The sequence below is a fragment of the Salmo salar genome, chromosome 19, assembly GCF_965601325.2.
Source record: "Salmo salar chromosome 19, fSalSal1, whole genome shotgun sequence".
NCBI lineage: Eukaryota > Metazoa > Chordata > Actinopteri > Salmoniformes > Salmonidae > Salmo > Salmo salar.
The window spans coordinates 69371869-69443957 of record NC_138309.1 but is presented as its reverse complement, the minus strand read 5'-3'; the positions used below and the strand labels follow the sequence as shown (position 1 = coordinate 69443957).

At 40.8% G+C, this 72089-nt stretch overlaps 1 protein-coding gene across 2 annotated transcripts; it reads right to left on the bottom strand.

Annotated features, from left to right (window-relative positions):
• Positions 1 to 38649: 38649 nt before the first annotated feature.
• On the bottom strand, positions 38650 to 67923 carry si:ch211-214e3.5 (zinc finger protein 518A). Of its 2 annotated transcripts, none has more exons than XM_045702612.2 (3): positions 67614 to 67923; positions 65206 to 65287; positions 38650 to 51785 (listed from the first exon to the last, which is right to left on the bottom strand). In XM_045702612.2, exon 3 carries the CDS (start codon positions 51765 to 51767, stop codon positions 47466 to 47468), a length of 4302 nt encoding a protein of 1433 aa, XP_045558568.1. In that variant the 5' UTR covers positions 51768 to 51785; positions 65206 to 65287; positions 67614 to 67923; the 3' UTR covers positions 38650 to 47465. The 2 variants fall into 2 exon arrangements, with proteins under 2 accessions (XP_045558568.1, XP_045558567.1); XM_045702611.2 differs by having other exon boundaries at positions 67629 to 67923.
• Between the last annotated feature and the right edge of the window lie 4166 nt (positions 67924 to 72089).

Here is a 72089-nt window from a genome sequence, read left to right as displayed (position 1 = left end):
AAGTCAGTTAAGAACAAATTCTTATTTACAAGGATGGCCTTCCAAACCCAAACGACGCTGGGCCAATTGTGCGATGCCCTATGGGACTCCCAATCATGGCCGGTTGTGATACAACCTGGAATGGAACTAGGGTCTGTAGTGATGCCTCTGGCACTGAGATGCAGTGACTTAGATCGCTGCGTCACTCAGGAGCCACCAAGCTACTTTAGTTCAGCTTACTTACCATGATGTCTGACCAAAATGATCATCATAAATGACCAGTACTTACTAATTGTATAGAGCTGAGCATCTCTCAATTGGCTTCTTGAAATCCACACCATATATAGTGCATTCGGGAAGTATTCAGACCCCTTGACTTTTTCCACATTTTGTTACGTTACAGCCTTATTCTAAAATAGATTAAATGTTTTTTTTTCTCATCAATCTACACACAATGACCCATTATGACAAAGTGAAAACAGGTTTATAGAAATGTTTGCTTTTCTTTTAATTTAAAATAAACAACACATACCATATTTACTTAAGTATTCAGACTCTTTGTATGAGACTCGAAATTGAGCTCAGGTGCATACTGTTTCCATTGATCTTCCTTGAGATGTTTATACAATTTTATCTTTATTGGAGTCCACCTGTGGACATGATTTGGAAAGGCACACTCCTGTCTATGTAAGGTCCCACAGTTGACAGTGCATGTCAGAGCAAAAACCACTCCGTGACATAGAAGGAATTGTCTGTAGAGCTCCGAGACAGGATTATGGCACAGATCTGCGGAAGGGTACTAAAAGAGTTCTGCAGCATTGAAGGTCCCCCAAGAACATAGTGGCCTACATCATTCTTAAATGGAAGAAGTTTGGAACCACCAAGACTCTTTCTAGACCTGGCCGCCCGGCCAAACTGAGCAATCGGAGAGGAGGGCCTTAGTCAGGGAGCTGACCAAGATCCCGATGATCACTCTGACAGAGCCCCAAAGTTCCTCTGTGGAGATGGGAGAACCTTTCAGAAGGACCACCATCTCTGGGGCACTCCACCAATCAGGCCTTTATGGTAGAGTGGCCAGACGGAAGCCTCTTCTCAGTAAAAGGCATGACAGCCTGCTTGAAGTTTGCCAGAAGGTACCTAAAGCACTATCTGGCACGATGAAACCAAGATTGAACTCTTTGGCCTGAATGCCAAGTGTCACGTCTGGAGGAAACCTGGCACGATGAAGCATGGTGGTGGCAGAATCATACTGTGAGGATGTTTTTCAGCAGCAGGGACTGGGAGACTAGTCAGGATTAAGGGAAAGATGAATGGAGCAAAGTAGAGAGTGGTCCTTGATGAAAACCTGCTCCAGAGCGCTCAGGAACTCTGACTGGGGCGAAGTTTCACCTTCCAACAGGACAATGACCCTAAGCACACAGCCAAGACAACGCAGGAGTGGCTTCGGGACAAGTCTCAATGTCCTTGAGTGGCCCAACCAGAGCCCGGACATCTCTGGAGAGACCTGAAAATAGCTGTGCAGTGATGATCAGACCTGACAGAGCTTAAGAGGATCTGCAGAGAAGAATGGGAGAAACTACCAAAATACAGGTCTGCCAAGCTTGTAGAATCATATCCAAGAAGACTCGAGGCTGTAATCGCTGCCAAAGATGCTTCAACAAAAGTATTTAGACCCTTTACTATGTAAATGTGATATTTCAGTTGATTTTTTTTAACCTCTCTTTGGTAGGGGGCAGTATTTTCACGTCCGGATAAAAAACGTACCCGATTTAATCTGGTTATTACTCCTGCCCAGAATCTAGAATATGCATATAATTGTTTGATTTGGATAGAAAACACCCTAAAGTTTCTAAAACTGTTTGAATGGTGTCTGTGTGTATAACAGAACTCATATGGCAGGCCAAAACCTGAGAAGATTCTATACAGGAAGTGCCCTCTCTGACCATTTCTTGGCCTTCTATAGCCTTTTTATCGAAAACAGAGGATCTCTGCTGTAACGTGACATTTTCTAAGGCTCCCATAGGCTCTCAGAAGGCGCCCGAATGGGGAATGATGACTCTGCAGTCCCTGGCTGAATAACAGTAGGGGTTTTGGATAGTGGTCGATCTGAGAACAATGACACGGGTGCGCACGTGCACGTGAAGACACCATTTTCTATTTTCAGTGTTTGAACGAAAACAACGTCTCCCGGTCAGAATATTATCGCTATTTTACGAGAAAAATCGCATAAAAATTGATTTTAAACAGCATTTGACATGCTTGGAAGTACGGTAATGGAATATTTTGAATTTTTTTGTCACGACATGCGTCCGCGCGTCACCGTTCGGATAGGGACCTGAACGCACGGACAAAACAGAGGATATTTGAACATAACTATGGATTATTTGGAACCAAAACAACATTTGTGGTTGAAGTAGAAGTCCTGGGAGTGCATTCTGACGAAGAACAGCAAAGGTAATTCAATTTTTCTTATAGTAATTCTGAGTTTAGTGAACACCAAACTTGGTGGGTGTCAAATTAGCTAGCCCGTGATGGCGAGCTATCTACTCAGAATATTGCAAAATGTGCTTTTGCCGAAAAGCTATTTTAAAATCTGACACCGCGATTGCATAAAGGAGTTCTGTATCTATAATTCTTAAAATTATTGTTATGTTTTTTGTGAACGTTTATCGTGAGTAATTTAGTAAATTCACCGGAAGTTTTCGGTATGTTTGCTAGTTCTGAACGTCACATGCTAATGTAAAAAGCTGTTTTTTGATATAAATATGAACAAGACATGCATGTATTGTATAACATAATGTCCTAGGAGTGTCATCTGATGAAGATCATCAAAGGTTAGTGCTGCATTTAGCTGTGGTTTTGGTTTTTGTGACATTATATGCTAGCTTGAAAAATGGGCGTGTGATTATTTCTGGCTGGGTACTCTCCTGACATAATCTAATGTTTTGCTTTCATTGTAAAGCCTTTTTGAAATTCGGACAATGTGGTTAGATTAACGAGAGTCTTGTCTTTAAAATGGTGTAAAATAGTCATATGTTTGAGAAATTGAAGTTATAGCATTTTTAAGGTTTTTGAATTTCGCGCCACTCGATTCCACTGGCTGTTGACTAGGTGGGACGATTTCGTCCCACATACCCGAGAGAGGTTAAATAAATATATACATTTGCTAACATTTCGTAAAACCTGTTTTTCCTTTGTCATTTAGGGGTATTGTGTGTAGATTGATGAGGGGGAAAAAACCTATTGAATCATTTTTAGAATAAGGCTGTAACGTAACAAAATGTGGAAAAGGTCAAGGGGTCTGAATACTTTCCGAGTACACTGTATACTGTCATGACAAGACTGTCATTAATGTGATGACTGTTATTTATCAAATAATTACCTATGTTTAATTGACACTCAATTAAATTAATCATGTAACAATTAACTCATTAGGAATGGGGCAACACAGGAATAGTTCTTTAACGAGTTACTATCTACCGACTTGAAAACAGGCCCCTAGTGGACTAATAAAAGCATGACTGTTTGGTTACGCAATGGAAGGGATGGGTATATAAGGAGAGGGGAAGACAAAGAGAGTCAACTTATCGTACATACATTTGGAAAATATGCTCACCATAGCTAGAATAATTTGCACCCTAGCAACCGCTCATTTGGATTAGAAATAAAATATATATTTACGCAAAGATGCCTTTCTTTGTCGTCTCTCTGTTGAAACCACTCCATCCATCTATGGGGAGTAGTTCGATGTAAGTCTCTGGTTTTCCACCAGAGGTCTCAAAGTCCGTCTTAGTTGGAGCCTTCTTTGTCTTGGAGTGTTCTTAGAATGGATACTTCAGGTGTACCACATGGTGGTGAGAGGGACCTGTTCTTCCCTCCTCGTCTTTGGTCGAATGTCCTAGACTACTTTACATACCCAGCTGCAGACTGTGAATGTTTGGTCTAGTCTTTACCTTTTTCACTCGCCGAGAGTTTCAGAGGGTCTTACCATTGTCAGCCGTGTAGCCACCGCTCCACACTGTCTGGTCTTGTAGTTTTAACCATTACAACGTGTGAACCATGTCCTCACGTCTGTATTCAAATTCTTAGCGAGTCCTTACAAGCACTCTGGCCGGAAAGGCGGTTCCCATCATGTTGACACGAACTTGGGCATGGCTACTGACTGGGCACAAGTTTGCAAGAAAAAAAGGCTAAAATCACATTGCTATCTTTTCAAAAATAGTTTCATATTTAATCATATACATTTTACAACATTTAGATGTAAATCTGATATATATAGTGTGAAAGCTCTTAAAGTTACAATGTTTCCGTTATAACGTCTTTCTGATCATTTTAATGACGTCACAAAATAGACATTAATTTCCCATATTCCATCTGTCATCATTCGGATGTTGAAATATATTGTCCCAGTGTTCAATGTTTGATGTTAAAGTTTTGGACAAGAGTCTCTCTGTAACATCCAGACATTCCGTTCTCCCAAACTAGAGACCAAGAAAGAGAAAGTTCTCTCAATTTTACGACCGGCTGTTAAGTCATAAAACCGGCCCAACTCTCCTGTGTGAGGCTGGTTAACTGTCCACCATGGGCCTAGTTGATCCAGCACCTTTGCTCCTCACCAAGGAGAGAGAGTCATGACAATACCATGTAGAACAAACATGTGTCTCTGATTAGATATCACATCAGCTTTCATAGTTTTATTTCTCTCTGTAACATTCCTAATTGGTTGCTGAAACACGGCCCAGGTGGTATCAAATCAAATCAAATCAAATGTATTTATATAGCCCTTCGTACATCAGCTGATATCTCAAAGTGCTGTACAGAAACCCAGCCTAAAACCCCAAACAGCAAGCAAAGCATGTGAAAGAAGCACGGTGGCTAGGAAAAACTCCCTAGGAAAAACTCCCTAGAAAGGCCAAAAACCTAGGAAGAAACCTAGAGAGGAACCAGGCTATGAGGGGTGGCCAGTCCTCTTCTGGCTGTGCAGGGTGGATATTATAACAAAACATGGTCAAGATGTTAAAATGTTCATAAATGACCAGCATGGTCAAATAATAATAATCATAGTAGTTGTCGAGGGTGCAACAAGCACGTCCGGTGAACAGGTCAGGGTTCCATAGCCGCAGGCAGAACAGTTGAAACTGGAGCAGCAGCACGGCCAGGTGGACTGGGGACAGCAAGGAGTCATCATACCAGGTAGTCCTGAGGCATGGTCCTAGGGCTCAGGTCCTCCGAGAGAAAGACAGAAAGAGAGAAAGAGAGAATTAGAGAGAGCATATTTAAATTCACACAGGACACCGGATAAGACAAGAGAAATACTCCAGATGTAACAGACTGACCCTAGCCCCCCGACACATAAACTACTGCAGCATAAATACTGGAGGCTGAGACAGGAGGGATCAGAAGACACTGTGGCCCCATCCGATGATACCCCCGGACAGGGCCAAACAGGCAGGATATAACCCCACCCACTTTGCCAAAGCACAGCCCCCACACCACTAGAGGGATGTCTCCAACCACCAACTTACCGTCCTAAGACAAGGCTGAGTATAGCCCACACCGATCTCCGCCATGGCACAACCCAAGGGGGGCGCCAACCCAGACAGGAAGACCACGTCAGTGACTCAACCCACTCAAGTGACGCACCCCTCCCATGGACGGCATGGACGAACACCAGTAAGCCAGTGACTCAGCCCCTGTAAAAGGAAAGAGGGGAACCGGCAAGGCAGAGACAGCAAGGGCGGTTCGTGGCTCCAGCCTTTCCGTTCACCTTCACACTCCTGGGCCAGACTATACTTAATCATAGGACCTACTGAAGAGATAAGTCTTCAGTAAAGACTGAAAGGTTGAGACTGAGTCTGCGTCTCTCACATTGGTAGCCAGACCATTCCATAAAAATTGAGCTCTATAGGAGAAAGCCCTACCTCCAGCCGTTTGCTTAGAAATTCTAGGGACAATTAGGAGGCCTGCATCTTGTGACCGTAGCGTACGTGTAGGTATGTACGGCAGGACCAAATCGGAAAAGATAGGTAGGAGCAAGCCCATGTAATGCTTTGTATTTTAGCAGTAAAACCTTGAAATCAGTCCTTTCCTTAACAGGAAGCCAGTGTAGGGAGGCTAGCACTGGAGTAATATGATCAACATTTTTGGTTATAGTCAGGATTCTAGCAGCCGTATTTAGCACTAACTGAAGTTTGTTTAGTGCTTTATCCGGGTAGCCGGAAAGTAGAGCATTGCAGTAGTCCAGCCTTGAAGTAACAAAAGCATGGATTAATTTTTCTGCGTCATTTTTGGACAGAAAGTTTCTGATTTTTGCAATGTTACGTAGATGGAAAAAAGCTGTCCTTGAAACAGTCTTGATATGTTCTTCAAAAGAGAGATCAGGGTCCAGAGTAACGCCGAGGTCCTTCACAGTTTTATTTGAGACGACTGTACAACCATCCAGGTTAATTGTCAGATTCAACAGAAGATCTCTTTGTTTCTTGGGACCTAGAACAAGCATCTCTGTTTTGTCTGAGTTTAAAAGTAGAACGTTTGCAGCCATCCACTTATAGCAGTGAAATTTAACATTATGTTTTCGAATGACATCCCCAAGAGGTAAAATATATAGTGAAAACAATAGTGGTCCTAAAACGGAACCTTGAGGAACACCGACATTTACAATTGATTTGTCAGAGGACAAACCATTCACAGAGACAAACTGATATCTTTCCGACAGATAAGATCTGGTAGTGTTTCTTCTGATAGAAACATACCTAGAACTAAGCCAGCAGCATACCACCCTGCAGCCCACTGCTGGCTTGCTTCTGAAGCTAAGCAGGGTTGGTCCTGGTCAGTCCCTGGATGGGAGACCAGATGCTGCCGGAAGTGGTGTTGGAGGGGCAGTAGGAGGCACTCTTTCCTGTGGTCTAAAAAATATCCCAATTCCCCAGGGTAGTGATTGGGGACACTGCCCTGTGTAGGGTGCCGTCTTTCGGATGGGATGTTAAACGGGTGTCCTGACTCTCTGAGGTCATTAAAGATCCCATTGCACTTATCGTAAGAGTAGGGGTGTTAACCCTGGTGTCCTGGCTAAATTCACAATCATGGCCACCTAATAATCCCCAGCTTACAATTGGCTCATTCCTCCTCTCCCCTGAAACTATTCCCCAGGTTGTTGCTGTAAATAAGAATATGTTCTCAGTCAACTTACCTGGTAAAATAACAGTAAATAAAAAAACATGGTTGCCAGAATATCAGAAATGTTTATACTTTCTCTCATTTGCCATCGAAACAATGATCATACCAGAAGATCCATCTCCAAGTTTGAATGTGGAAAAAAAGACAAGTTGCTAAATAATCATTTGGGATGAATCACAATATCAGAAAGGGGCAATCTGCAGTTGCTACATCCATTTTGAACTTTTAAATGAATGATATATGCATGGTATGTGGTGTGGCTTTCAAGAAGACAATGGCGAGATGCTCAGCTATATAAGGTGCATTAGGAAAGTATTCAGACCCAATAACTTTTTATACATTTTGTTACATTACAGCCTTATTCTAAAATGCATCAAATCTACACATAATACCCCATAATGAAAAGCAAAAGCAGGTATTTATTTTAGGAGGAAATTTATAAAAAATGTAAAACAGAAATAACACATTTACATAAGTATTCAGACTCTTTACTCAGTACTTTGGTGATGCACATTTGGCAGTGATTACAGCCGCGAGTCTTTTGGGGTATGACCCTACAAGTGTGGAAAGCTACTGAGGATGGTAGCTGACTCAATAGCCACTCCTATCTGTCATATCTTTAATCTGAGCCTAGAGGAAGGTATTTGTCCTGTGGCCTGTAGGGAAACCAAAGTAATTCCGCTACCCAAGAGTGGTAAAGTAGCCTTTACTGGTTCTAACAACAGACCTATAATCTTGCTGCCAGCTCTTAGCAAACTGTTGGAAATAATTGTGTTTGATCAAATACAATGCTATTTCTCTGTAATAAACTAAGAGCATTGTATTCGGTACAAGTCATTTCCTAAGTTGAATAACTCAGCTGAATCTGGTAATGAATGGTGTGGCTGTTGAACAAGTTGAGGAGACTAAATTGGTTGGCGTTATCTTAGATTGTAAACTGTCATGGTCAAAACATATAGAATCAATGGTTGTTATGATGGGGAGAGGTCTGTCTGTAATAAAGAGATGCTCTGTTTTTTGACGCCACATTCCAAAAAGCAAGTCATGCAGACTCTAGTTTTGTCTTATCTTGATGATTGTCCAATCGTGTGGTCGAGTGCTGCAAGAAAAGTCGTAGTTAAGCTGCAGCTGGCCCGGAACAGAGCGGCACATCTTGCTCTTCATTGTAATCAGAGGGCTGATATAAGAGTTAAGGAGAGACTGACTGCATCACTTCTTTTTATAAGAAACAATGTGTTGAAAATCCCAAATTGCTTGCATAGTCAACTTACACAAAGCTCTGACACACACACTTAACCCACCAGACATGCTACCAGGGGTCTTTTCACAGTCCCCAAAATCAGACAAAATACAGTACTAGATAAAGCCACTATTGCGTGGTAGTCCGTTCCATCTCACATTGCTCAAATGAACAGTAAACCTGATTTCAAAAAACAAAGCAACACCTCACGGCACAACGCCTCTCCACTATTTGACCTAGATAGTTGGTGTGTATGTATTGCTATTGATATGTAGGCTATGTGTGCCTTTTTGTGCTTTTTCTATTGAAGTAGTTCTGTCCTTTAGCTGTTTTTGTCTATTAATGTTCTGTATTATGTCACGTTTAATGTGGACCCCAGGAAGAGTAGCTACTGCTTTTGCAACAGCTAAATGGGGATCCTAATAAAATATCATGATACCAAATACCAGCTTGGCACACCTGTATTTGGGCAGTTTATCCCATTCATTCTTCTATGCAGATCCTCTCAAGCTTGGTCAGGTTGGACGGGGAGCGTCGCTGCACAGCTATTTTTACGTCTCTCCAGAGATGTACGATCGGTTTCAAGTCCGGGCTCTGGCTGGGCGACTAAAGGACATTTAAAGACTTGTCCCGAAGCCAATCCTGTGTTGTCTTGGCTGTGTGCTTAGGGTCATTGTCCTGTTGGAAGGTGAATCTTCGCCCCAGTCTGAGGTCCTGAGTGCTCTAGAGCATGTTTTCATCAATGATCTCTCTGCACTTTGCTCCGTTCATCTTTCCCTCAATCCTGATTAGTCTCCCAGTCCCTGCCACTGAAAAACATCCCCACACCATGATGCTGCCACCACCATGCTTCACCATAGGGATGGTGCCAGGTTTCCTCCAGATGTGACGCTTGGCATTCAATCTTGGTTTCATCAGACCAGAGAATCTTGTTTCTCATGGTCTGAGTCCTTTAGGTGCCTTTTGGCAAACTCCAAGCAAGCTGTCATTTGCCTTTTACTGAGGAGTGGCTTCCGTCTGGCCACTCTACCATAAAGGCCTGATTGGTGGAGTGCTGCAGAGATTTGGCCGGGCGTCCAGCTCTAGTATGAGTCTTGGTGGTTCCAAACTTCTTTCATTTAGGAATGATGGAGGCCACTGTGTTCTTGGGGACCTTCAATGCTGCAGACATTTTTTGATACCCTTCCCCAGATATGTGCCTCGACACAATCCTGTTTCGGAGCTCTACGGAAAATTCCTTTGACCTCAATGCTTGGTTTTGGCTAGACACGAGTGTGTGTGTGTGACACGTGTGTGCCTTTCCAAATCATGTCCAATCAACTGAATTTACCACAGGTGGAGGATCTCAAGGATGATCAATGGAAACAGGATGCACATGAGCTCAATTTCGAGTCTCATAGCAAAGGGGCTGAATACTTGTGTAAATAAGGTATTTCTGTTTTTTATTTGTAAAACATTTGCAAAATTTTCTAAAGAGCTGTTTTCACTTTGTCATTATGGGGTATTGTGTGCAGATTGAGTATTTTTTATTTATTTAATCCATTTTAGAATAAGGTCGTAACTTAACAAAATGTGGAAAAAGTAAAGGGGTCTCAATACTTTCCAAATGCACTGTAGAATTAAAAAATACTGATAATTTAAGAGATAGTGTAAATGTGCTCATAATTTATACTCAAAGGGTAGTCCTACAGATTCCCATCTTTCAATGAGAAACTTGATTTTAATTAGATCAATTAGAGGTGTTGGAACTGTTGCCAAATGACGACATTAATAACCTTTTAGGGACAGACGTTCCGCTAGCGGAACGCCTCACCAATATCCAATGGTAGAGCGTGGCGCGAAATACAAATACCTCAAAAATGCTAAAACTTCAATTTCTCAAACATATGACTATTTTACACCATTTTAAAGACAAGACTCTCATTAATCTAACCACATTGTCCGATTTCAAAAAGGCTTTACAGCGAAAGCAAAACATTACATTATGTCAGGAGAGTACCCTGCCAAAAATAATCACACAGCCATTTTCAAAGCAAGCATATATGTCACAAAGCCCAAAACCACAGCTAAATGCAGCACTAACCTTTGATGATCTTCATCAGATGACACTCCTAGGACATTATGTTATACAATACATGCATGTTTTGTTCAATCAAGTTCATATTTATATCAAAAACCAGCTTTTTACATTAGCATGTGACGTTCAGAACTAGCATACCCACCGCAAACTTCCGGTGAATTTACAAAATTACTCATGATAAACGTTCACAAAAAACATAACAATTATTTTAAGAATTATAGATACAGAACTCCTTTATGCAATCGCGGTGTCAGATTTTAAAATAGCTTTTCGGCGAAAGCACATTTTGCAATATTCTGAGTAGATAGCTCGCCCATCACAGGCTAGCTAATTTGACACCCACCAAGTTTGGTGCTCACTAAACTCAGAATTACTAAAAGAAAAATTGGATTACCTTTGCTGTTCTTAGTTAGAATGCACTCCCAGGACTTCTACTTCAACAACAAATGATGTTTTGGTTCCAAATAATCCACAGTTATATTCAAATAGCTCTGTTTTGTTCGTACGTTGAGGTCACTGTCCGAAGGATGACGCGCGAGCGCATTTCGTGACAAAAAAATTCAAAATATTCCATTACCGTACTTCGAAGCATGTCAAACGCTGTTTAAAATCAATTTTGATGCTATTTTTCTCATAAAATAGCGATAATATTCCAACCGGGCGACGTTGTATTCATTCAAAGGCTGAAAGAAAAAAATGGAGTAGTCTCGTGGACGCGCATCTCCAGTGTCACTGTTCCCAGCCTGACCACTAACAAATACTCCTGCTGTTCTTCGCCCAGAGACTGCAGACACCCCATTACACTTTCTGGCGCCTTCTGAGAGCCAATGGAAGGTTTAGAAAATGTCACGTTACAGCACAGATGCTGTATTTTCGATAGAGATGCTACAGAAGGACAATAAATTGTCAGACAGGGCACTTCCTGTATGGAATCTTCTCAGGTTTTGGCCTGCCATATGAGTTCTGATATACTCACAGACACCATTCAAACAGTTTTAGAAACGTTAGAGTGTTTTCTATCCAAATCTACTAATTATATGCATATTCTAGTTTCTGGGCAGGAGTAGTAACCAGATTAAATCGGGTATGTTTTTTATCCGGCCGTGAAAATACTGCCCCCTATCCCAAACAGGTTTAACATATATTGCTAATGTAAGAGTAGTGTGACTCCCCTAGCGGGTCTCAAACCCAGGCAACCAGCACCAAAGCTGAATGCCCTAACCACTGCCCCAATAAGCGATATCCCTAAGGTGTGTACTGATTGGGCCAGTGTAGTTAGGCCCTGTCCAGAAGCAAACCCCTTCTTCCTAGAGGTGTAGATTGGAAACAACTGCACAGGTGTAAGCAAAAGTGTGAATGCAAATCTCAGCTCTATTAAAAGTGCACTCAAGAAAAACTTTTATTGATCATAGTGATTCAGGAGTAACATTAAAACAGGGTTATATGCCCCACCAACATCAAACAACAATTCTCCACTTTCCTGAAGAAAAAAAAAACATGACACTTGACTTTTCCGCATGCCGATTTTCTTTATCCGGTCGTGCCAAGACTGCAGTAAACAGCAAAGAAACAACCAACCAATTCTTACCGAATACAGCCGTAGGGGAGTGATTTTTTAAAAATGATAATAATGCCTTTGGGTACAACGTGTGCTATTTGGGGATGTTGTAACAACTCAAGAAACCTCAAAGTTAAGATGTCTGTTTAGAGCACAAACAGGCGTGAAAAGTACAGTAGCAGTCAAAAGTTTGGACACACCTACAAGGTTTTTCCTTATTTTTACTATTTTCTACATTGTAGGATAATAGTGAAGACATCAAAACTATGAAAGAACACATTTGGAATAATGTAGTAACAAAAAAAAATGAAAAATACATTTCATATTTGAGATTCTTCAAAGTAGCCACCCTTTGCCTTGATGACAGCTTAACACACTCTTGGCATTCTCTCAACTAGCTTCATGAGGTAGTCACCTGGAATGCATTTCAATTAACAGGTGTGCCTTGTTAAAACCTGTCTAGGGTAGGTGGGACGAAATCGTCCCGCACTATTCAACAGCCAGTGACACATCAGAGCACCAAATTTAAAACCACAAAATGTCATAATTCAAAGTTCTCAAACATAGGACTATTTTACACCATTTGAAAGATAAGACTCTCGTTAATCTAACCACACTGTCCGATTTCAAAAAGGCTTTACAGCGAAAGCAAAACATTAGATTATGTTAGGAGAGTACATAGTCAGAAATAACCACACAGCCATTTTTCAAGCAAGCATATATGTCACAAAAACCAAAAACACAACTAAATGCAGCACTAACCTTTGATGATCTTCATCAGATGACACTCCTAGGACATTATGTTATACAATACATGCATGTTTTATTCAATCAAGTTCATATTTATATCAAAAACCAGCTTTTTACATTAGCATGGGATGTTCAGAACTAGCAACTAGCATACACACCGCAAACTTCCGGTGAATTTACTTAATTACTCACGATTAACGTTCACAATATACATAACAATTATTTTAAGAATTATAGATACAGAACTCCTTTATGCAATCGCGGTGTCAGATTTTAAAATAGCTTTTCGGCGAAAGCACATTTTGTAATATTCTGAGTAGATAGCACGGCCATCACGGCTAGCTAATTTGACACCCACCAAGTTTGGCCCTCACCAAACTCAGATTTACTATAAGAAAAATTTGATTACCTTTGCTGTTCTTCGTCAGAATGCACTCCCAGGACTTCTACTTCAACAACAAATGTTGTTTTGGTTCGAAATAATCCATAGTTATATTGAAATAGCTCCGTTTTGTTTGTGTGTTCAGGTCACAAGCCGAAGGGTGACGCGCGAGCTCATTTCGTGACAAAAATGTTCAAAATATTCCATTACCGTTCTTCGAAGCATGTCAAACGCTGTTTAAAATCAATTTTTATGGGATTTTTCTCGTAAAATAGCGATAATATTCCAACCGGGCGACGTTGTATTCATTCAAAGACTGAAAGAACAAATTGGAGAATTCATATGAACGCGCATCTCCAGTGTCACTGTCCCCAGGCAGGCCAGTAACAAACTCTGCTGCTGTTCTTTGCCCAGAGACTGCAGACATCTCATTACACATTCTGGCGCCTTCTGAGAGCCAATGGAAGCCTTAGAAAATGTCACGTTACAGCACAGATGCTGTATTTTCGATAGAGAGGCTACAGAAGGACAATAAATTGTCAGACGGGGCACTTCCTGTATGGAATCTTCTCAGGTTTTGGCCTGCCATATGAGTTCTGTTATACTCACAGACACCATTCAAACAGTTTTAGAAACGTTAGAGTGTTTTCTATCCAAATCTACGAATTATATGCATATTCTAGTTTCTGGGCAGGAGTAGTAACCAGATTAAAGCGGGTACGTTTTTTATCCGGCCGTGCAAATACTGCCCCCTAGCCCCAACAGGTTAACCTGTTGGGGCTCGGGGGCAGTATTGAGACATTTTGAAAAAAATATGTGCCCATTTTTAACTGCCTCCTACACCAACTCAGAAGGTAGGATATGCATATTATTAACACATTCGGATAGAAAACACTCTGAATTTTCTAAAACAGTTTGAATGGTGTCTGTAAGTATAACAAAACTCATATTGCAGGCAAAAACCTGTGAGAAATAGATTAAAAAAAAATTGAATTCTGTGACTGTACTATTTAGTGTCATTGTTTTATAGATACCATAGTGAGAAAGGATTCATTTCGCAACACCTACGGCTTCCACTAGATGTCAACGATCTTTATAAAGTTGTTTGAAGCGTCTATGATAAACAGAGAGCAAATTAGAATCCAAGGAAGTTGACATGTCATCACTTCATTTTTTTGCGCCTGCACATAAATCTGAGAAGCGTGAGTTTTCATCATTGTTTATCTAGACATAGGATAGGTTGTGTGAAAATATTACTGATGTTTAACGTTAAAAATGGACCAAAATATTAATGCTAAACAACATTTGACATGTTTGAACGGACGTAAATAGATTATTTACTAGGTTTTTTTTAGCTTTTCGGCGTGATTTTACACTCCCCCCACCACGTTTTGTGGGAGCATAATGAACGCTAAGTACTTGGTGTTATTTGGACATAAATTATGAACTTTGTCAAAAGAAACCACATTTGTTCCGGACCTGGGATGCCTTCCGGACCTGGGATGCCTGCCTTCTGATGGAGATAATCAAAGGTAAGGGGATATTTACAATGTTATTATCGATTTTAGATGATGCTAACTGTATAGCATAGCCTGTTGTTCTTAGCCTGTTAGGGCTAGGGGGCAGTATTGACACGGCTGGATAAAAAACATACCCGATTTAATCTGGTTACCACTCCTACCCAGTAACTAGAATATGCATATACTTATTACATATGGATAGAAAACACCCTAAATTTTCTAAAACTGTTTGAATGGTGTCTGTGAGTATAACAGAACTCAAATGGCAGGTCAAAACCTGAGAGATTCCTTTACAGGAAGTGGCCTGTCTGACCATTTCTTGAACTTCTTTTCCATCTCTATCATTTACTAAGGATCTCTGCTCTAACGTGACACTTCCCACGTCGTCCATAGGCGCTCAGAGCCCGGGAAAAAACAGAATGTCGTCATTCCAGCCCCAGGCTGAAACACATTATTGCCTTTCTCAAGTGGCCGATCAAGGGACACTGGCCTTATGCGCGTGACCCCGACCGCCCCCGCCTTTGGGATTTTTTCCTCTGTTTGCCGAAAAGGAGATTCCCTGTCGGAACATTATCGCTTTTCTACGAGAAAAGTGTCGTAAAAATTGATTTTAAACAGCGGTTGACATGCTTCGAAGTACGGTAATGGAATATTTAGAATTTTATTGTCACGAATTGCGCCATGCGCGCGACACTTCTTTACTATTTCGGATAGTGTCTGGAACGCACGAACAAAACGCCGCTATTCGGATATAACGATGGATTATTTTGGACCAAACCAACATTTGTTATTGAAGTAGCAGTCCTGGGTGTGCATTCTGACGAAGACAACAAAAGGTAATCAAACTTTTATAATAGTAAATATGATTATGGTGAGTGCTAAACTTGCCGGGTGTCTAAATAGCGAGCCCGTGATGCCTGGGCTATGTACTTAGAATATTGCAAAATGTGCTTTCACCAAAAAGCTATTTTAAAATCGGACATATCGAGTGCATAGAGGAGGTCTGTATCTATAATTCTTAAAATAATTGTTATGCTTTTTGTGAACGTTTATCGTGAGTAATTTAGTAAAATGTTAGCGAATTCCCCGGAAGTTTGCGGGGGGTATGCTAGTTCTGAACGTCACATGCTAATGTAAAAAGCTGGTTTTTGATATAAATATGAACTTGATTGAACAAAACATGCATGTATTGTATAACATAATGTCCTAGGGTTGTCATCTGATGAAGATCATCAAAAGTGAGTGCTGTATTTAGCTGTCTTCTGGGTTTTGGTGACATTATATGCTGGCTTGAAAAATGGGTGTCTGATTATTTCTGGCTTGGTACTCTGCTGACATAATCTAATGTTTTGCTTTCGTTGTAAAGCCTTTTTGAAATCGGACAGTGTGGTTAGATTAACGAGAGTCTTGTCTTTAAATGGCTGTAAAATAGTCATATGTTTGAGAAATTGAAGTAATAGGATTTTTAAGGTTCTGAAAATCGCGCCACAGGCTGGCAGTGGCTGTTACGCAAGCGTCCCACCTAGCCCATAGAGGTTAGCATAGCACCCCGTTTATTGCAAAATGTGATTTCCCAGTAAAGTTATTTTGGGATCTGGCCATTCGGTAGCAATTACGAGATGATAATATATTATTCTTTGAATGACAATATTATAATTTACCAATGTTTTCGAATAGTAATTTTGTTATGTTCACCGGAAGCATTTCAGAGAAGAAAAAATCTGAATTTCACGCTACTGTAAAATGCTGTTTTTGGATATAAATATGAACTTGATGGAACAAAAAATGCATGTATTGTATAACATAATGTCCTAGGAGTGTCATCTGATGGAGATTGACAAAAGTTAGTGCATAATTCTAGCTGGTTTCTGCTTTTGGTGACGCCTGACCTTGAATTGAAAATGGATGTTTGTACTTTTGTGGCTATGTACTGTCCTAACATAATCTAACTTTATGCTTTTGCCGTAAAGCCTCTTTGAAAATCGAACAATGTGGTTAGATTAAGGAGATGTTTATCATTTAAATTGTGTAAAATAGTTGATTGTTTGAGAAATTGAAATTATTAGATTTTTGATGTTTTGAATTTCCAGCCTTGTTAGCAATCCCGACTCGGGGTTCATTGCTAACCTGTAGCTTAACCTGTTAGGGCTAGGGGGCAGCATTTGCACGTCTGGATAAAAAAAATGTACCCGATTTAATCTGGTTACTAATCCTACCCAGTAACTAGAATATGCATATACTTATTATATATGGATAGAAAACACTCTAAAGTTTCTAAAACTGTTTGAATGGTGTCTGTGAGTATAACAGAACTCATTTGGCAGGCAAAACCCTGAGACATTTTCTGACAGGAAGTGGATACCTGATGTGTTATATTGACTTTAAACCTATCCCATTGAAAAACACAGGGGCTGAGGAATATTTTGGCACTTCCTATTGCTTCCACTAGATGTCACCAGCCTTTACAAAGTGTTTTGAGTCTTCTGGAGGGAGATCTGACCGAACAAGAGCCATGGAACGATGATGTCCCATTAGACACCTGGCGCGCGAGTTCATGTTGGGTACCCTCGTTCCAATACGTTATAAAAGAGTATGCATTCGTCCACCTTGAATATTATTCATGTTCTGGTTAAAAAAGGCCCTAATGATTTATGCTATACAACGTTTGACATGTTTGAACGAACGTAAATATATTTTTTCCCCTCGTTCATGACGAGAAGTCCGGCTGGCTTAGATCATGTGCTAACAAGACGGAGATTTTTGGACATAAATGATGAGCTTTTTTGAACAAAACTACATTCGTTATGGACCTGTGATACCTGGAAGTGACATCTGATGAAGAGAATCAAAGGTAATGGATTATTTACATAGTATTTTCGATTTTAGATCTCCCCAACATGACTTCTAGTCTGTATCGCAACGCGTATTTTTCTGGGCGCAGTGCTCAGATTATTGCAAAGTGTGATTTCCCAGTAAGGTTATTTTTAAATCTGGCAAGTTGATTGCGTTCAAGAGATGTAAATCTATAATTCTTTAAATGACAATATAATATTTTACCAATGTTTTCTAATTTTAATTATTTAATTTGTGACGCTGACTTGACTGCCGGTTATTGGAGGGAAACGATTTCCTCAACATCAATGCCATAGTAAAACGCTGTTTTTGGATATAAATATGAACTTGATAGAACTAAAAATGCATGCATTGTCTAACATAATGTCCTAGGAGTGTCATCTGATGGAGATTGTAAAAGGTTAGTGCATCATTTTAGCTGGTTTTATGGTTTTGGTGACCCTGTCTTTGACTTGACAAAACATTACACACAACTCTTGTAAATGTACTGTCCTAACATACTCTAAATTTATGCTTTCGCCGTAAAACCTTTTTGAAATCGTAAAACGTGGTTAGATTAAGGAGATGTTTATCTTTCAAATGGTGTAAAATAGTTGTATTTTTGAAAAATTTGAATTTTGACATTTATTTGGTTTCAAATTTGCCGCTCTTGAAATGCACCTGCTGTTGATGGAGTGCACCATGGGTGGCACGCTAGCGTCCCACCTAGCCCATAGAGGTTAAGACAAGAAGGTCTGTCAATTCTGAAAATTTCATGAACTTTGAACGTTTCTTCAAGTGCAATCGCAAAAACCATCAAGCGCTATGATGAAACTGGCTCTCATAAGGACCGCCACAGGAAAACACCCAGAGTTACCTCTGCTACACAGGATAAGTTCATTATTTACCAGCCTCATCAATTGCAGCCCAAATAAATTTAGAGGAGACTGCATGAATCAGGCCTTCATGGTCAAATTGCTGCAAAGAAACCACTACTAAAAGGACACAAATAAGAAGGGAACAAGATCAAAATATGCCTGTGTAAAAGCAGCCTTAGGAAAGGGGGACCTGATAATAGATTGGCCCTCATACTCTGAGACCCTTTATGAATATGGGCCCTGATAAACTGGGTCCTGTTTTTATACCTTTTACCTGACTCTGGCTTAATCTGCACTAAGAATGAACAACCGATGAGCAATGCATTTGTCACAACAGTTATGCCAAGGCATACCAATGTTTGAGAGATGTGATCACACTTGGGTACAACATTCGATGTGATGCGAATACCATTGTTACCAACAAAGACGAGACAGCCTACAGGGAGGAGGTGAGGGCCCTGGGAGTGTGGTGGCAGGAAAATAACCTCTCACTCAACATCAACAAAACAAAGTATCTAATAGTGGACTTCAGGAAACAGCAGTGGGAGCATCCCCCTATCCACGGGACCACAGTGGAGAAGGTAGAAAGTTCCTCGGCGTACAGATCACTGACAAACTGAAGAGGTCTACCCACACAGACAGTGTGGTAAAGGCGGCGCAACAGCGCCTCTTCAACCTCAGGAGGCTGAAGAAATTTGGCTTGGCACTTAAATCCCTCACAAACTTTTACAGATGCACAATCGAGAGCATCCTGTCGTCTGTATCACCGCCTGGTACGGCAACTGCACCGCCCAAAACCGCAGGGCACTCCAGAGGGTGGTTCGGTCTGCCCAACGCATCACCGGAGGCAAACTACCTGCCCTCCAGGACACCTACACTACCCGATGTCACAGGAAGGGCAAAAAGATCATCAAGGACAACAACCACCCGAGCCACTGCCTGTTCACCCCGCTATCATCCAGAAGGCGAAGTCAGTACAGGTGCATCAAAGCTGGGACCAAGAGACTGAAAAACAGCTTCTCTCTCAAGGCCATCAGACTGTTAAATAGGGTCTGGAGCTTAATGACGAGTTTGGAGGGTACTATGGTGTTAAATGCTGAGCTGTAATCGATGAACAGCATTCTTACATAGGTATTCCTCTTGTCCAGATGGGTTAGGGCAGTGTGCAGTGTGATGGCGATTGTGTCGTCTGTGGACCTATTGGGTCGGTAAGCAAATATGAGTGGGTCTAGGGTGTCAGGTAGGGTGGAGGTGATATGGTCCTTGACTAGTCTCTCAAAGCACTTCATGATGACGGAGGTGAGTGCTACAGGGCGGTAGTCATTTAGCTCAGTTACCTTAGCTTTCTTGGGAACAGGAACAATTGTGGCCCTCTAGAAGCATGTGGGAACAGCAGACTGTGATAAGGATTGATTGAATATGTCTGTAAACACACCAGCCAGCTGGTCTGCGCATGCTCTGAGGACGCGGCCAGGGATGCCGTCTGGGCCTGCAGCCTTGCGAGGGTTAACACATTTAAATATTTTACTCACGTTGGCTGCAGTGAAGGAGAGCCTGCAGGTTTTGGTAGCGGGCCGTGTCAGTGGCACTGCATTGTCCTCAAAGCGAGCAAAAAACTTGTTTAGTCTGTCTGGGAGCAAGGCATCGTGATCCGCGACGGGGCTGATTTTTCTTTTGTAGTCCGTGATTGACTGTAGACCCTGCCACATACCTCTCATGTCTGAGCCGTTGAATTGCGACTCCACTTTGTCTCTGTACTGACGCTTAGCTTGTTTGATTGCCTTGCGGAGGGAATTGCTACACTGTTTATATTCGGTCATGTTTCCGGTCACTTTGCCCTGATTAAAAGCAGTGGTTCGCACGTTCAGTTTTGCGCGAATGCTGCCATCAATCCACGGTTTCTGGTTGGGGAATGTTTTAATAGACGCTGTTGGTACAACATCACCGATGCACTTATTAATGAACTCGCACACCGAGTCAGCGTATTCGTCAATGTTGTTGTTTGCAGCAATGCGGAACATATCCCAGTCCATATGATCGAAGCAATCTTGAAGCGTGGAATCCGATTGGTCGGACCAGCGTTGAACAGACCTGAGGGCGGGAGCTTCCTGTTTTAGTTTCTGTCTATAGGCTGGGAGCAACAAAATGGAGTCGGGGTCAGCTTTTCCAAAGGGAAGGCGGGGGAGGGCCTTATATGCGTCGCGGAAGTTAGAATAACAATGATCCAGGGTTTTACCTACCCTGGTAGCACAACCGATATGCTGATAGAATTTGGGGAGCCTTGTTTTCAGATTAGCCTTGTTAAAATCCCCGGCTACAATAAATGCAGCCTCAGGATATGTGGTTTCCAGTTTACATAGAGTCCAATGAAGTTCTTTCAGGGCCGTCGATGTGTCTGCTTGGGGGGGGGGGGGGGGGGGGGGGACATTGGCGAGTAGTATGCTCAGGAGCGGTGCGCGATGTGCCCGTCTACGGAGCCTGACCAGAAGACTGCTCCGTCTGCCCCTTCTGCGGCGCCATTGTTTTGGCTCGCCGGCTGGGATCCGATCCATTGTCCTGGATGGTAGGCCAAACAGAGGATCCGCTTCAGGAAAGTCATATTCCTGGTCGTAATGTTGGTGAGTTGACGTTGCTCTTATATCCAATAGTTCCTCCCGACTGTATGTAATAAAACCTAAGATTACCTGGGGTAACAATGTAAGAAATAACACATAAAAAAGCAAAATACTGCATAGTTTCCTAGGAACGCAAAGCGAGGCGGCCATCTTTGTCGGCGCCGGAAGTTACCCGTTTGAAGGTAGGCCTTGAAATACATCCACAGGTACACCTCCAATTGACTCAAATTATGTCAATTAGCCTATCAGAAGCTTCTAAAGCAATGACATCATTTTCTGGAATTTTCCACGCTGTTTAAAGGCACAGTCAACTTAGTGTATGTAAACTTCTGACCCACTGGAATTGTGATACAGTGAATTATAAGTGAAATAATCTGTCTGTAAACAATTGTTGGAAAAATTACTTGTGTCATGTACAAAGTAGATGTCCTAACCGACTTGCCAAAAGTATAATTTGTTAACAAGAAATTTGTGGAGTGGTTGAAAAACGAGTTTTAATGACTCCAACCTAAGTGTATGTAAACTTCCGACTTCACCTGTATATACTGTATTCTATTCTACTGTATCTTAGTCTATGCCGCTCTGACATTGCTCGTCCAAATACTTATATATTCTTAATTCTATTCCTTTACTTTAGATTTGTGTCTATTGTTGTGAAATGGTTAGATATTACTGCACTGTTGGAGCTAGAAACACAAGCATTTCGCTACACCCGCAATAACATCTGCTAAACACGTGTATGTGACCAGTAAAATTGAATTTTGATTTGATTTGAATACACACCATCATTCAATCTGATTGGCTACCATGTGAAAAAAATAGGGGAAAAGGTTTGACAACTATTTATATTATGTGAAAATTGTTTCTTTTCCATTAACTATTTGGCTTGGTTCTACAATTTTTATTTTAGAAAATGACATTCAGAAGTTAAATTCAACTGCAGTTAGCAGCCACATACTCATCCAAGGCATTTACAACACATCCAAGATTTGAAGAGTTTTCGCACAGACACATGAATAAACAATATCAGTTATCAATAGTGGTGAGCACCAATACTCTTAATTAATGGGGCTTGTGAAGCAAGAGTACCCACTTTAAGTCTGGCATACTTCTTATTATTATTGTTTATAACGCTACTCTTACACTGTTTAAACTAGAAAATGTAATTCAAAGTTTAAAACGTGGAGACCGGTTTGGAATATTGTGGTTCTATACAACTTTTTGCTATCTTTAAAACTTTTAATAATTATTAAGCTTTTAGTCCTTTCATTGTCAATCTTCATCCACTTTAATGGGATTTCCTCAACATTCTAAAGGTCCCATTGTGACATTATCACTTCCAACATTCAATTCACTGTGATTGCAACAATGCAACTTTTGACACAAATCAGCTACTTTGCCAACAGCTTAGACAAAAAGTTAGAGCGTATGAAACCTTCCTCTGCTTTTCAAAAAAATATCTTATTCCAATAAAACGCTACAGCTATGTCAGTAACCGTGTCAACTGCTTTTTTTCGAAACTTTTTGAAACTGCTGTTTTGACCACTCCACCAACAAGTTAGACTAAATTGTAGAGGGGATAACATCTTGTTGGACTCTGAACAGAATTATCTACTACCAATCAAAAGTTACAGCTGTTTGTCGCAGCTTAGAGTGACAAAAAGTAGCTAGTTAAAGTCAGTTAACAGCTCTCATGTCTCATCATTGAGCATCCCAAATGGAGCCATTGCTATGGATACTCAGACACAGCGCAGGGAAAATGTAACAGCGCAGGGAAAATGTATGAGGAAGGTTAAGGGTGATTGAATTTAGAACAATTGTGAACACCAAGAAAGTAGCTACAAGGATCGTGCCCAGTGCTCTAAATAACTCTGTCCGTAAAGATAAGGGCTGCTCTGATTGGATAGCGCAAAATTGTCTCCGTTCACTCACTTCAAATTTCACCCGATCACTTCATCACACTTCTTTCAGTTCACACGCAACAACTGTAGTTTAGACACTGGACACAACCAAAAACTACTGACCACAACCACTGAACCACACACCTATTTACCAAAAACTACTGACCACAACCACTGACAACAACTACTAACCACAACAACACAACTACTGACCACAACTACCAAACACAACTACTGACCACACACCTATTTACCAAAACCACTGACCACAACCACAACTACTGAGCCCACATGTTTATTTATTTATTTGTATTTGTATAGAAACATCATTATGATGTGGAGGTCCTAGGCTGGTGTGGTTGCACATGGACTGCGCTTCTGAGGTCTGTTGGACGTACTGCTAAATTCTCTAAAACAAATTTGGAGGCGACTTATGGTACAGAAATGAACATTAAATTATCTGGCAATAGCTCAGGTGGACATTCCTGCAGTCAGCATGCCAATTACATGCTCCCTCAAAACATATGTGGCATTGTGTTGTGTTACCATTTTTTGCACCTGTGTAATGATCATGCAGTTTAAAACTTTTTAGTGACAGGGGGCAGTATTCGGAAATTCGGATGAATGAAGTGCCCAAATTAAACTGCCTACTACTCTGGCTCAGAACGTAGGATATGCATATTATTAGTAGATTTGGATAGAAAACACTCTGAAGTTTCTAGAACTGTTTGAATAATGTCTGTGAGTATAACAGAACTCATATGGCAAGCAAAAACCGTAGAAAAAAATCCAACCAGGAAGTGGTTTGTAGTTTTTCAAGACTGGGCCTATTCAGTATACAGTGACTTAGGGTTCATTTTGCACTTCCTAAGGCTTCCACTAGATGTCAACAGTCTTTAGAAAGTTGTTTGAGGCTTCTATAGTGAACAGAGAGCGAACAAAGGAAGTTGGAAGTTGTTGACTCAGGAAAGGACATGGCCTCAATTGTGCGCATTCATGTGAGAGGTAGCTGTGTTCCATTACATTTTTGAAGACATTTGAATCATCCGGTTGGAATATTATTGAACTTTTATGTTAAAAAGGCCCTAAAGATTGATGCTATACATCGTTTGACATGTTTCTACGAACGTAAATAGAACTGTTTTTGACTTTTCGTCGTAAAATTTTCGGCGCACTTCCTACATTTGGAGTAGCTTACTGAACGCGCTAACAAAGAGGACATAAATTATGGACTTTATCGAACAAAACAACATTGTGGACCTGGGATTCCTAAGGGTGCATTCTGATGAAGATCATCAAAGGTAAGTGAATATTTATAATGCTATTTATGATTTTAGATGACTCCAAAATGGCGGGTATCTGTATTGCCTGCTGTTGTTTTCTGAGCGCAGTACTCAGATTATTGCAAAGTGTGCTTTCCCCGTGAAGCTTTTTTGAAATCTGTCACAGCGGTTGCATTAAGGAGATGTTTATCTATAATTATTTGAATAACAGTTTAATATTTTATCAACGTTTATGATGAGTATTTCTATGAATTGATGTGCTCATTCACCAGAAGTTTTCGGAGGAAAAGCATTTCTGAACATTACGGGCCAATGTAAAATGTTTTTTTTTTTTTTTATATAAATATGAACTTTATCGAGCAAAACATACATGTATTGTGTAACATGAAGTCCTATGAGTGCCATCTGATGAAGATCATCAAAGGTTAGTGCTTAACCTCTCTAGGGTAGGTGGCACCAAATCGTCCCACCTACGTAACAGCCAGTGTAATCCCGTGGCGCGTTATTCAAAAACCTCAAATGCAAAAACTTCAATTTTTCAAACATATGACTATTTTACACCATTTTAAAGACAAGACTCTCGTTAATCTAACCACACTGTCCGATTTCAAAAAGGCTTTACAACGAAAGCAAAACATTAGATTATGTCAACAGAGTACCCAGCCAGAAATAATCAGACACCCATTTTTCAAGCTAGCATATAATGTCACATAAACCCAAACCACAGCTAAATGCAGCACTAACCTTTGATGATCTTCATCAGATGACAACCCTAGGACATGATGTTATACAATACATGCATGTTTTGTTCAATCAAGTTCATATTTATATCAAAAAACAGCTTTTTACATTAGCATGTGACTAGCATGTGACTAGCATTCCCACCGAACACTGCCGGTGAATTTACTAAATTACTCACGATAAACGTTCACAAAAAACATAATTATTTTAAGAATTATAGATACAGAACTCCTCTATGCACTCGATATGTCCGATTTTAAAATAGGTTTTCGGTGAAAGCACATTTTGCAATATTCTCAGTAGATAGCCCGGCATCACGGGGCTAGCTATTTAGACACCCAGCAAGTTTAGCACTCAGCAAAGTCACATTTACTATAAGAAAAATGTTATTACCTTTGCTGTCTTCGTCAGAATGCACTCCCAGGACTTCTACTTCAATAACAAATGTTGGTTTGGTTCAAAATAATCCATAGTTATATCCAAACAGCGGCGTTTTGTTCGTGCGTTCAAGACACTATCCGAAAGGGTAAATAAGGGTGACGAGCATGGCGCAATTCGTGACCAAAAAATTCTAAATATTCCATTACCGTACTTCGAAGCATGTCAACCGCTGTTTAAAATCAATTTTTATGCAATTTTTCTCATAAAAAAGCGATAATATTCCGACCGGGAATCTGCGTTTAGGTAAACAGACGAAAGAAAATAAAGCATTCGGTCGACTCGGGCACGCGCATAAGCCCATAGTACTCTGATCGGCCACTTGCCAAAAGCGATAATGTGTTTCAGCCAGAGGCTGCCTCGATATCGTTCAGCTTTTTCCCGGGCTCTGAGAGCCTATGGGAGCCGTAGGAAGTGTCACGTTAGAGCAAAGATCCTCAGTCTTCAATAAAAAGAGCCAAGATAAAACACAACTTGTCAGACAGGCCACTTCCTGCATGGAATCTTCTCAGGTTTTGGCCTGCCATTTGAGTTCTGTTATACTCACAGACACCATTCAAACAGTTTTAGAAACTTTAGGGTGTTTTCTATCCAAAGCCAATAATTATATGCATATTCTAGTTACTGGGCAGGAGTAGTAACCAGATTAAATCGGGTACGTTTTTTATCCAGCCGTGTCAATACTGCCCCCTAGCCCTAACAGGTTAATTTTAGCTGTATTTCTGGTTTTTGTGACGCCTGTCCTTGCTTGGAAAATGGCTGTGTGGCTTTTATTTTTTAGGCACTGTCCTAACATAATCTAATGTTTTGCTTTCGCCGTAAAGCCTTTTTGAAATCGGACAATCTGCTTCGATTAACCTCTTATGGCTAGGGGGCAGTATTTTCACGGCTGGATAAAAAACGTACCCGATTTAATCTGGTTACTATTCCTACCCAGTAACTAGAATATGCATATACTTATTATATATGGATAGAAAACACCCTAAAGTTTCTAAAACTGTTTGAATGGTGTCTGTGAGTATAACAGAACTCAAATGGCAGGTCAAAACCTGAGAGATTCCTTTACAGGAAGTGGCCTGTCTGACCATTTCTGGAACTTCTTTGCCATCTCTATCTTTTACAAAGGATCTCTGCTCTAACGTGACACTTCCTACGTCGTCCATAGGCGCTCAGAGCCCGGGAAAAAACAGAATGTCGTCATCCCAGCCCCAGGCTGAAACACATTATCGCCTTTCTCAAGTGGCGGATCAAGGGACTGTGGGCTTAGGCGCGTGACCTGGCCGCCCCCGTCTTTGTGATTTTTTTCCTCTGTTTGCCGAAAAGGAGATTCCCGGTCGGAATATTATCGCTTTTCTACGAGAAAAATTGCATAAAAATTGATTTTAAACAGCGGTTGACATGCTTCGAAGTACGGTAATGGAATATTTACAATTTTTTTGTCACGAATTGCGCCATGCGCGCGACCCTTCTTTACCATTCGGATAGTGTCTGGGACGCACGAACAAAACGTCGCTATTCGGATATAACGATGGATTATTTTGGACCAACCCAACATTTGTTATTGAAGTGGCAGTCCTGGGAGTGCATTCTGACGAAGACAACAAAAGGTAATCAAATGTTTATAATAGTAAATCTGATATTGGTGAGTGCTAAACTTGCCGGGTGTCTAAATAGCTAGCCCGTGATGCCTGGGCTATGTACTTAGAATATTGCAAAATGTGCTCTCACCAAAAAGCTATTTTAAAATCGGACATATCGAGTGCATAGAGGAGTTCTGTATCTATAATTCTTAAAATAATTGTTATGCTTTTTTGTAAACGTTTATTGTGAGTAATTTAGTAAATTGTTAGCAAATTCCTCCGGAAGTATGCTAGTTCTGAACGTCACATGCTAATGTAAAAAGCTGTTTTTTGATATAAATATGAACTTGATTGAACAAAACATGCATGTATTGTATAACATAATGTCCTAGGTGTGTCATCTGATGAAGATCATCAAAGGTTAGTGCTGCATTTAGCCGTCTTCTGGGTTTTTGTGACATTATATGCAAGCTTGAAAAATGGGTGTCTGATTATTTCTGGCTTGGTACTCTGCTGACATAATCTAATGTTTTGCTTTCGCTGTAAAGCTTTTTTGAAATCGGACAGTGTTGTTAGATAAAGGAGAGTCTTGTCTTTAAAATGCTGTGAAATAGTCATATGTTTGAAAAATTGAAGTTTTTGTATTTTTGAGGAATTTGTAATTCGCGCCACGCCTATCATTGGATATTGGAGCAGGTGTTCCGCTAGCGGAACGTCTAGATGTAAAAGGTTAAGGAGAAGTGCATCTTTAAAATGGTGTAAAATAGTAGTATGTTTGAGAAATTTGAATTATGACATTTTTGCTGTTTTGAATTTGCCGCCCTGCTATTTCACTGGCTGTGTCCCGCACGTGGGACGGTAGCGTCCCACATAGCCCAGAGATGCTACTCAGCTTCTTGATATGCCACACCTGTCAGGTGGATGTATTCTCTTGGCAAAGGAGAAATGCTTACAAACAGAGATTTAAACAAATTTGTGCAAAACATTTGAGAGAAATATGTATTTTGTGAGTATTGAAAATGTCAGTGTATGTTGCCCTAAAGCTTATTACAAGCTCTACGCAGACACAATATTTTTGTAATCACCATCTATCTTAAAACATTTTATATAGAGAAAAATGCCAGTTAAACCATGCTGACTGGTTTAATCAGGTACTCTCGTTTCCTTCTCTTTGCCTTTCCACTCCTTTTGTCTTTGGATGTTAACGCTTAATTTGTCATTGGATAAGGGTCCCTCCCACACCAACTTCTTGTAGTAGGAAGTCAGAAGCATTGCTCAGACATCCCTGATACGAGCCTGACCTATATAGAATCCAGAAAAGGCCTGCAGACCTGTCTCTAGTGTGTTGCAATGTTGTTTTTCCTCACAAATACGCTCCGGCAATCAACATACTTTTTTACTACCTGAAAATTGTGTTGCTTGGTTCTGATCTATAGGTTATATAGGCCTATTTGGCATTAATAACCAAATATAATCTCAGTGACTATTATAAGTAATAACCTGCTGTCGCCAACTAGTTAGCCATGTGCTTTTTTTCTCTGTGACCTAAACATGATGCTGTTCTATTTTTAGCTGATATGGAAATGAATACACAAGCAGCATATCAAACTAGGATAATGTTTTAGGTTACACCAGCAAGTATAAGAATAATAAGGGCATATTTTTGCCAAGCTGATTGTTTCACAAGATGTGGGAAGATAACTGAATATGTTTTTAGCCAGGCTAAGCCAGGCTGCTAGCTAGCTACTGTTCCTTGCTTTCGCAAAATGAAAAGACAAATAAAAACCTTTGCTATCACCCCCGTGTGAATGGGAGTGGGACTGGCGGGGATATCATGTTTCCAAAAGGTGTCCATGCAAGGTTGGTGGAATCGTATTCAAAATGAATCACAGCTGTAATGGCTGCCAACGCAGCTTCCACCATGCATTAATAACTCTGGGGTATGAAGACATTAGCAATCATTACATCCTCATTTTGCACTTAGTAATTTTTAAAATTCTCAATATTTTCTTTCACTTTGAAAATGTGGAGTAGGTTGTGTAGATTGATAGGAAAAAATAAAATGTAATCCCTTATTAGATGTGAAGACTGCAAGGGGTTTGTAGACTTTCACTAGCGACTTTATAGAGAGAGAGCAGGAGGGACAGATGAGGTGGAGGAAGAACAGAACTGAATGTAAGGATCTGAGGGTTGGAGGTATGAAACTGAGCCCAACCCAGAGATGAAAACGAGGACCACATAAATGTTATTTTTTCTGAAATCATAGCATTCATAGTTCCGATTTACTGTAGCTTAGTCGAAATGTCTACTGATCCTTCATGTCAAAATGTTAAATGTCACAGCCCTTAGTCATCTTTTGAAATACCATTTGTAATGATGTCATGACCTTGGTGAGAGGCCAAGAGCCTGTTTAAGATGTTAATTGGCTCATGGAGACATGTACACACACAAATAGAATACAAATACAGCCAAACACACGGACTCACACATACAGTACACATACACACATTTACACACACCGCCGTGCCCTCATGCACACACACACACTCACCAGAACTACATTTAAGACACAGAAAAAAAACCGTACAAAACAATTTAAAAGTCCCAAAATGTATGTACCAATCACAGATCGCCCCTTTAAACTAAGAGCCAACGCTGCTGTAGGGATGGCATACCAGTTGAGGTATATCAAATATGTACTCAAACGTATGTTATTAACACGTTTTAACCACTCCTATAAAAATGGTAGACTATCAGCTACTCAGAAGGTCTGATTTCACTATTATTGAAACAGAACCCAGATGGTAAATATAAAGAACCAGTCCACCTAAAAAACTGGAGACCCCTTACACTTCAGTGTTGTGATACCAAAATCTTAGCAAAATGCATTGCGCATAGAATTGAAAAAGTATTGTTTATCCTAATCAGACAGTTTAAAAAAAAATAAAACAAGTACCGGAAACAATAGAACACTGTGGGAAACCAGGCCTGGTATTCATAGCTGACTTTGAAAAGACCTTTGAAAGTATGACTGGAATTTATATATAAATGCCTGGACTATATTAATTTGAGAATCTCATACAATGGGTTAAAATTATGCAATAGTAACCTCCGGTGTAAAATAGTAAATAGTGGCTACTTCTCAGAAAGTATCGGCATATTTATTTATTATGGCCATTGAAATGTTAGCTATTAAAATCAGATCCAACAATAATATTAAAGGGCTAGATATCCAGGGCTTAAAAACAAAAGTGGCATTGTACGCTGACGATTCAGGTTTTCTTTTATATCCACAATTTGGATCCCTGCACAGCATCATAGCGGATCTAGACAATTCTTCTAACTCTGGAATAAAACCTGTTATGTATTGGATCTCTAAAAAATACAACTTTTACATTACAGTGTAGTTCACCAATAAAATATTCAGACGATGAAGTGGACATACTCTGCGTTCATATACCGAAAAAAATAAATTCTCACTACAATTTAATAGAAAGTTAGCCATATTAGATAAGATTTGCCACCATGGAAGAGACAACACCAGTCTATTTGTAGAAAAATCATATCCCAGCTAACCTATTTACTTATGGACCTGCCTACACCTAATGATTTGTTTTTGAAATGATATGAACAAAAAAGATTCCACTTTATTTGGAATGGCAAGCAAGACAAAATTAAACCGGCATATTTATTTAATGAATATGAATTCAGAGGGCAGAAATTATTAAATATTAAAGAATTGGACCTTTCACTAAAGGCTTCAGTCATACAAAAACTATACTTAAATCCGAACTGGTTCTCTGGCAGATTAGTAAGAATGGCTCCAACCTGTGTTCAAGAATGGCCCTTTTCCCTTCATTCAGATTACAACCTCTCACTTTCGGTTATTTGAAAATGACATCTCCAAAATATCGCTATTTTTAAAATAAGCAATCGAAAGCTGGTTGCAATTTCAGTTTAATCCACCAGAAAAGACAGAACAAATATTATAACATATGGTTAAACTCAGATAGTATTTGATAAAAAAAAAAAAAGAATTATTTTGGGCAAACTTTTGATGCAGACAATTACATTGATAGAAGCCACAATCGGAAATATTAAAGTTGATCTACCCCTAAAAAAAAATATGCTGTAGATGTGAAATAGGAAGTGGATTAATAGGAATAATAATGAATGTGAAGACACACATTGCTCTTGCAACACTGCACCGGATGAGAGATTAAAAACGTCTTAAGGATCAGACTCTTTTTTTCAATTTTTGCCTAAAATGCCATACCCAAATCTAACTGCCTGTAGCTCAGGACCTGAAGCAAGGATATGCATATTCTTGATACCATTTGAAAGGAAACACTTTGAAGTTTGTGGAAATGTGAAATTAATGTAGGAGAATTTAAAACACAGCAGGGGTTTAAACTATGGAACCGAGTTCCTACATTTGAATATAAAAATGAATTTTATCAAACAAAACTATGCTACATTTTATCTCTGAGACCCTCAGAATGACAAATCAGAGCACGATTACTGAATGTAAGTACATTATTTACCTTCAGAGGTGAATGTATCAAACCAGTTGCCATAATAAGTGTTTTGTTGTTGTGCACTCTCCTCAAACAACAGCATGGCATTTTTTCACTGTAATAGCTACTGTAAATTGTACAGTGCAGTTAGATTAACAAGAATTGAAGCTTTCTGCCCATATAATACATGTCTATGTCCTGGGAAATTTTCTTGTTACTTAAAACGTCATGCTAATCACATTAGCTCAACCGTCCCACAGGGGGACACCGAACCCGTAGAGGTTAAAAAGTGGTCATTTCTTCAGCAGCAATAGCCTCCAGAATAGCTGTATAGCTGTGCATAGCACTGCCTTGGCACCCAATAATTGTAAAAAAAAAAAATGTACCCCTTTTTCTCCCCAATTTCTTGGTATCCAATTGGTAGTTACAGTCTTGTCTCATTGCTGCAACTCCCTTACGGACTCAGGAGAGGCGAAGGTCGAGAGCCGTGCTTCCTCCAAAACACAAACCAACAAAGTCGTACACCGGGCGACCGTGTCAGCGTGCACTGCGCCCGGCCCGCCACAGGAGTCGCTAGTGCGCGATGGGACAAGGACATCCCTGCCGGCCAAACCCTCCCCTAACCCAGACGACGCTGGGCCAATTGTGCGCCGGCCCGAGACAGAGCCTGGACTTGAACCCAGAATCTCTAGTGGCACATTTAGAACTGTGATGCAGTGCCTTAGACCACTGCGCCACTCGGGAGGCTGGCACCCAAGAATAAACAGCTCTAGGGTGAAATTTCCCCTATGTACAGGTCTAGGATCAGCTTCCCCTCCCCTAATCCTAACCATTTGTGGGGGAAATGCTAAATTTACCCAAGATCACTGCTATGGGGCATTTTCACCCTACACCGAATAAACAACTAAGGGGTTGTTGTTGTTTGCATGTCTATATGCATACACAGATGTGACATGTTGGTGTTTCTGTGGTCTATTACTGATATTTCAAGCATCCCTGGTCTTATTCTGTGAATGGTAAATAAGAAAAAGTCTTATTTTCATGAAAGCAAACAAAGAAAATGTAATGTAAACTATCAAATTCTATCATTCTGATAGCTTGGCTGCAGCACTAAAACGTGTAGGCATAAAAATAACAGTGCCACCAATTTCTAAAATGTGATGTGAGAAAGCAGAAGAATCTGTGCACTCTCGGACAGTGATGAGAGTTAATCCTAAAAAAAAATTACATTGACATTTTACAAACCACATGATCACAAAAGTATTAAAATAAGGAGATTGAATATTGTGTTGAGTTGTGTCATGTGCATTCTATTATACAGTATGTGCCTTAGCAAGGATAGTAGCTAACCACACAGGTAAACTAACAAGGCCTTATGATCAAAAAGCTAAGTAATCTCAATGCAAGTCTTCCAAATCTAGATTTCCCACGCACAATCCTTTTTTTGTAATCACCATCTATCTTAATACATTTTATAAAGACAAAAAATGGCAGTTAAACCATGCTGACCGTTTTATTGAAAGGACAATGATGGATTCATCAGGTAGTCACGCTCCCTTCTCTTTGCCTTTCTGCTACTTTCCTTGTCTTTGGATATTAATGCTTAATTTGCTCCAGAGTGTCGCAGCAGTCTATGGCACTGCATCTCAGTGTTAGAGGCGTCACTACAGACCCTGGTTTGATTCCAGGCAGTATCACAACTGGCCGTGATTGGGAGTCCCATAGGGTGGCACAAAATTAGCCCAGCTTCTTAACTGACTTGCCTAGTTAAATAAAGTGTTGGGTTCTGAGAATATGAAATATACTTATTCATTGAGGGTGGGAGGGGAATGTATAACATTTACATTCAGTCCGGATATGCTAGTGTTAATTATCAGGTATCCTATTGAAATATTGAGTGCTAGGGTGTAGAGGGTCTGCACCAGAAGTTAATGGTTATCTCTAGGAGGAATGTATATGATCAGTGCAATTAAGCTTGGAATGTACTGAGTGTAGGGAAAACAATCACATGGCAGGCACTGATAAGGGGAGAGAGCCGTGGATTAGTGATGAAGGGGGCCGAGGTCACGTTATGGGAGAAGGAACAGTTTATTGCCCGCTTCACTTAATTTCCTGCCTAGCAACAGAGATGTAGTGTTAAGAGAGGAGATTCCACCCCAAATTGGGGTATATACACTGCTCAAAAAAATAAAGGGAACAGTAAAATAACACATCCTAGATCTGAATGAATGAAATAATCTTATTAAATACTTTTTTCTTTACATAGTTGAATGTGCTGACAACAAAATCACACAAAAATAATCAATGGAAATCCAATTTATCAACCCATGGAGGTCTGAATTTGGAGTCACACTCAAAATTAAAGTGGAAAACCACACTACAGGCTGATCCAACTTTGATGTAATGTCCTTAAAACAAGTCAAAATGAGGCTCAGTATTGTGTGTGGCCTCCACATGCCTGTATGACCTTCCTACAACGCCTGGGCATGCTCCTGATGAGGTGGCGGATGGTCTCCTGAGGGATCTCCTCCCAGACCTGGACTAAAGCATCCGCCAACTCCTGGACAGTCTGTGGTGCAACGTGGCGTTGGTGGATGGAGCGAGACATGATGTCCCAGATGTGCTCAATTGGATTCTGGTCTGGGGAACGGGCGGGCCAGTCCATAGCATCAATGCCTTCCTCTTGCAGGAACTGCTGACACACTCCAGCCACATGAGGTCTAGCATTGTCTTGCATTAGGAGGAACCCAGGGCCAACCGCACCAGCATATGGTCTCACAAGGGGTCTGAGGATCTCATCTCGGTACCTAATGGCAGTCAGGCTACCTCTGGCGAGCACATGGAGGGCTGTGCGGCCCCCCAAAGAAATGCCACCCCACACCATGACTGACCCACCGCCAAACTGGTCATGCTGGAGGATGTTGCAGGCAGCAGAACGTTCTCCACGGCGTCTCCAGACTCTGTCACGTCTGTCACATGTGCTCAGTGTGAACCTGCTTTCATCTGTGAAGAGTGGCGAATTTGCCAATCTTGGTGTTCTCTGGCAAATGCCAAACGTCCTGCACGGTGTTGGGCTGTAAGCACAACCCCCACCTGTGGACGTCGGGCCCTCATACCACCCTCATGGAGTCTGTTTCTGACCGTTTGAGCAGACACATGCACATTTGTGGCCTGCTGGAGGTCCTTTTGCAGGGCTCTGGCAGTGCTTCTCCTGCTCCTCCTTGCACAAAGGCGGAGGTAGCGGTCCTGCTGCTGGGTTGTTGCCCTCCTACGGCCTCCTCCACGTCTCCTGATGTACTGGCCTGTCTCCTGGTAGCGCCTCCATGCTCTGGACACTACGCTGACAGACACAGCAAACCTTCTTGCCACAGCTGGCATTGATGTGCCATCCTGGATGAGCTGCACTACCTGAGCCACTTGTGTGGGTTGTAGACTCCGTCTCATGCTACCACTAGAGTGAAAGCACCGCCAACATTCAAAAGTGACCAAAACATCAGCCAGGAAGCATAGGAACTGAGAAGTGGTCTGTGGTCACCACCTGCAGAACCACTCCTTTATTGGGGGTGTCTTGCTAATTGCCTATAATTTCCACCTGTTGTCTATTCCATTTGCACAACAGCATGTGAAATTTATTGTCAATCGGTGTTGCTTCCTAAGTGGACAGTTTGATTTTACAGAAGTGTGATTGACTTGGAGTTACATTGTGTTGTTTAAGTGTTCCCTTTATTTTTTTGAGCAGTGTATATACACCGCCACTGGTGGAACCATGTCTTGGTCTGTTCAGCTGTTCGATCCTTTTGGGTGAATAAACTTGGTTTAAGCTTTCATATTGTCCGTCGAGTTCTTAGTCTGACATTTAGAACCTAACAAAATGTTAAATACAATAAAATAAAAATGTGTCATTAGATAAGGGTCCCTCCCCCCCACCCCGGGCCACTCAGCGGCCTGAACTACTTATTGTAGCAGGGAGTCCGAAGCATTGCGAAGACATCCCTGATACGAGCCTGACCTATATATAATCCAGCACAAGCCTGCAGACCTGTCTCTAGCTCTCTTTTTGCCTGTCTGAACACAAAGAGCACTGCTTGCGCCGCATCACCATGGCATTGAATGGCACTGGATACAATCAATAAATTGACCAATCAATCAGTCGCTCTGCCCAGTGCCAACCAATCAAAGCACCAGTAAAATCAGGCATCTGTAAATTCCCGGTCGACAAGGGGAGATAGTCAACGAGCTCTGAAGGAATGAACGGTTGTGGGTAACCAAAATATGTTGGATGACTGGTAGATCTTAATGATGCTAGAGATTGAATACCTTTATTTGATAGGTGCCTGCTTGAAATGATTTCACTTGGAATAGATTATATGTCGATTGTAAGAAAATATCTGGTTGCTGCAATATTGAATAGAGCTCTACTCAATGTTGTTTTTGAAGAGGAGTCCGCTCCACGGTCATCAAAATAAGTAACAGCAACGGGAATGGAGTCCATTGCTTTATTGACAGGTTAAATGTACACACTTAAAATTGCTGTTCGGTTTCCAGAGATTGCAATTGACTCCACCCTCTCTGGTCAACCTCTTCACCAAAATCTGGGTGGTATACACTAGGAACAAAATAGAAGCAACCTACCAGAACTTGTCCATAAGAAAGGCTTGCTTTTCCGTTAGAAACCGGTTGGCTATGGTCTACACTCAAAACAGAAGGCATCTACATTGGCATCCCACCTGTCCTTTTATATTTAAAAGAATTGGATTGGTGTAAGCATGGACTGGACAGTTTCTACCATATTTCTTACACCAGTCTACCTTTAAATCCATGAAGGGAAGTGAACAAGTGCACACTTTGGGAGAAAGGACAGGTTATTGGGATGTTAGGTCTAGGATCTAGAAAATATATTTTCTTAGACAAGTACTATTAGCATATGATGATTTTTCAGATAGAAAGTAATACAAATGCATTTTCTTTTGATGACTTCACTTTAATATTTTCGGGATCTAATTTCCTACACTGTAAAAGTCCATGATTACATATTTTTGTGCATTTATGATTTCTTCCTAACTTTCAGCTAAGAATGCTGTGTCATATTATGGGATCATTATCTGCTTGCAGGGAGAATGAATACTGACATTGCAGTAATTTCTAATATACATAGGAGGAAAACAGGCAAACCTCCAAATTAATTTATATACTGCCCTCATGCGGCCATGAATAAATCCTAACTCGCAGCACTTCAATGTGGATGCACCCAATACTAATAATGGCACACTTGATATATTTGAACATGCCATTTACAGAAAATAGTTTGTCAGTCTCCTTGTCTAAAATGAATTAGTAAAGCATTCTTGGTAAGATTAACATCTTTGATTTTGAATAATAAACCAGAAAATGAGAGACTAATACAACTATGAAAATGTAATGTTTTTGCATTTTTCGCTTCAAATCAATCATATCTACCATTAAATTTCAAGTCCACCACACCTGCAAAATGTCCAACTTTTTTTCTTCATAAACCTGCCAATGACTCACAGCTACAGTTGAAGTTTACATACACTTAGGTTGGAGTCATTACAACTCGTTTTTCAACCACTCCACAAATTTCTTGTTAACAAATTATACTTTTGGTAAGTCGGTTTACAGTGGGTCAGAAGTTTACATACACTAAGTTGACTGTGCCTTTAAACAGCTTGGAAAAATCCAGAAAATTATGTCATGGCTTTAGAAGCTTCTGCTAGGCTAATTGACATCATTTGAGTCAATTGGAGGTGTACCTGTGGATGTATTTCAAGGCCTACCTTCAAACTCAGTGCATCTTTGCTTGACATGGGAAGATCTAAAGAAATCAGCTAAGACCTCAGAAAAACATTTGTAGACCTCCACAAGTCTGGTTCATCCTTTGGAGCAATTTCCAAATGCCTGAAGGTACCACGTTTATCTGTACAAACAATAGTACACAAGTATAAACACCATGGGACCACGCAGCCGTCATACCACTCAGGAAGGAGACGTGTTCTGTCTCCCAGAGACAAGTGCAAATCAATCCCAGAACAACAGCAAAGGACCTTGTGAAGATGCTGGAGGAAACCGGTACAAAAGTATCTATATCCACAGTAAAACGAGTCCTATATCGACATAACCTGAAAGGCCGCTCAGCAAGGAAGAAGCCACTGCTCTAAAACCGCCATAAAAAAGCCAGACTACGGTTTGCAACTGCACATGGGGACAAAGATCGTACTTTTTGGAGAAATGTCCTCGGGTCTGATGAAACAAAAATAGAACTATTTGGCCATAATGACCATCGTTATGTTTGGTGGAAAAAGGGGGAGGCTTGCAAGCCGAAGAACACCATGCCAACCGTGAAGCACGGGGGTGGCAGCATCATATTGTGGGGGTGCTTTGCTGCAGGAGGGACTGGTGCACTTCACAAAATAGATGGCATCATGAGGTAGGAAAATTATGTGGATATATTGAAGCAACATCTCAAGACATCAGTCAGGAAGTTAAAGCTTGGTCGCAAATGGGTCTTCCAAATGGACAATGACCCCAAGCATACTTCCAAAGTTGTGGCAAAATGGCTTAAGGGCAACAAAGTCAAGGTATTGGAGTGGCCATCACAAAGCCCTGACCTCAATCCTATAGAAAATCTGTGGGCAGAACTGAAAAAGCGTGTGCGAGCAAGGAGGCCTACAAACCTGACTCAGTTACACCAGCTGTGTCAGGAGGAATGGGCCAAAATTCACCCAACTTATTGTGGGAAGCTTGTGGAAGGCTACACGAAAAGTTTGACCCAAGTTAAACAATTTAAAGGCAATGCTACCAAATACTAATTGAGTATGTAAACTTCTGACCCACTGGGAATGTGATGAAAGAAATAAAAGCTGAAATAAATCATTCTCTCTACTATTATTCTGACATTTCACATTTTTTAAATAAAGTGGTGATCCTAACTGACCTAAAACAGGGAATTTTTACTCGGATTAAATGTCAGAGTAAAAATTAGGATATTTGGATAAGGTGTATGTAAACTTCCGACTTCAACTGTATTTAAAATTCAAGTTAGTCAAATCTTATTCTTCTCAATATGTTTATGAATCAAATAGATTCATCTATTAAAAAGTCAGTGTTCCTGTGCCCAAAGACCCAACAAACAGTACATTTTTGCAAAACACAAGACATTGCTTATTTTACAAAGTATTTACATTTATTTGAGAAGATAGAACCACAAGGTGAATACAGTACAATTTTGTGTCAACCTGGTGCACAACATTTGAGGCACTTAGCGTAAAAACATTTGACTTTTATTCTCAGGTAAAAAGACCCGGCAACTGTTCTGACAGGGATATTAATACTGAAAACAAAATAATGTAATTTTTCTCCTAAGAAAGGAGAATTTCATAAAACTAAGAGAATGATTATTTGTTTGTCGAATGAAGAGGTATTGGAAAGAGAACAATGGTGTGTCAAGCGTAATTTGTCAAATGAATTGTACAGATGCTTCAGAAAAGTGTTAACAGAACTCCCTCTACTATTACACAAGAAATCTATTGGACATTGGAAATCACAGGTGTTCAATTAGCATATGAAAAGAAATACAAATGAAATGAGTAGCAGTGTGTCAATGCTGACTGGTGGTTGCTGTTTAACTGTGGTCTAGTCTTATTTGTGGTCTTGTGTAGTCCTGTTTTACCAGTCTTTCATGAAGCCATATAATATAATATAATATTTTATAGGCCTATTCATTTTCAACAACTCTTTCAATTTAACTAGTAAAGCTTTGATCATGGGGCACAGATTTTTCTGTTCGTTAAAAATAGTTCTAAATGCGGAAAATGTACATTACTCATTAGAACGTCCAACTTGTACCACTAAAAACCTTCACGAGCCCCATATACGGCACGAACCCGACATCAACAAAAAATCCAATGCACATAAAAGCAAGAGCCTGCATTTTCACATCATAGACCCACTGGAGAAAAACGAACAGAATACAATCCAAATTAAATTCAGTCACCCCCCCAATTGTCATCAATATATATATATTTTTTTTTTTAAACTGACAGTTGCATAAACTGCTTGATTCCAGTGATTGTTTTATGTCAACACTGATATTAATTTTCATCGCATATTAACCTACAACAAAGACATAATGACCAGGCTGGAAAACTCAGGTGGCTTTGCAATGCCAGTCACTCACTCACTCATCCCCGTTGCGCCGGCTAGCGCATAGCGCAGCGATGCAAGGGCAAAGACAAAAATAAGGTTGTGTTGTTATTTAGGTTAGCTGTTCTATTTGAAATATGTCATTTCATACAGTATCTCACGAATGAGGTGAGTCCCTCTCCTCTTCATAAGACGCCACTCATCCCGCCTCTGGTCATTCACACCGCTCTTCCTTGTGAAGAGTTCTCTATAACTCTTTAAGCTCTCCTCAAGATTTCAGTCTTCCTAATGAACTGTTCTCTGGTGAACTGCGAGGTTGACGCTGCTGAACGTAGGTCCCCAAATCCTGTCGGATGTGTTGAGTATTGACTGAAAGTATAGTTTTGCTTCGAGTAGAATTTATTTTCTACTCCTCAGTCACCGGTGGTAGTGTGTCACAGGTTAGCTATCGAGACATGGTTAGCCCACGCCACGAGGCTACATCTAACTTGGCTAGCTAGCTGGAACGCTAGCTAAACCCACAAAGGGCCAGTTATCGTCGAAAGGCTTAGCTAATCAAAATACTCGCTGCAAAGCTTGCTATACTTAACTGCCTGGAAAGGTTGCTTTCTCTCGTTTAGCTCAAAATAAGAGATGAGAGCACACGCTTTCTCCGGCTAGCATTGTACTACTTCTCCGGTTAGCCCACACAGAGAACAGAATACTTAAGCTGAATTCTCTCTCTTACCGGGCTACACAATCGGATGGTCGCATCTCGTTGTTCCGACAGTGCCTCTCCCTGTTCAACAGGGGGGAGTTCGGTCATGCTCAGAAAGTGTCTGAGTGCTGGGGTTGATGGCGTCCACCATCTGAGACGTCCAGCTTTGATTAACTGCCCATCACCTGTGCCCACGTCCCCTAGGTGAAGTGTCAGAGGAAGGTGGTGAAGACAGACGCGTCACTCACAGGGTGGGGCGCAGTTCACAAGGGAAGACCAATAAAGATACTGTGGTCACCACAGCTCCGCCACACTCATAAATTCAGTCGAACCGCTTACAGCATTTCATTCACTGATACTCTTTCTGCCCCTCCTTCAAAATTGTCACATCCTTCACAGGAAAGACAATACAACTGTGGTGGCATACATCAACCGCCAGGGTGGCACTCGCTCTCCGCACTTACACAGACTATTCTGTGGAGCAGTGCATCTCCCTCGTTATGCGCGACTCATTTCCCAGGCATACCAAATGTGCGAGCGGACTTGTTGTCCAGAGGGAATCCGCGTTATGGGGATTGGAGACTACTTCCCCAAGTGGTGTTGCAGATCTGTGAGAGTGTTTAGCCACCGTAGAGATCTTTGCATCGCACAAAGACACGCACTGTCCGTTCTTTGCAATAGCAGGAAACATACCACTTGAGGTGGACGCACTGACACACCCTTGGCCAAGAGTGTTGCTTTTCCTCCTTTATGCTTGATCCTCCCAACTCTGAACAGAGTGAGGAAAGAACGCTTATCCCTCATCTTGATGGCCAGGCAAGCTCTGATTAGCAGAGATCACTCTCCTGCTTTATGATGAGCCCCGGCAGATACTGTTACGCAAGGATGTACTGACAAACTTGATCTCCACCTAGCCCATCGTCCTCTGGGCCTGGCCCGTGAGAGGATGAATCTGAATACAACAGGCTTGACTCGTTTTTGAGAAGTGGTGCGACCAGGTTGTATATTTAGCCGCCATCTCGGTCTATCATACAGGCTTCGACAATAACACAGTAAGGAAAACATCCTCTGTTATGTCGATTTCTGATGTTATGTCGATTTATGAAGGGAGCGTGTCGTTTACGCCGTGTCTCCAAGCCATTAGCTCCGCTTTGGGACCAGTTAATTGTGCTTGAGGCAGCTTTTTGAGCTGCTGGAAATTGTGGAGATTAAATATATCTCCTTCAAAACTGCTTAACTGATTGTCCTTGCATCCAAAAAAACGAGTGAGTGAGCTACATGCATCGTGAGTTCACCATTCGTGCCTACAGTTTGCCCCAGGGTTATCCAAGGTAATACTGTTACCCAACCCCACTTTCACGCCTAAAGGTCAGCGACAATTACAATTGTCTAGCCTAAGAGCTTATGGCTTTCCACCCCCTGTCCTTCACCTCTACGGAAGTAGAGTGTCTCCACAGTTTGTGCCCGGTAAGCGCTTTGCGCATATACTTGAATAGAACGAGAGCATAGCGAAAGGGTGACCAACTTCGTTCCCTGGGCGTACCCTTGCAAGGGAGGGCCCCGATCTCGTCAAAAGCTATCCCCATTGGATAGTGGACACTATTATATTGGCTTATAATAGCAAGGATTTGCAGCCCCTCAAGGGCTTGAGGGCACATACCTCTTTGGCACTGTTTAAGGGAATCTCTTTATAAGAGATTTGCGAAGCTGGATGTTGGTTGGGCCACCGGTAAAACCTCATGTGGGGTGGCCCAACATGCAGCATCGTAAATCTCTTGTAAAGTGATGCCCTGAAACAGTTACTTGCATAACCCTGGTTCTATGATCAAATGGGTGAGATATATCTCTGCTCGCAAGAGAGGCACGCTTAAGAAAGACCAGAAGCGGGCGAGTGGCATCTTATGAAGGGGAGAGGTGCTCACCTCATTCGCCACCAACAGACATTGTGATTGGTACTTCCATTAGTGAATCCGCTAGAGCGAATCCCCATAAAGTGAGATCTTACTCATATTATGTTTTCTCAATATCCTCAATTTATCGTAAAGTATCTCTCATGCATTAATTGATCAGTTGAGTTATTCTTTCATACTGAACATGGATGTGGAAAAGCAAACAAAAAAAACTGTTAAGAGAGCTAAACTCAACATAAGTATGTGATGAGTAATGCTAAAGTCAAGCACTGACAATTAAGAGATTAGACAATGGCATTGTGTTGCAGTAAAAGAAGCTAAAACATCTGTCACCCCTGAAATGGGTAAAACAGTGAGACAAACCAGAATGTATGTACAGTGTCTTCAGAATTTATTCACACCCCTTGACTTTTTCCACATTTGTTGTTACAAAGTGGGATATAAATGGATTCAAATTGTCCTTCTTTTGTCAACAATCTACACACGTCTTAATGTCAAAGTGAAAAAAATTAAAAAAAGGTTTACAACTTCTCAAACATGTTACAATCACCTTCGACAGCGATTACAGATGCAAGTCTTTCTGGATACATCTCCAAGAGCTGGGCAACATTTGCCCATTATTCTTTACAAAATTCTTCAAGCTCTGCCAAATTAAAATCAAATTATATTTGTCAAATGCACCAAATACAACAGGTAGACCTTACAATGAAATGCTTACTTACAAGCCCTTAAAACCAACAATGCAGTTAAGAAAAACTGGTTGTTGATCATTGCTAAAGAACCCTTTTTAGGTCTAGCCTAGATTTTCAAGCAGATTTAAGTCAAAACTCTGCCACTAGATTTGGCCTTGTGTTTAACGTCATTGTCCTGCTGAAAGGTGAATTTAATCTCAAATGTGTCTGATGGAAAGCAAACAACCAGGCTTTCCTCTAGTATTGTGCCTGTGCTTAGCTCCATTCCATTTCTTTTTTTATCCAGAAAAACTCCCCAGTCCTTAATGATGACAAGCATAGCCATAACATGATGCAGCCACCACTATGCTTGAAAATATGGAGAGTGGTAATGTGTTTTATTGGATTTGCCCAAAACATAACACTTTGTATTCAGGACAAAAAGGGAATTGCTTTGCCACATTTTGCAGTATTACTTTAGTGCCTTGTTGCAAACAGGATGCATGTTTTGGAATATTTTTATTCTGTGCAGGCTTCCTTCTTTTAACTCTGTTAACTAGTTTAGCATTGTGGAGTAACTAGAACGTTGTCAATACATCAGTTCTAACTAATTCTGTAACTGTTTGAAAGTCATCATTGCCCTCATGGTGAAATCCCTGAGCGGTTTCCTCTCCGGCAACTTAGTAAAAACTCCTCTCTTTGTAGTGACTGGGTGTATTGATACAATATCCAAAGTGTAATTAATAACTTCACCATGGGATATACAATGTCTGCTTTTATAATTTTTATCAATCTACCAATAGGTACCCTTCTTTGAGAGGCCTTGGAAAACTTCCCAGGTCTTTGTAGTTAAATCTGTGTTTGAAATTCAATACTCGACTGAGGGTCCTTACAGATAATTGTATGTGTGGGGTACAGAGATGAGGTAGTCTTTACATTTAAAAAAAAAACTATTGCAATTATGTGACTTAAGCATATTTCTACTTCTGAACTTCGAGACTTGCCATCAAGGGGATGAATATTTATTGACTTAAGACATCTCAGCTTTTCATTTTCAATTAATTAGTAAAAACATCTAAATGTAATCTATTTTAAATTCAGTCTGTAACACAAAAAAGTCAAAGGGTGTGAATACTTTCTGAAGTCACCATCTGCTACAAAAAAAAACATTAAGCCTATTTGTATAATAGTAAAACAAAACTTTAAAAACTGAAGAGAACATGAAAAACAAAATGCTTGGATTTCAGGTATACAAATTAAGTTCTGACCTTATGAATGGACGCAATACAGGGAATAAATAAAAGGAAACAATTACCGCACAATGCTCTCTAAAACCTATGAAAAGCAGATAAATGTTAAAGAATAGTTTATGTTACAAACCAGATTAGTTGAATCAGAGAATATGAAATCACCTGAGTAATTTGGTATATTTCTGAATACAAAAATAAGTAATGAACAATATCCCTCTCCTTTAAAACCAGTGCTCTCTCAAAAATGCTCTATTACAGTGTGCCCAGTCTTCACAGTTCAATTCCATCTGTACATACATATGAGAGTGGAGCCCTTTACACTCGTACCTGTATACGGGTTGAAAATGGCAGATTTGGGCACTGATAAACACCTACATTGAAAGGCAGTGGCTGTACAGTAATATGTTATACATGACGTCAGAGCTCTGGCTCTGCGTTTCACAGCGCTGTATGGGTTTTGACTGACAGCAGTACTGAACTTGAGCACCTCACGCAACAAGACGTTGTGATCGTTTTCCCTGAATTGCATTGTGAAAGTCCAACACTGCAATATTGTATTTTATAACTAAACTAGTCATGCTGGCAATAGAACAAGCTTTCAAATGATGCCAACCTGACCCAGATCGCGATTTATAAAATGGACCTTTTTTGGATTGCGTAAACAACAGTAATTGTGTGATTGCGGGAAGACAGGGTTGTGTTCTAAACAAAACAACTAAAAGTGTGCTTGCTCTAGTTCCGCAATGGCACAGTTAGGCGGAGCTCAAAAAAGCACCTTATAGTTGAAGATTTCTTTGAGTCATAAAAGTGTATTGAAATTACTTAGGAACTGTCCACACTATGGAGAGGTGTGTGATCACTTGGAGACATCAGTTAGTCCTCTAACTTATTTGTCTTATGTTGCAGCAACTCCACATTTTCCAGTAATATTCTTATGTTATTGAATGTATTTTCCAGAGTATTTTCTGATTTTATCATCAACAAATGCAGAGAAAGTAACTCAACAGTGGACTGTCAGGTGAACTGTTGTCCTCACCTTTGGTCTAATAATTTTCCCATGATCGTCAAACTGTTCCCTTTCAATTGCTACTATAGTTATGCATTTTCATATAGAAGAAATAAGAAACATTTCAATTTAGCACTATCCATATTGGCCAATTCCCACGAGTGTAAAGGGTTAAGTCATATGTATATATTCTTATACTATACACCAACCACACTTGGTACCATTCAAAAGTTCAGACACACCTACTCATTCCAGGGTTTTTCTTTATTTTGTACTATATTCTACACTGTAGAATAATAGTTCTGACATCAAAACCATGAAATCATCATGTAGTAACCAACAAAAAGTGTTAACCTGTTAGGGCTAGGGGGCAGTATTGACACGGCCGGATAAAAAACGTACCCGATTTAATCTGGTTACTACTCCTGCCCAGTAACTAGAATATGCATATAATTATTGGCTTTGGATAGAAAACACCCTAAAGTTTCTAAAACTGTTTGAATGGTGTCTGTGAGTATAACAGAACACATATGGCAGGCAAAAACCTGAGAAGATTCTGAACAGGAAGTGGCCTGTCTGACAAGTTGTTGTTCATCTTGGCTCTTTTTATTGAAGACTGAGGATCTTTGCTGTAACGTGACACTTCCTACGGCTCCCATAGGCTCTCAGAGCCCGGGAAAAAGCTGAATGATATCGAGGCAGCCACAGGCTGAAACACATTATCGCGTTTGGATAGTGGCTGGTCAGAGTACTCTGAGACTCAGGCTCGTGCACGAGATGTTTTTATTTTCTCTCTCTTTGTACGTATACACGCTTTCCCGGTCGGAATATTATCGCTTTTTTACGAGAAAAATGGCATAAAAAGTGATTTTATACAGAGGTTGACATGCTTCGAAGTATGGTAATGGAATATTTAGACATTTTTTGTCACGAAATGCGCCATACTCGTCACCCTTATTTACCCTTTCGGATAGTGTCTTGAACGCACGAACAAAACGCCGCTATTTGGATATAACAATGGATTATTTGGGACCAAACCAACATTTGTTATTGAAGTAGAAGTCCTGGGAGTGCATTCTGACGAAGAACAGCAAAGGTAATAACATTTTTCTTATAGTAAATCTGACTTTGGTGAGTGCTAAACTTGCTGGGTGTCTAAATAGCTAGCCCTGTGAATAAGTTCATTAGTTACCAGCCTCAGAAATTGCAGCCGAAATAAATGCTTCAGTTCAAGTAACAGACACATCTCAACATCAACTGTTCAGAGGAGACTGCGTGAATCAGGCCTTCATGGTCCAATTGCTGAAGAAAAAAAACACTACTAAAGGACACCAATAATAAGAAGAGACTTGCCTGGGCCAAGAAACACGGGTAATGGACTTTAGACTGGGGGAAATCTGTCCTTAGTCTGATGAGTCCAAATTTGAGATGATTGGTTCCAACCACCGTGTCTTTGTGAGACGCAGAGCAGGTGAACGGATGATCTCCACATGTGGGGTTCCCACCGTGAAGCATGAGAAGGTGTTGTGACGGCGCTTTGCTGGTGACACTGTCAGTGATTTATTTAGAATTCAAGGCACACAACCAGCATGGTTAGGGTTAGCATTCTGAAGTAATACGACATCACATCTGGTTTGCGCTTAGTGGGACTATCATTTGTTTTTCAATAGGACCATGACCCAACACACCTCCAGGCTGAGTAAGGGCTATTTGACCAAGAAGGAGCATGATGGAGTGCTGCATCAGATGACCTGGCCTCCCAATTGAGATAATTTGGGATGAGTTGGACCACATAGTGTATGAAAAGCAGCCAACAAGTGCTCAGCCTATGTGGGAAGTCCTTAAAGACAGTTGGAAAAAGCATTTCAGGTGAAGCTGGTTGAGAGAATGCCAAGAGAGTGCAAAGCTATCATCAAGTCAAAGGGTGGCTACTTTGAAGAATCTCAAATATAAAATATATTTTGTTTTAACACTTTTTTGGTTACTACATGATTCCATATGTGTTATTTCATAGTTTTGATGTCTTCCCTATTATTGTGCAATTTAGAAAATAGTAAAAATAAAGAAAAACCCTTGAATGAGTAGGTGTGTCTAAACTTGACTGGTACGCGTTTCAGCTTACACCACACATCACAACCTCAAAAACCGTGATTCAATCATAGCTATTAGGGCATTTATGGGAATATAAACCGTTATAAGAATAAAGTATACTGATAAGTAATTTAAAAAATGCTTTAACCTCTCCATTTGTTCCACTCTATAGGACGGTATGTGGGCCAATCCAGGGGCTTTGTAACAGCTTTAAAACAGCTTATTCCAGTCTCTGGTTGCCTCCATGAGATGCCGCTGGCCGTGGCCAATCCACTCCTCTTGGTTCTTGAAGAGTCGACCACAAAACCAGCAGGCGAACATTGATGACCTCTCTGTACCTATAAATAAGGACTTCACCACCTCATACTTTTTCCTGCTAGACTTTCTAAACTTCAGTTTCAACAGAAATCGCTCTCGGACTCTGCTTTTTGAAGTCTGAAGTCTGGAGCCACTGCTTTGTGACGAGGGACATTTAGCCTTGGAGATTTTCCCCAGAAGTCTGGCTGGGCAGAGTTCAGCCAGAGCTTGAACCGTGTTATGGGACAGTACCACCTTGGAAACAGCACCTTTGTACCTGTTGACGGACCTCATGATACTGGCCACTTCAGGAATGTCTGCATCAGGATGGTTGAGAACAACCACCGGCTGATTTCGGCGAGGGCACTTAATCTCCTGTAGTGAACTGAATGGATACAGTATCAGTGTCCTCTCTGCATCTTTGGGTATAGGCTCCCAGAGCAAGGGAGACCCTTTTTCAGTTACCGCCTTGCTCGAGAGCCTCCTCGCTTTAGTCAAGTGCTCTGGGAGTTCATCACACAATGCTTTCCTGCGCCTCTTTCTTTGACTTAGCTGGCGACCTGGTCTTGGGTCAAGGGGGCATTTATTCAGATCTACGTCCGTTATCTGCCTGACCCTACCTTGGAAGTTGGATTGGGGGGAAAGAAGATTTGAGAGCTGTGAGGCCGTGACAGGGTTGTGGGAGGCATTTTGTATGGATATCAGTTTTTTCACTCCGGTTGAGACTTTATTTGATGACATCAGAAAACACGGCATCTGTGTGGAATTTGTGGCCAGATAAATGGGCTTGTTGGCTGAGGAATGTGCACCACCAGAAAGGAACGCGCTACCATTGGCAGTTCTGACTATCTTATATACAACTTTATGTCCCCTACTTTCATTAGGTTGACCATTCTGGTTCACAGACTTCCCATCAGGACTATTCATAAGCATCCCTGACTTAGCTGTAGAGATATACCTAACCAAGAAGGCTTGTCGCCCAGTGTGCAATGCAGTGGATCTGTTCACTGAGTTTGCAGACATTGCCAGAACTGGACGAGACAAAAGTGGAGACTGAGAGCTTAAGCGTGCCAATTTGCTACCAGCATTGTGGAGGGCCTGACCTACAGGGACTGGCCTCTGGACCAAGTAACAAGTCTGCGGTGACTTTATGGTATTTTCTCCAGTAGAACTATGTGCTGCACCTGACAAGACAAGAGGACCTTGAAGAGCTGTGCTGTTGACTAGGTAGTGACTTGCACTAGTGCTAGATCCAGGCTGAACAGCAGACAACAGCATAGCACCTTTTTCACTAGCACCTACAGTCTGTCCTAGAATGCTGAAACTTCCACCATTGAGGGTGAGTGCCAGCCCTGTGGTTTTATTCTGTCTTTCAATTCCTGGCTTAACATAGGACACATTGATATGAGGAGTAGATTTGGTTATCAGCTTGAACCCTGGGTTGCCTTGGAGCTGCACAGGTACAGCATACTGGTTCAACATCTGCTGCTTTCCCTCTGCCGTTTTAAGGATCCTTAGCATAGTCTTAGGTGGCTTGACAGAATCGTGGCTGGCAGTTGAGCAGCCTATTCTATCTTTTTCAAGCTGGTGGCTAATGATAGCATCCGAATGCTCCTCCAGTATGCGACCCAAGACGGCCAAACTACTTATGCTCTCCGTTGCCCTTTCCGACAAAGGAACACACTCCTCCATTTTTACAGTAGGTTGGACTTGGTGTGTAGACCCAGAGTGTCCATGATTTGCTTTCTCAGTTTCCACTGGGGTGGACAAATCCACTACAGTAGCTATGCACTCATCGACCTCAACGTCACGGTCTGACACTCTTTCCATTGCATTCTCTGTCTCCGCTTCCCCATTTCCAGACCCCTCATCTGGAGGTTGTGGGGATGCAGCCAATGTCAAACTCCATTCTTTCATCCAAACACTTTCATCCTCTGTCGAAAGCTCTAATGGATTTTCACAAGGTTGTGTTGAGTTGGAGGAAATGCTTGATGTTTCCTTTGAGTAATTATGAAAACTAAACAACTCTTGGTTGGGAGAATTCTGATTTTTAGCATTAATATCAGTCTCTCTGGAGTTGACAAATTCAGCTGGGTGGGACTCCAGTTGGGCTGTCAGATCTGGCGATAAAGTTTCAGTTTTAGTCTTAGCAGCCACACTGGAATGAATCTTATCGGAAGTAGAATCAGAAGGATCCATCTCCTTGATAACTGAATGAGTCTTCTCAGCAGTATCATCAGAAGGTTGGAAGTCACCAGTCATGGGTTCTGAGGGAGTCTTAGGTTTGTCATTGGAGGGTAAAGTCTCTCCTTTGGGCCGAGAGGAATTTCCATTGATGGGGTCACTGATCTTATCAGCAGTAGCTGTACTCATGTCACCAACTCCAAGCATGTTGATCGTCTCTTCAGAAACTGGTTTGGGAAGCATGGTCTCATAAGCTGATTCAGAAGGCATGGTATTATCTGTGAGTATTTTGGCTGGAAGGAGCTCCACAGCAGTCACATTAGGGCTTGAATAAGCAGACATCTTGTCTGCTGTATTGTTACTCAGTTGACCGTTCTCAATCGTGGAGTGATCTGACTCTTTAGTCATTGGAGAAACTGCCAAGGAAGGAATCTGGTCACCCTTAAACTTATGTTGTTTATCAATCCTCTGCTCCACTGTGTGTTTTGCTTTCTGTGCTAGTTTCTCCAGTATGGGCAATGTCTCCTCAATGCTAACGTCCTCTTCCTCTGGCTTCACTTGTACTGAAATTGCAGCATCGCCATCAGTCCCTGAGGGGCTTAGAACAGCCAAGTAAGGGGAGCTAGTATTTTCCCCATTTTCAGCCGAGTCTAAGCATTTACTTCCATCAGAGGTAGTGCCTATCATTGGGCAGCCCACTTCTTGCCCTGTAGATAAAATGTCATTTTCTGCGGAGAACTCCGGCTTTGCTGTTGGTATAACTTTGAGAACTAAATGCTTTTTACCGTCAACCATCTTGAAGCCCATTACTTTTGTAGTACAGTTAGGTGGAATAGAGATTTTATTTTTGACCATGAGAACAGTTAATCCATTGGAGTTGTTGGGGTTTAGGGCATCAGCCCCATAACTGTCAAAACTTTCCTGGGTCTTTGGTGGTGGTATAGATGATATAGCCTGGGAGTCAATTTGTTGCTCATTCTTAAGAGCGCCTTTGAACCATTTCTTACTGTCCTTTTTCACGCCTACAGCCCTTTCATGGAACTGTTGGGATTCCTCCAATGTTTTCTCTGGTTTCAGCACCCTTCCATTTTGGTTATGTAAACCCACTCCAGGAAGAGAATTCAGTTTTGACATCCACTGGGATTCCTTTGATTGACCACCTGCAGCAAGGCTTTTCTTCAGCAGGAGTTTTAATCCTGGAGAGGAGTTTGCCAGGGTATTGTTGCTGTCCTCCGTTGCTCTCCATACATTTTTCTTGTCTGCCTCCTCACCATGGACAGTTACCATGTGCTTTGTGAGGTATTCTCTCCGTGCTGCCCCATATCCACAGACCAGACACGTGAAGGGGAAGGTACCCGAGTAGAGTTTTAGGTGCCTCTGGTGCTCACCTCGGTTAGAGCTCACATGTTGACATTTCACACATTTGAGCTGGCTCTCATTGTGATGATGGATGTGCTGCACAAATGTTCCTGCGTCAACTGTTGAAAATTCACATTTTTCACAGTGAAAGTGGCCATTCTGACTGTGAGACATGATATAGTGTCTAGTGAGCAGGAGGAGAGAGTACTGTACATCATCATTACAGATCTCGCATGTGACTAAAGTGTTCCTGTGGCCGATCCGATGGCGCTGAAGTGCAGGGAACTCATTTGTGGCAAAGCCACACAAGTCACACGGATACGTCGGCAGGGTTCCCTTGTGGGCCCCCTGAAAATGTTTGAGGAGGTCATTGGGGCTGTAGGTAGCTTCACCCTTACACTCTGAACACCCAAAGCTAAGTATTTTTCCAGAAAAGACTGCACCCTGCTGTATTTTACATGGGGACTTCTTAGATGCTTTTCTGGTTGTCTTGTAACTACCCGACTCTTCAGATGTTTCATCGGGGTCACATTGGTCACTACATGGCAACACAGAAGAATGACCTGCCATCAGGTCTGTGTGGTCCTTTGTGGATTCCTTTTCTTCCTCAGCCTCCATGATGTCATCATGGCTTTCAGCGGGATCATCCTGTGTCATCAGGTCCTCTTCCATGCTTCAATATACAGACTCCTATGAAGAAGAGAAACGAGTGTCACAAAGATGCAATCTACCAGCACAAGACATCTTTCTCACTACGGAAACCGCCTTTGATTGAACAGTCAGTCAATCACAACTTGGGAATTGACTGACTGACCTTGCAAATCAGGCATTGGTGTCAATGGAGAAATTGTGTGAAAACTAAAATCAGGATTTTTGTCACTTCACAAATTTGAAAAATAAATTATAAATCATGTTCATGGACAAAAATAAATGGTTACTTATGCTTATATGGCATGACCCTCTATGGAATCTATTAAATGTATTGTGTGATTTGTTACAGAATTACGAACTGACAAGCACAGTTTCTACTGATGTTAGAGCTGTTCTATAATGGCTCCGGTTCTGACTTAAACCTGCAATATGTAACTGTGGGCGACCCTAACAAATTCACATAGAAATGTGTGTAATAGATCTGTCATTCTCATAGAAAGCAAGTCTAAGAAGCAATTCTGTGTGCGCCACTTCTGTGCTTCCCATTCTTCAGTTTTGTTTTTGCGTCTTTTACTTTCGGCGCTGAAAAGACTATATTTTTGTCCCGTTTCCTGGTTGCTAAACTATTAGAAGTTTACCAACCAGGAAATGGCAAAGTAATTTCTGCATAGTGCTTCTTTAAAAACCTTAATTGAATCAATCAATATAATAATGGACATATTGCTGCAGGCTAAAAGGCTCTGCCGACTTGACCCAACGCAATGATTCGGACACAGTAGATAATGTTCAGTGGATTTTTCAGAAAGGGCATAATAACATTACAACTCATATTACTTTGCTGGTATGCCTACTACTTTAAATGGACGAAGTCCAGGTAAAATCCTAAAAGGAAAACCTGCTATCACTTTAATTTAAGAAAATCAAAACCATTCAAAAAGCTGATATGAACGCTATATTAATGCTAAGTAGGAAGGAGTCTCACATTACAAGGGAACAATGTTTCAAATGATTGCATTGTTCTTAAAAAAAAGCTTCATAAAAAAAGTGTAACTATGATCCTTCAAGACATGAACAAACATACTAGCTTTAGTCATATAACCTGGGACCTGACACCCTGAATTCAAGTTTATGCAGTTCAACAACCGATGGCAGGCACAACACCAAAACATGTAAACAAGGGTCCAAATCATCAGCGGATTTGGAAATCTTACAGTAAATCTTAATCACATGGCTTTGCATCTGATGGACACCAGACACCACAACCTTTCAAAAGAGAATACAAACAGGAGTACTTGTTATTATGACAGAGGTCAAAACTAAAGACATTTAAAAATAGTTTGACAACCCTCTTTGTAAGCTTTAAAAGGATATCAAACTCAACCTTAAAATGTTAAGTGAAGAAGATCTGGATGTCAGTTAAAATCAAAGGAGTGTGGTCAAAAGACTTGATAAGGCATTACCCTTCCATGACTTAGGAAGGCTATGTGCTGTAGCCGTCATTCAGAATTTGCCAATCAATTTCCCAACTGTCTATTGCCTCCAAAGTCTCAACCTCCCGCATTCATGCCCAACGCAAATACATCGATTGACTATGATCCATGTCTGCGGTATGCGTGTATGCCTATATTTGTCATCACTAGTTACCAGAGCTACAAAGTCATAAAGCCTGCCTATTCTACAATTTATCTTCTTAAAATCTGTTTTTAAACCTAACCTTAACCACACTGCTAAACGTATGCCTAACCTTAAATTAATACCAAGAACCAAGATGTTTGTTTTCATGAATTTTTACAAAATAACCTATTTAAAATGTGTGGCTGTGGTAACCCTACGCTTTGTGTAGCAGTTAGCGATGATGCTAATGACAACCATCTTCTGTTAGAGATGGAAAGGCTTTCTCAAAAACATTTCTCAATTAAATGTTAACTAGAAATTAGCTAGCCTATGCCTACCTGTCAGAATGATATTGTGATTATTTGCATCAATCCAGTGGCCATTTGTTTTGCAAACACTGCAATCACATCACAACCGCTACAGAAACATAGCTAAACAAACATTAATTTGCTGATGCACACATGCATTAAAAGGGTAACTGCACCCCAAAATCTAAATTTCTTAGATTTTTCCTAGACCTCCAAGGTAGTTTCCAGATGTTTTAAGTCCACAATAATGCTTAAAGCACAACAAAAATTGGATGTTCTTCTAGTAAACAAAATGTATGTTTATGTGACGAAAAAACTTAACCTGGGAAAAACAAAAACAGACAACCAAACTTTTTTTTTAATAGATATAAAATGATTTTACAAGGCTCTATTACTTACATTCAAACAGGTGTACACTTAACCTTTTCACGTGTGAATTCCAAATATCTCTAGCGGTCGCCCCAGCGTGAGTTGTTTTATGCACGTGATGTCAAAATGCACTCACTTTTCCAAAATGTGATTGTTACGCAACAGGACAGTTAACCTGCGCTGCCTGCTAATTGTTTCAATTTGTCAATTTCAAATTATTTTCTAACGAAATTTATTTTCTAACAGTTTGAATTTAGGGGTGTTCCGCCTCATTAATTCACATAGAAGTAGCCAAGTATTCATCCCCCTTGGGGTTTTTCATATTTTGTTGCATTACAACCTATAATTTAAATGAATATTTATTTGGATTTCATGTAATGGACATACACAATATAGTCCAAATTGAAAGTGAAAAAAAAGATATACTTGTTTCAAAGAATTCTAAAAAATGTAAAACTGAAAAGTGGTGCGATCATATGTATTCACCCCTTTGCTATGAAGCCCCTAAATCAGATCTGGTGCAACCAAGTCACATAATTACCAAGTCACATTATACTTGACCGCTGGCTACGTCCCTTCCGTCTTCAAGAGAGCGAGAGTTGCACCCCTTCTGAAAAAACCTACACCCGATCCCTCCGATGTCAACAACTACAGACCAGTATCCCTTCTTTCTTTTCTCTCCAAAACTCTTGAACATGCCGTCCTTGGCCAGCTCTCCTGCTATCTCTCTCAGAATGACCTTCTTGATCCTAATCAGTCAGGTTTCAAGACTGGGCATTCAACTGCGACTGCTCTTCTCTGTGTCACGGAGGATCTCCGCACTGCTAAAGCTAACTCTCTCTCCTCTGCTCTCATCCTTCTAGACCTATCTGCTGCCGTTGATACTGTGAACCATCAGATCCTCCTCTCCACCCTCTCCGAGTTGGGCATCTCCGGCGCGGCCCACGCTTGGATTGCGTCCTACCTGACAGGTCGCTCCTACCAGGTGGCGTGGCGAGAATCTGTCTCCGCACCATGCGCTCTCACCACTGGTGTCCCCCAGGTCACTTGGCTCTGTCATATCCTCACATGGTCTCTCCTATCATTGCTATGCAGACGACACACAATTAATCTTCTCCTTTCCCCCTTCTGATAACCAGGTGGCGAATCGCATCTCTGCATGTCTGTCAGACATATCAGTGTGGATGACGGATCACCACCTCAAGCTGAACCTCGGCAAGACGGAGCTGCTCTTCCTCCCGGGGAAGGACTGCCCGTTCCATTATCTCGCCATCACGGTTGACAACTCCCTTGTGTCCTCCTCCCAGAGTGCTAAGAACCTTGGCGTGATCCTGGACAACACCCTGTCGTTCTCCACTAACATCAAGGCGGTGACCCGACCCTGTAGGTTCATGCTCTACAACATTCGCAGAGTACGACCCTGCCTCACACAGGAAGCGGCGCAGGTCCTAATCCAGGCACTTGTCATCTCCCGTCTGGATTACTGCAACTCGCTGTTGGCTGGGCTCCCTGCCTGTGCCATTAAACCCCTACAACTCATCCAGAACGCCGCAGCCCGTCTGGTGTTCAACCTTCCCAAGTTCTCTCACGTCACCCCGCTCCTCCGCTCTCTCCACTGGCTTCCAGTTGAAGCTCGCATCCGCTACAAGACCATGTGATTGCCTACGGAGCTGTGAAGGGAACGGCACCTCCATACCTTCAGGCTCTGATCAGGCCCTACACCCAAACAAGGGCACTGCGTTCATCCACCTCTGGCCTGCTGGCCCTCCTACCTCTGAGGAAGCACAGTTCCTGCTCAGCCCAGTCAAAACTGTTCGCTGCTCTGGCACCCCAATGGTGGAATAAGCTCCCTCACGACGCCAGGACAGCGGAGTCAATCACCACATTCCGGAGACACCTGAAACCCCACCTCTTTAAGGAATACCTAGGATAGGATAAAGTAATCCTTCTAACCCCCCCCTTAAAAGATTTAGATGCACTATTGTAAAGTGGTTGTTCCACTGGATATCATAAGGTGAATGCACCAATTTGTAAGTCGCTCTGGATAAGAGCATCTGCTAAATGACTTAAATGTAATGTAAATGTAATAATTAGTTAAATAAAGTCCACCTGTGTGCAATCTAAGTGTTATATGATCTGTCACATGATCTCAGTATACATGCACCTTTTCTTAAAGGCCCCAGGGTCTACAACACCACTAAGCAAGGGGCATCCCCAAGGAAGCGGCACCATGAAGACCAAGGAGCTCTCCAAACAAGTCAGGGACAAAGTTGTGGAGAAGTACAGATCAGGGTTGGGTTATAAAATTTTTAAAAAAATCAGAAACTTTGAACTTCCCACGGAGCACCATTAAATCCATTATTAAAAAATGGAAAGAATATGGCACCACAACAAACCTGCCAAGAGAGGGCCGCCCACCAAAACTCATGGACCAAGCAAGGAGGGCATTGATCAGAGAGGCAACAAAGAGACCAAAGATAACCCTGAAGGAGCTGCAAAGCTCCACAGCGGAGATTGGAGTATCTGCCTATAGGACCACTTTAAGCCAACACCACCATGCTTCACTGTGGGGATAGCATCATGCTTGTGGGGATGTCCCTTGAAGAATGGGCAAAAATCCCAGTGGCTAGATGTGCCAAGCTTATAGAGACATACCCCAAGAGACTTGCAGCTGTAATTGCTGCAAAAGTTGGCTCAACAAAGTATTGACTTTTTTTGGGGGGGGGGGGTGAATAGTTATGCACGCTCAAGTTCTGTTTTTTTGTTTTATTTCTTGTTTGTTTCACAATAAAAAAAAGATTTTGCATATTCAAAGTGGTAGGAATGTTGTGTTAATCAAATGATACAACCCCCCCCAAAAAATCTATTTTAATTCCAGGATGTAAGGCAACAAAATAGGAAAAATGTCAAGGGGGAAAATACTTTCACAAGCCACTGTACTTTTTTGAAGGTTGTACTAATTATGATGAGCTAATGCTGTTTGTCGACACTATACAATGCATTCTGGGTATCACGTAAACATCTGTCAGACCAAAGATGTTATAATGAGGTGAAGGAATGGTTCACGCATCTTTCAAGTAAACTTCTGGAAGTGAATGATAGTAGATGACACACCCCCTTCAACATGCATACTGCAAACAGACCAAACTCATCTTGTCTCCTCTCATCTTTGGTCGACGTGAAAAAACAAACATGGTGGCGCGCGAAAACTACCCATCGTCGGATTACTCCACATCGAAGTGTTTCTCTATTTTTATCAATGGTGAGCTCAACCGTGATGTGATGAACTGTGAATAGTAATTGCTACTAGCTAATTCATATTGTGCTTTATGTCAGCTGAGTGTTAGCTAAATATGACCACTTGTGTTGCGTCAATCTTTCCCCAGAGTTAGGACTATTGTAGCCTACATTTTCCGGTTTGGATGATTGCGTTATGCTGTCGCTACTTCTGTGACTGTGTGAACATTGCATCCAAAAATAAACTGGTCACATTCATGACAACTTTGTAAGGACTGCGTTTGTGCAAAATAATTCTGTGAAAAAGAGTGGCCAGCTGAAACACTGACTGTTGCATCAATCGAAACTGGACAGAGGTTTGAGCGTACCCTGTAGGGACCACTGTAGATTGATCACACCCGTTTGTTGGTACATGTCAAAGAACTAAAAGGGCAATTCCGCCACTTTTCAACCTCAAATTCATGATCTCCAGCGCCAAACCAGTGTCTACATGTGAAAACAGCACATTTCTATGATCAGTGGTTAAAAAGAAGGTCCTAAAAAAAATGCTTCTCTGTGACATCACAGGATAGGATTTAAAAAGGGATTTTCAAAACCTGCTACTAGTTTCTAGCCCAAGAGCGGGTATTTGCTTGCTCCCCACATCACCACAAATCTCATAGTGTTTGAAAAATCACTTTTTTTAAATTAATGTTTCAACTGATGATATCATCAGATGTAACATTAAAAATGTATTTGTTTCTACAAAACTTAGAAATGCGCCATTTTCACATATGTTGACACTAGTATTGTGCTGGAGATAATGAAGTTACCCTTTAAGTGACAGATTCCTGTTTGTCACACTCAAGTCCACAAAGTGAATATTTATTCACTTCAAATCATGAAATATATAAAATCAGTAACAAGATGATAATTTTCCCATGAAGAAAATTATTTTTGCGGCAGTGGAAGAGGATTAAAACGTTTTACTAAAGTGAAGCAGTGAGATATAGTCAAAAGGTTAACATTAAAATATCTGGTCTGATTACCCCACTATATCAACCTTGGAGTGTGGGGCAGTTACATCACATATTACATCACAAATAACTACTCAGACTACTAAACATTTAATCATGAAGGAATTTGAAGAGTTATCAGCTATTATTTTGGGAGAGAAATATGATGGTGCATCTCGTGGAAGAAGTTATGACATTTTCAAAGTTGTGCTGAAAAATTGTGGCTGGTGTATTAGAGAGCAACTTTTATTAATAGTTGATAGTAGCCTTCAGTGGGACAGGGTTCGACATTAACACTGGGGCAAGTCCCCCAAAAAATATCAGACAAGCAGAATATACATTTAAGTGTGCATAGTTTTTTGTTGTTGTATCAACCGATTTCTGCAGATCACATCAGAATATAATTGTATTGCATTGAAAGGTGATCTGTCAATCACTTGCGGTCCCGAGATCAAAAGCTTTTGAGATCAAAGTGCTGATATTCCTTGCTAGTTATTGAGTTATTTACCCAGTTATAGCAAGTCTTGGGTCAGCAAACAAGGTTTGTGCTGTCATGAAAATCCTGGAAAAGTAAAGATGTATGAGTCACCTGTGTGTGCCAGTGCGACTGGGACCAAGAGAGAAATTACAGCATGTAGGCTACAAAATAATAAGACAACAGACTAGATAGCCAATTCAAAACATAGTGTAGCCTGGCTAGTTAACTATTTAGCATCTATTAATGTCAATGTCATGTCCGATGTCCTTAAAAAATATATTTTAAAAGAAAATCGTAATAACTGCAAATGAGCGAGTGTGTTAATTAACCAAAGCTAAATACTCCTGTTGTAAACCGCCTCACAAGTGCTCAAAATTGGGCATTGAGAAATAAATCTGACAGTTGGAAAACTGGGATTCCCCTATATTCAACATTGGTCAGTCATGTAATTCTGACAATGTTAAAATATTCTTAGAATAGCCCAGCATAAATGACAAATAACACCCAATGCTGTCAATAGATCTCCACTGAAATCTGAATACCTTTGCCTTACAAGGCAGATACAGTGCATTCGAAAAGTATTCAGACCCCTTGACTTTTTCCACATTTTGTTATGTTGTTACAGCCTTATTCTAAAATGGATTCATGTTTTTCCGCAATCTACACACAATACTGACAAAGCGAACAGGTTTAGAAACAGAAATACCTTATGTAAATAAGTATTCAGACCGTTTGCTATGAGACTCGAAATTGAGCTCAGGTGCATCCGGTTTCCATTGATCATCCTTGTGATGTTTTTACAACTTGATTGGAGTCCACCTGTAGTAAAGGACATTCAGAGACATCCCAAGGCCACTCCTGCGTTGTCTTGGCTGTGTGCATAGGGTCGTTGTCCTGTTGGAAGATTAAACTTCACCCCAGTCTGAGGTCCTGAGCGCTCTGGAGCAGGTTTTCATCAAGGATCTTTCTGTACTTTGCTCTATTAATCTTTCCCTTGATCATGACTAGTCTCCCAGTCCCTGCCAATGAAAAACATCCCCACAGCATGATGCTGCCACCACCATGCTTCACCGTAGGGATGGTGCCAGGTTTCCTCCAGACGTGACGCTTGGCATTCAAGCCAAAGAGTTTAATCTTGGTTTCATCAGATCAGAGAATCTTGTTTCTTATGGTTCGGGTGTCCTTTAGGTGCCTTTTGGCAAACTCCAAGCAGGCTGTCATGTGCCTTTTACTGCACTCTACCATTTGACATGCCGCAGAAATGGTTGTCCTTCTGGGAGGTTCTCCCATCTCCACAGAGTAACTCTAGAGCTCTGTCAGAGTGACCATCGGGTTCTTGGTCACCTCCCTGACCAAGGCCCTTCTACCCCAATTGCGCAGTTTGGCCAGGCGGCCAGTTCTAGGAAGAGTCTTGGCTGTTCTTAAATAGAAGTTTGAAACCATGGAGGCCACTGTGTTCTTGGGGACCTTCAATGCTGCAGAATTGTTTGGGTACCCTTCCCCAGATCTGTGCCTCGACACAATCCTGTCTCGGAGCTCTACAGACAATTCCTTCGACCTCATGGCTTGGTGTTTGCTCTGACATAGACATGTGTGTGCCTTTCCAAAGCATGTCCAATCAATTGAATTTACCATAGGTGGACTGCAATCAAGTTGTAGAAACATCTCAAGTATGAGCAATGGAAACAGGATGCACCTGAGCTCAATTTTGAGTCTCATAGCAAAGGGTCTGAATACTTACGTAAATAAGCTGTTTTTTTGCTAAAATGTCTAAAAACCTGTTTTCGCTTTGCCATTATGGGGTATTTTGTGTAGATTGATGAGGATTGTTTTTATTTAATCCAATTTAGAATAAGGCTGTAACATAACAAAATGTGGAAAAAGGGAAGGGGTCTGAAAACTTTCCCGAATGCACTGTATATCCCAGACAAGATTAAAGAATGGGACAAAGTGATTATTAGTCAGTGCTTGCGTCCGTAGCAGTTTGTATGAATTTGAGTGGTTACATACAATACATGTCAGAATGGCTGCGACAGGGGGACTGTTGCTGTACTCCCAGGTAAGGCCCTTGCTTCTGGAATCACTGAAAACCCCAGTATTCAGTCAGGAAGCTTGAAGATGTGTGTTACCATCCAAGCCCATGTCATAGCATGCAGTGGAGATTACAATAAATGCATTATGTTCCTTTCATCACCAAAGCCATGTTCACTGCACATGTTGGTGAACAATTCAACCCTTTTGTTAGTGTCATTGATATATGGAAATTCACATACACATTCAGTTCATAAGCATTGACTGTAATACCTCTAGGGTCCTGTGGTGAAAGACTGGTATTGGGCAACAGCTTTCTTCCCGGGCCCGTATTCACAAAGCGTCTTCAGAGTAGGAAAAGTGATCTAGGACCAGCTCCCCCTGTCAATGTAATCACTAATTGCGATAAAGGCAAAAATTATCTTAAAATCAGTATTTCTAATCTGAGATGCTTTGGAATACGAGCCCTGGTCTGACTGCATGCTGATTTTCTAGTGATCTAACTCCCTCTTCATCTGAAATGAAACACCACCAAAAACATGAATTAGACTAGTTAGTCAGTAACTTAATTAACTAATGTAAATGTGCACAAGTTTATTCTGACAAATTATACCAAACAACACAGCCTATTTGCAGTGAAATCAAGAGGAGCATTTTTCTTGTGCATCAATAAACATGCAGGGGAACGGAAAACTGCAGTTTGACAAAAAGTGTTCAGAATGGTCAGTATTATAGCTAGCAAATATATACAGTGGGGGAAAAAAGTATTTGATCCCCTGCTGATTTTGTACATTTGGCCACTTACAAAGAAATGATCAGTCTATAATTTTAATGGTAGGTTTATTTGAACAGTGAGAGACAGAATAACAAAAACAAAAAATCCAGAAAAACGCATGTAAAAAATATTATAAAATTATTAGCATTTTAATGAGGGAAATAAGTATTTGACCCCTCTGCAAAACATGACTTAGTACTTTGTGATTGCCAACAAGGGTTTTGCCACCAATCACAGAGGTCAGACGTTTCTTGTAGTTGGCCACCAGGTTTGCACACATCTCAGGAGGGATTTTGTCCCACTCCTCTTTGCAGATCTTCTCCAAGTCATTAAGGTTTCGAGGCTGACGTTTGGCAACTCGAACCTTCAGCTCCCTCCACAGATTTTCTATGGGATTAAGGTCTGGAGACTGGCTAGGCCACTCCAGGACCTTAATGTGCTTCTTCTTGAGCCACTCCTTTGTTGCCTTGGCTGTGTGTTTTGGGTCATTGTCATGCTGGAATACCCATCCACGACCCATTTTCAATGTCCTGGCTGAGGGAAGGAGGTTCTCAACCCAAGATTTGACGGTACATGGCCCCATCCATCGTCCCTTTGATGCGGTGAAGTTGTCCTGTCCCCTTAGCAGAAAAACACCCAAAGCATAATGTTTCCACCTCCATGTTTGACGGTGGAGATGGTGTTCTTGGGGTCATAGGCAGCATCCCTCCTCCTCCAAACACAGCGAGTTGAGTTGATGCCAAAGAGCTCCATTTCGGTCTCATCTGACCACAACTCTTTCACCAGTTGTCCTCTGAGTCATTCAGATGTTCATTGGCAGACTTCAGACGGGCCTGTATATGTATTCTTGAGCAGGGGGACCTTGCGGGCGCTGCAGGATTTCAGTCCTTCACGGCATAGTGTGTTACCAATTGTTTTCTTGGTGACTATGGTCCCAGCTGCCTTGAGATCATTGACAAGATCCTCCCGTGTAGTTCTGGGCAGATTCCGCACCGTTCTCATGATCATTGCAACCCCACGAGGTGAGATCTTGCATGGAGCCCAAGGCAGAGGGATATTGACAGTTCTTTTGTGTTTTTTCCATTTGCGAATAATCGCACCAAATGTTGTCACCCACCAAGCTGCTTGGCGATGGTCTTGTAGCCCATTCCAGCCTTGTGTAGGTCTACAATCTTGTCCCTGACATCCTTGGAGAGCTCTTTGGTCTTGGCCATGGTGGAGAGTTTGGAATCTGATTGATTGATTGCTTCTGTGGACATGTGTCTATTTACAGGTAACAAGCTGCAGTTAGGAGCACTCCCTTTAAGAGTGTGCTACTAATCTCAGCTCGTTACCTGTATAAAAGACACCTGGGAGCCAGAAATCTTTCTGATTGAGAGGGGGTCAAATACTTATTTCCCTCATTAAAATGCAAATCAATGTATAACATTTTTGACATGCGTTTTTCTGGATATTTTTGTTGTTATTCTGTCTCTCACTGTTCAAATAAACCTACCATTACAATTATAGACTGATCCTTTCTTTATCACTGGGCGAACGTACAAAATCAGCAGGGGATCAAATACTATTTTCCCCCACTGCAGTTATTTTCTAGAAACCTAGCTACAGTCTACTTCGCTAGCTAAGGTGGTGAACTCAGACTGATGGTGGGAGTTAGGGTAACAGTCAACTTTCCTTCAGCAGTTTCCATCTAGCTTGCTAATGGCATTTTATCAACTTTAACAATCAGATCGATAGCTTAGCAAATATAGCATTTCATTTCCCCCTGGCATGTAAAACTGCCTGATCCAGCTTGCCAGCTGCTAATAAAGTAGCATGAATAAGTCAGAAGCCAGCAAGCAATGCCAAGTTCATGCCTTTTACCAACAAAAATCATGTACACGTAAGTATAAGAGACAATTATTTTAGGACTTCAGGCCTAGGAGTAATAGTTACTTGTTTGCAAAACTGGCGTCTTCACCATATATTGTCCCCAGTCAGCTCCAGAGCCTTCACCTGAACGAACGTCTTAGGTAAAATCACAGGCTGCGTCATGCACTTGAGGGGAGCATTGCTTACTAGCGCATGTGCTTCACACATCTTTTTCTTAGCAGCCCAAATTGTTGGGGGTTGTTTCGCCATTCACAGGGGGTGTATGTATATTATATTGTCAAATGTCATTTGCAAAATGGCATTTAAGCCCATGTGCCCATTAAGCCCACATCAATCTTTGGATTCAAATAAAAAAAACTAAAAAAAGTATTCTGCTGTTTAATGTTTCAACTAATTCATCTGGATGTTACATCCATAAATTATTTTATTCTAAGCTAATCAGATGTTTTATTAAGTTATTGACAATTGTGTAAGTTCACATTAATGGCCAATTTCAAAGCTATAAAAAAAAAATTAAAAAACTTATGTTGAGGCTTCCCACAGATAACATTGTTTAGTAACTTCTCAGATAAGTGATCATAATTTATCTCAAATTAAGAGATCAATGTGCTGCTATATGCACATGATAGCATATTTAATTAACATTCATTACTATTTCTTGCCCATTTAAAATATGTGTTTTTCATGCTAACAGTCGTACCTGCATGTCACAGTAGTTATGTTGCTACAACAACATACATTTAAAAATGCCATTTTTGTAAATTTGACATTTATCTCAGGTGAGCTTAAATGGTACATTAGCATGAAAAGCACTCCCTCTATACAGAATGCAAATGAAAATAAAGCAATATTGTTCAATACTAACTTTGCATAATATTGTAGTCTATAGTGTATATGTATTCCCCAAACCATTGGCTTCCAAATATTTTATGGGTAGATTTGTGATTGGTCAAGAGCATTTATTTATTTTTCACGCATATCCATATTTTGTATATATTATTTGAATAGTGAAATAATGTCAACTGCCCATCCCTAACAGGAGCCACGTATGATGAGCCGCGTTGGTTGGGAATTTTGGGGAGGTGTGCGGTCGGGGCTGTGCATCCCCGCTTTTATGCACAGATATTGATATAACAACTATGATGTCAAAGTAAACTTACAGTCACACGATGCTATGTTGTGTGGTCCTCACACTGCGACTTGGAAAAGCATGCACAGTGCATTAGGCCACAGATGTAATAAGTTATGATGAACTTCACAGGGTGGTGAAAGTGCACGGTGATGAGCTTGACGCTCCTTTCCAATAATTATCACCTCTGGTTGGAAAAAGACAATATTCGTATGATGGAAATTAGATGGAAACCTAGCTAATGATGACTTCACAAAATTCCAATGTGAGATCAGATGGTCTCATGCTTTATTCTTGTGGCTTTTTCATTGTAATCAAGATTATTTTCACACTGAATTCTGTGTTAGGCCTATATCTCAATGTTACCACTAAAAGAAAAACAGTATTCCACACATTTGTTGGTGCAATTGCCTTGTATCAGATAGTAAATTATGGTAGGCTTTACAGACTAAGATTAAAGAACAGCATGATAAACTGTATTGACTGAAATTGATTGAAACATAACTACTGTATGTCTGTTGTACGCACATCCTAATTCATCTTTTACAAAATGATCAAGACTGAACTGGATGCATCAATAGAATACTTGCTCAACAAAAAGGAACCTCAGAAATGACATCCTTTGTTTTTATTATGACTATTTGAATTTACCTTTACCCCTTCCAAGGAAGCCTTAACATGAATGTTCTGTCTTCTCCCTCAGGGTTGGTGATGTGGGGATGGGCTCCGCAAGCTGTCAGATAAATTGCAAAATGATTAACATCACCACTGCTTCCATTTATTGTGTGGACTGATTACATGGTTTTGATGTCCATTTATTGTCATCATAATTCTATTTGTGTAAATTGGTAAAATATTGAATGAAAGGTAAAGACTATCAATATGGTTAAATGAAGGGTAAGATTCAGATTATGGTTGAGACTCAGCAATGAGACATTGCCACAAGCAGCAGGATTAACCAATAATATTGCAGATGAGCGTGATGCAAGACAAAGTCAAAGTATCTGCACATGTACGCGTCACTGTGCTGCAACAGGATACAACAGCACAGAAATTTAGCCTCACACTTTATGCTCTTAGTTGTTGCGTTAGTCGGCCCGATATTGTTATTTAGTCTACCTTAGGGTTGGGCAATATCCAGATTTTCATACCAGTAGCCTAGTGGTTAGAGCGTTGGACTTGTAACCGAAAAGTTGCAAGATCAAATCACAGAGCTGACAAGGTACAAAATCTGTCGTTCTGCCCCTGAACAAGGCAGTTAACCCACTGTTCCTAGGCCGTCATTGAAAATAAGAATTTGTTCTTAACTGACTTGCCTAGTTAAATAAAGGTCATAAAAAAATATACTGTTTCTGTACCATACCGGGGTCTACGGTATTACCGAATGTGCACAGAAGGGGCAGTATTTCTAAAAAATAAAAGTTAAAAATTAGGCAACAGGGATCTTGATCCAGGAGGGGATTGGATGCATCTGCTGTAACCAATAAGCTTGATCTTGACATCTAGCCACTTAGCTAGCAAGTTAGCATACCAAATGCATAGCTGGAGCCCTGAGATGGACATAATGTATTTGACAAACCTTCAAATTTCTTATAGTATTACTTTACTTCTAGTTATAAGCAGTGGTGTACATGTTTTTTTGGGGGCGGTATTGAAAGTCATACTGTCGGTATTTCGGAATATACCGTATACCGGGGTATCGCCCAAGCCTACTCAACCTTTAAGTTTAACACATTATTGGATATAGGCACGCGTTGAAAGAGGACACTCTTTTTCCAATATAGCCTAACTGCCAACCAACTCCAAGGATTTAGGTTTGATTATAACTTTAAAGGCCACGTAACTTAATTCTGCTAGGGCAAAATATAGTTGTCAACAAGCATAAAGGGCAGTCTAAATAGCTGGCTTTCTAATGTCACAGACTTATTTGCACAGGATCCTTCGAAGGTTGGGTATTAGCACACAACCCATGTTTTTTGACCCAACAAAGAAAACTGCATAACTGACACTGGAGCATTGGCTGGTGACCATGTTTGAAAAAATAACCACCGGGATTTACAAATTCTGTGATGTCCCAGCACTACGCAACTAAAAAAATACATAACTGAGTGAGATGTTGTGCCACCATCCCAAAAGACACATTTCCATCCTCACTGCTAACGAATACTACATTTGCTGCATTAACCTAGCCTATGCAACTCATGCATGCATTTCACAAGCAACCAAACCATAAACTATTCTCTAATTCTACCACATTTTCTGTGGAAAAAAATATCAAATTAATAGCAGTATGTGGTAAATGTATTAATTTTACAATATGATAGCATAATGATATTAACACTAAAGTCCTTCAAAATGTGTAGGTCTGTGTGTTGTTATCGAAAGAGGGTCCCTATAGGAAGTAGCTAGGATAACGTTCATTGTGGAAATGTTTTTTTATTCCCTGCATCCTACAAACAACGACCAACAGAACATCATGGGCCAGAACATCGGATCCTTACCCACACCAAAGCAAAACGACACAATAAGTACAGTGTGTGCCCCCCAAACAATTTTATGTCTCAGTAAGCTAACGTTACTTCACAACAGGCAACAACTAACAATATTTGTGGAAGACAGACAAATCCCACCTCGTGTGTATACATTGTAAACAGATAAATTACTTGACAAAAATACAATTTTAAAATGTACTTTTCCGGTAGCTAGCAACCTATACAGACTCGACATTCTCTAACTTTGAAAAAACGCAGACGTATAGCCTACATCACCAGTGGAAAGCATGGGGCAATGTTTATCTTGACAATTTATATTGCTCTACGTACCTCATCAACTTCATCCGTGATACTGACAAATAAATACTTTATATTGGGACTCTATAGTGTAAGAACTTGTTCAATAACCGGTTATTTGAATACAAAATAGAGCTTACCCCCACCCACGCCAGAAATAACGCCTCATAATGGAAATGTATGGTTAGCGATGATTTATATAGACATTATCCACTGTGACGCAATGTAAACCCTTGCGATTGTTAAAATTACAGTTGAAAAAAGGTTTACCGTTGATGAATTTACCTTCCTTTTCTCTTCAGCCTTGCAGCTCAGCGACGGCGGCCATGACAGCTCCATCCGGGTACTACTACTACTACTACTACTACTACTTCTTCTTCTTCTTTGGTATCATGGCGTTTGCACAATTGTTTGTGCATGCCGCCGCTATGGAGCCAGGTACCTGCCTAAAGGTTGAATGTACGTATTGTTAGGATCGTAATAAGATCCATATGTAAATTGTTAGGGTCTTAAGAAAAGCCTTGCGTGAGAAATGAACTGAACGTGAAATTTCATCTGTGAACATACAAACACCATGTTACGATTACGGAATAACATTTTAGGCTTGAACAAATCTCGATTTGCAATTCTGACATACTATAATACCTTTCAGAGTTTGGGCAGTTTCATCTCAGCAACAACAAAAAAACATACACCAAGCGGCCTGTGAGGAGTGCTACCCAAATAAGAAAAACAGAATATAAAAAAACGGAAGTAGTTATCCTGCACGTTTTCAAGTTAAAAGTCTCCATTATTTATTAATTTTTTACTTTATTTAACTAGGCAAGTCAGTTAAGAACAAATTCTTATTTTCAAAGATGGCCTAGGAACAGTGGGTTAACTGCCTTGTTCAGGGGCACAAAGACAGATTTTTACCTTGTCAGCTCAGGGATTCAATCTTGCAACCTTTCGGTTACTAGTCCAACACTCTAACCACTAGGCTACCTGCCGCTCTATTACTCCTCAGTTGAGTTTACTTCACATTTAGGTAGCTAATGTAATGGATTTGTTTGCCAGCGCTAGTCTAAATAGCACTAGCTGTAATATGCCTACAACTGTGAGCATTCAGTCCGCTAGGTGTATCTCTACAACATGAGCATATCTCTGGGTGACATGCACCTTATCAAAATATTACTAATTCAATATTGCACCATCCCATTCTCTGGGCTCTGTCTGCAATCATAACCAATAGTATATACCATGAATAATGAAACATAAAATAATAATATATGTTTGGTGAATCTATGAATTATGTATGACCACTGGAGTCTTTGCCACTAAAATACTTTTTTATAGAATATTTTGACATTTATTTCATCACTCAAAATCTTGCCAAAGCATATGCTGTAGGAGGGGTACTATGAATTTAAAATAATTTGATTTGATTTATGTGAATCTGGGTCATGAACATATGACCAAGGGAGAGGTTTAACGTAGGCAAAGTCTGGCATAAGCTTATTCCCACACTCAGTATAGGCTATTCCCCACATCACAACACTGCTACCCAGTTGAAGAGCTTATGATCTCCATGCAGCACCACAGCACCATGCGCCTGCAGAAAAGCACCCATCAACCTCATAAAATGGCCTTCTGGAGGCATGTAGTCATAGAGTCATTATACCCTAATGCAGGCCTATCTGCCTACCAGCCAAATAAAGTGCAGAGCATGCATGATATTTTCTTTTAACATTTAATTCATCCTTCATTCAGTTCAGTCAGTCAGTATGTCACCCATTCAGTCATTTGTCTGAGTTGCAATAGGAACTAAATCAAAGAGAATAGAACAGTCTTATCCATTTGTTTATTGAAATCCATGTGTATTCAAAATTATCTAAATTCTCCAGAGTTTTTTAGCCTATCACTTTGATAATGCAATGTCTAATTTAGGACTATCCAAATAACAAATAGGTTTTCAACTTGTAGGCATTTCAATCTAGGCTATCATTTTGGGTACTGGTGTCTTGCGGAATAATATTAGAACTATATTTGTGTTTTATAACTGTTTTCATTATACGGCTTACCTTAAAAAGAGACCCTAGCTCACAGGCCTCTAAATATAGCCTCTAAATACTGGCAATAAGAATAGGCTATAGATAGTCTTGCCCATTTGGGACCCCTTGGCTATTTCGCTCAGAACAGGTTTTAGCAAAGACTTAATCAATATTTTGTACAGAGGCCCATTGTCTGAAACCATCACTCCTGTGTTCCAATGGCACGTTGTGTTAGCTAATCCAAGTTTATCATTTTAAAAGGCTAATTGATCATTGAAAAACCAATTTGCAATTATGTTAGCACAGCTGAAACTGAAGCAATAAAACTGGCCTTCTTTAGACTAGTTGAGTATCTGGAGCATCATCATTTGTGGATTCGATTACAGGCTGAAAATGGCCAGAAACAAATAACTTTCTTGAAACTCGTCAGTCTATTCTTGTTCTGAGAAATGAAGGCTATTCCATGCGAGAAATTGCCAAGAAACTGAAGATCTCGTACAACACTGTGTACTTCTCCCTTCACAGAACAGCACAAACTGGCACTAACCAGAATAGAAAGAGGAGTGGGAGGCCCCGGTGCACAACTGAGCAAAAGGACAAGTACCTTAGAGTGTCTAGTTTGAGAAACAGACGCCTCACAAGTCCTCAACTGGCAGCTTAATTAAATAGTACCCGCAAAATATCAGTCTCAATGTCAAAAGTGAAGAGGCGACTCTGGGATGCTGGCCTTCTAGGCTAGCAGTCATTTACAACATTAACAATGTCTACACTGTATTTCTGAACAATTTGATGAAATTTTAATGGTCAAAAAAATTTGCTTTTCTTTCAAAAACAAGGACTTTTCTAATTGGCCCCAAACTTTTGAATGGTAGTGTAGTCTCTGCGTGATGGGGTTGTGCAACGCAAATGGCTATCACAAGCCTACATACAGAGTGGAATTCACTAATGTAACAGTCAAAATGCCTAGTATAAGGCCTACAGTCTGTGCTCCCAAATACTGGAAAAAGTGTGATTCATTAGGTTACATGATCACCATAATAGTCCCACGCGGCTATAAAAAATGTATTATGCAATTATATGGCCATTAATTAGCACACAACAGCATGGCATTTAGATAGCGGAATAGGCCTAGCCTAAATCATATTTACTTTCTATTTTGCAGCTCAGGCGGTTATTCTAGACAAGGCTTTTCTGTGTCTTTATCATTCTCACACGTCATTTACTGAAGGTCCAAGTCTATACTTCGCCATCTACTGGTATAACGTCGTTATTGAATGCAGTTCTAAAAGAAGCACTAGACTTTTATTTTGGAAATGAAATCGGAGGTTGCCAAGCAACGTCTCGGATAGAGTTGCTTTAATTGACTAGCTAACTTCGACTATCTAAGTTCGGTTCATGTCCTTTGCAGATGCCACATTACTGGCAAAAGTTTGTACTCATTAAAAAAAAATCTGTAACCAGGTAAAGGGAGACGTAAAGTAAGAATCGAACGTGCAAATGTTCGACTATGAATGAACATTTACATGTTTACAGATCTATTTTTACGTTTCATGTTTCACACATGGCTTTTCTTACGATCCTAAAAATGTACGTATTGATTTTCGTACGATCCTAATGATTCATATGTTCAACCTTTTGGCAGGTATCTGGCTCCATCATTTTACATTTTGTGATACAAAAATTTAAAAAAGGGAGAGGGAAATGGAAAAAATTGCTCCGCCAACTAAGCTACACGTATATTCTACAATTTCATACAAATAAAAATCACCACCCCATTCCACTACTTTCACCCTAACTGATCCTACACGGGACTCTTTCGTTCAACACACTTTTTTTCCTTCTTTTATTTACCCTATTTAACTAGGCAAGTCAGTTAAGAACAAATTCTTATTTTCAATGACGGCCTAGGAAGAGTGGGTTAACTGCCTTGTAACTCTTCTGCAGTAAAACCTCGTACACCCAAGTATTTCCCTGCAGCTGCCACCACAACACATATTTTCTGTGATGGCAATGAATGCTAAGAAGCCAACCTTACTGAAACCAAATACTACTCACCCTTGACACATCATCCTCTACTCTCTTCACTGTCTCAGCATACAACACCTTCTGCTCTACTCTGGCCCTGGCAACCTCAACCTGTCTTTCTCGCACAGTTGACACAGTTTTTTCCACCGGTGCTACACATTCCTTTGTCCCATGCTCTCCTGCACACTTCACACATTTCGGAATTTCCCGCCTACACACTGCTGCAACGTGATCATAAGCTTGGCATCTGAAACACCTTAGTGCAGTGGTCACCAACTGGTCGATCACGATCGACTGGTCGATCTCCAATGCATTCCTAGTCGATCACGAAACATTTCTGTAAAAAAAAGCCTTGCGTTCTAATTTTTTGTATATGTTTCGTGCTGTTGGCGGTATATGCACTTGATTCAGCAGCCCTAGCGCCGGGAAGGGAAAGTGTTCACATTTTGAACCTATTCATGTGTCTGAAGGTAGAACTCCGCTTACCCAGCAGAACCAGATAACAAATCAAGTGCACTTATAGGCCAACCGCTGACCAATCAGTTCACAGTTTCTGCATAGTTTCCTCGCACCATAGACTGTAAAAAGAAGCCTCAACGCACAGCAAAGTTGATCATGTGAGACTTCAAAACTTTTAAAACTATGACTAGAGAGAGACTCAATGAATACAGAAAAGAGCTGCTGTTTGTAT

Coding starts and splice junctions, on each gene's coding strand:
- si:ch211-214e3.5 (XM_045702612.2), bottom strand. CDS start 51,767: ATGGAAGAGGACCTGATGACACAGGATGATCCCGCTGAAAGCCATGAT.